Source organism: Dendrobium catenatum, unplaced genomic scaffold (genome assembly GCF_001605985.2).
Source record: "Dendrobium catenatum unplaced genomic scaffold, ASM160598v2 fragScaff_scaffold_231, whole genome shotgun sequence".
Classification (NCBI taxonomy): Eukaryota; Viridiplantae; Streptophyta; class Magnoliopsida; order Asparagales; family Orchidaceae; genus Dendrobium; species Dendrobium catenatum.
Window position 1 is genome coordinate 8,919,356 of NW_021318693.1, and position 61,315 is coordinate 8,980,670.

Genomic DNA, 61,315 nt, shown 5'->3' on the forward strand with positions numbered 1-61,315 from the left:
TATAAGAGATAATAAAGAGCCCAATAAGAGTAAATATTTTAAATATATTTTAGATTTAATTTTTCATCTAAAATATTTTATAGTCAGCAATGCAATTATTAAGTAGAGATGAAATATGAAATAAATTAGTAGATAGAACTCCTCGTTAATGCCTACCAACTCTCTTTTCCCAGCCTTTTTTTCTTTATTTTTTTCCTAAATTTAGACTTATAGTGCTTGTAAATATGGAATGAAATGAATTATAATTTTTAGTTTAAAATAAAATAATTTTGTGGAGAAGTTTCCTTCATTTGCTTGGTGCTTCATGATTTCTAGTGTAAGTTTTTTATTTAGGGAGATTATGTAGTTATCTTTATTTCTTTTATGTTACTTATAAATCCTCTTGAATAACTATTCTAAACTATTCATAACTCTTCCTCCACTTTGTAAGTATTCTATAAGACTACTAAACTAGCAACAAAAATTGTAAACCCTTATGCGCTTCCATATAGCCATCAACTTAAATAGGAAATACTTAGACCTAGTCTTATTCCCTACATTTCAACATCCTCTTAAACTCCACCAAACTTTTCCATCAAATTAAGATCCTAAGTTCACATCCTAAGATAACAGTCCATCATCATAAATGTCATTATCTAAAGTGATCTTCCAAATCAGTTCAATCTAAACTAGTCTTAGCTTTTCTACTAATATATCATTCTAAACTGCTCATCATTTTACTATAAATTCTAAAATACTTCTCTAAATCTCAAACTAAAGATATCTATCCTTTTCTAATCATTAATCTCACTAAAAGGCTACCCACCACTATCATTTCTATTCTAATTATTTGCCATATATGCAACAAAATGCCTGAAAATAACAAAGACTTGTTCTTTGAATTTTACTTTTCCATCACTATCATCTCTTCTCTATTACCTTGGATGGATAGCTACCTCCTAAGGCTAAATATGCACCAATTGTTTGATTGCATATCAGAAATAATGCATGTGAGCTTAATCTATGATTTTTTTTAAAACTTGACAATTTGCTATGCCTTTATATCATATATGGATAGAAAGAAATAGAATAAAGTTTCTAGAAATATTAACAATATTTTAACTATTTGCAACAATATTAAGAAAGTAATTCTTCTTAAAATTTCTAAATGGAAGTAGTTTGATGACACTGAGTATCTTATTTTGTAATACCCATGGCTTCTATCATCTGCTCACTCTATCATCAGTTTCTTATTATGTGGACATACACTTAGCTTTTGGATTAGTTGGGCCTTATCAGCTTTATTATTATTATTATTTGGAATTCCTTGTTGCTTATGCAATCTAGTCTCTCCTTAGTTGTGAGAGTTGTAATGACATCTTTCTTGGACAATAATGAATGTTTGTCAACAACCAGGTTGACCTACACTTGGATGATCACGACGATGACTAGGGGAGCCTTTTATTCTTTGCTAGCTCCAAGATTTTTGGAAGCTCTTCATTTTACACATTTTGAGTCCATTTTATCTTTAGGTACTTAGTCCTTAATTTCTCATAGTTGATTGTTGGTCCATAATTTTTATCTTTTATTAAGAGCATTACTCTTTTTTGTTGCAGCTCTATTCAATATCTATCATCATCTTCTTTCAAGTTGTACTTTTTGACCTTCTTTTTGTTGTAATTATGATTTATATTTAATGAATTAGGCTCTAACCCTATATACTATCCCACGCCACCCTCATGGGCCCCGTTTACCCTCCCCCTCCCCACCGACCTCAAAAACACAAAAAAAATCTCTTGAATTTTCTTATGCAATTGTTAATTCCATCACTTGCGAGGGTTTGTTTTGTTTGATTATTTTCTATTAAACATTTTAATTATTAATATGATATTTTGATCATTTTTTCAGAATTGTGAAATTCTAATTCTCATAATCGGACAGTTAACTTTGAAAATAAATATATTTTATGAGAAGGATATCACTCTACAACAATGCATACGACTTTAGACTTAAAGAGTTGAAGGTTGGAGCACAAAAGACAGAAAATTAGACGCATCAAATATTCTTCCACTTGCTTTCCTCTCTTCTCTATCATCTATTCCACCATCGCCATTACACCAAAAATTGTGTCCACCATGATTCTATTAATTAGAACAATAATAAATGGTAACTCAGAAGTGGACCCTTTGAATGTGTTGAGATTCATAAATTTTAACAGGAAAATATGCAATGTGTTGAGCTCTTACCCCATGATTTAACCTGAACTTGATTAATTACTTAAAGCTTTATTTGAAATAATTTTCTTGCTATTTTCTAAAATAATTTTTTAATATAAAATTTCTAGTTTAAGAAATTTTTACACCATAAAACTATTTTTAAAACATCGTAAAAAGGTTATCCAAAACAAACGAAACCTAAGTTTGAGCTCAATTTGGACTCAATTTTATTAGTTTGAATCAGCGCATGAGTGACTCGTTTATTATTAAACAAAATTAATTTTATAATAAAAATAAAAAAAAAACTGAAAAAGTAATAAAGATGATTAGATATTTCTAATATTTTTAGTAAATTAATATTTCTCATACATTCAACTATATTTAAATATAAACTAATAAGTGCTTAGGATCTGACCGTTTTTTTTTTTTTTTTTTGGTGGCTTGTCTGGTAGCTCACGGAGTTTAACTAATGAGCTATTGAGGGAGTTACTGAATTAAACGTCAGAGAAACATTGTTGGTGCGAGAAGCGAATCGTCACTATAACGAGAGAATCTCCAAAGGTCCAGCCTGAAAGCTTCGGCCATGGAAGGAGTAGAACCAAGAATAAAGAAAGGACAAGAAGATGCAGCAGGAAGAAATAGAATTATATTATTAAACGACAGATGTACAGAACCCTATAAATAGCAAGGCTATACACGCGAGAACCAATTACAACATTACACGTGTAAAGTGAACTAGTTACATATATGGCTATGTCTAATATCCCCCCTCAAGGTGGTGATTCCAGAGGTTGAACCAGCTTGCCGGCGAGAAGCTTAAACCGAGGAGAGGGAAGAGCTTTTGTGAAGAGATCCGCGATTTGATCTTTGGTAGACAGGTGATGAACTTGAATGGTGTTGTTCTTGATACAGTGCCGGATGTAGTGACAGTCGACTTCGATGTGTTTCGTTCGTGCATGAAACACCGGGTTGTTAGCCAGAGCTACAGCTGAGACGTTATCGCAGAAGAGAGGAGTGGTGGTAGTCTGGGAGCAGTTCAGTTCCTGTAGGAGCCGGCGAATCCAGGTGATTTCGGCTGCCGCAGAGGCAAGTGCCCTGTACTCAGCTTCTGTGGATGAGCGGGCAACTGCGTTTTGTTTCTTAACGCTCCAGGATATAAGAGTGGAGCCGAGGAAGTTACAGTACCCGGAGATTGATTTCCGGTCGTCAGCGTCCCCTGCCCAGTCTGAGTCCGCGTAGGATTGAAGGATCGGTGCATCTCGGAATATTGGAAGTCCTGTATGGAGAGATCCTTGAATGTACCGGAGTAGTCTTTTGAGAGCTTCGAAATGTGAATTTGTTGGACTTTGCATATGCTGACAGATCTTGTTGACAGCGTAGGCGATGTCCGGTCGGGTGAGGGTGAGATATTGAAGAGATCCGGCAAGTTGTCGGTACAGAGTTGGGTTAGAAAATGCGGCTGACGAATTTGACGAAGAAGATGTTTGAATTTGCGAGGGAGTAAAAACAGGTTTACAGTTTAACATACATGCGCGGGATAGTATTGACTGAGCGAATTGGCTTTGCGTAAGGTGAAGCCCGTATCAGGTAGGTACCGCATGAATCCCCAGGAATTGAGAGATGGAGCCAAGATCCCGCATAGTGAATTTATTTTGAAGATTACGCAGCAGATTCTGGATGTCCGAGTTGCTGTTGCCGGTAAGAAGTATGTCATCTACGTAAACAAGGAAGAACATTTGGATGCCGTTTCGGTTGTAGATGAGGAGTGAGGGGTCCGAGTCACTGAAGTTGAAGCCGAGGGTCTGTAGGTAACCTGAGAGAGTGGCGAACCACTCTCGGGGAGACTGTTTCAACCCGTATAGAGACTTACGTAGTCGGCAGACGTGGTTCGGAAATTTGCTGTCGACGAATCCAACGGGTTGTTTCATGTGAACGGTATGACTGAGATTGCCGTGAAGGAAGGCATTTGACACATCGAGCTGATGGAGCGGCCATTGACGATACATAGCTATGGTTATGAGAATCCTGACCGTTGGCATCTTGGCTACAGGGCTGAACGTTTCAGCGTAGTCGAGGCCGTATTCTTGGGAGAAACCTTGAGCCACAAGGCGAGCTTTGTGACGGGCGACGGAGCCATCAGCTAGGTACTTGGTGCGGTAGGTCCACTTACAACCTAGCACATTTTGTGTTGAGTCCGGATGAACCAAGTCCCATGTATGCTGGGATTGAAGAGCTTGAAATTCCACCTGCATTGCCTTAAGCCAGTGTGGGGACTGCGCAGCTTCTCGGTATGTAGTTGGATCGGGGTCTTGAGTAGTATGGACAAGAGAGAAAATCTGCTTTGGCTTTGAATGCCCTGTTTTGGATCGAGTTTGCATAATGTGGGTAGACTGAGATTGAGGTAAAGTGCTTGGAGTGGCGGTAGCCGTTGTAATAGGTAAGGAGCAATTTGGTTCAGGTATGTTGGATTGAATGATCGAGTGGATGTCGGTTGTGGAGTGAGGAACCTGAGGAGAAACGGGGCAAGAGTGCCGAGTCTGGGTGGTGGCTGATTGAGCAGAGGTGTGAGGTTGATTTATTGTGGTGGGTACAAGAAGAAGAGGTGGTACAAAATTGGTTGAGGAGTTTTGTTGGAGACCGAGATCAGGTTGATGGTAGGGAAAAATAGCCTCATTAAAGATAACGTGCCTGGATATGTAAACTTTACCTGTTTTTGGATCAAGGCAGCGGTAACCTTTTTGAGCCGATGCATAACCTATGAAGACGCACGGGATGGAGAACGGCGAGAGCTTGGATGTGCTGTAGGGTCGAAGCCACGGGTAGCAGAGACACCCAAAGATCTTGAGATGATTATAGGCTGGCGGTTTTTGGTATAATATCTGATACGGACTTCGGTTCTGAAGAGCTCGAGACGGTAGTCTGTTGATCAGGCAGGGGAGGAGGAGGAAGTTGCCATTTCTATAGGATGACTTTAATTTCATAAATCTTTAAAAAAATGTAAAATATATTTTATATCTTTTTTTTTTTATTTTTAAAATATATTTTATATGTTAAAATAATAAATTTAAGTTTAAAAGAAATTATACTAAAAATATAATATGGATCACATAATATTATAATAATTATATTTTAAAAGAATTTTGAATAAGAGATTCAGAGATTAAAAAGATTAGAGATCAATTGTTAAACAACTCAAGTATTAGCATTTACCAAAAGTAATGGAGTTTTCCCACCAAAGGAACCAAAACCAGAAAAACAAAAAGGAACAAAAATTAGAAATGAAAGGGATAAGAAGCACATATATTCTCCATATAGACTCCTTTTGGATAACAAGCACTTTTCAGCAAGCACATGATCTTCTCCCAAAGGAAGCCTTAGACTTCCTTTGGGTCAGTTTTTGGTCATTACATTTTTGCTACTTTCAAAAAAATATATAGTAAAAAATTATTGTAAAAAATAATAAGATAACTATCTCAAACAGAGCCTTAACTTTCATGCAAATGATTCCTCTGCATTTTTCATATTCTTCTCAACTTCCGCTATGGTTTGCCTATGAATGATCAAAGAAATTCAAGCTTAATACAAATAGTCCTTTTCTTTTCATCTTTTACATACATAATTATATAAATTTGGGAGGCAAAGAGCCTCTTCTCATAGCCAAATACATAATATGATGCTTTTCTAATGGTAGTAAGATGCTTTTATGGTAATAAAATAAAAGAGTTGATTAACCTCTTCATATTGCAGAATTTTTTGAGAATGCATTTAATAATGAAATTGATAAAATTGAAATTATGGAGGCATTGAACCTATTCTCGTAGCTGAATTTTTTTATAATGCATTTAACACTATGATGTTGGCTATAATATAATATGGGTAGAATAACAAGCCAGTTTTATAATAATAATAATAGTAGCATTATATGTGTGTGTATATAAAGGTGGATTGATCCTATAATGCTTGTAATCATAGTTAAATCAATAAAAGGGCAATGCTATTGAGAAAGAAGCGTTATGGGACTCCTAAACATTCAAATACAAGTCACAAAACAAAAAAAAATTGTATAACAACACTTTCGATATATACTTAGATTTCATTTGATACAATTTTTTACTATTTTCTAAAGCACCTTTTCAGCATAAAAATTTCATGAATTAAAATTTTTTGTACTAAAAAGTTTCTTTAGAAAGCATTAAGAAAACTATCTCAAATAAAGCCTTATGTGGACTAGAAGAGCACCCCAGAACTCTCTCACTCGCTCTGTTAGGTCTTTGCCCTAACCGCCTCTCATCTGTGTGGATATCCTCTATGCCTGGATTCAGATCAAGAAAGTTTCTTCCCTTCCTTTCTAACATTTTCGTCTATTTGCATTAATATGTTGGGAGTTTGTCTATACCCCACTTTTCCATTTTACGAGTTCCATGTTTTCTTGTAGTTGTTTCGCCGGAGATTTTCCACCTTTGGCCATCTTTACAGCTGGATGGTGGTTAATCACTTGTTAGACCTTGGTTTCTTGTATGGGCAAAAAAATCTTGCTCGTTCATAGATGCCTTATGGGGGCTTCCCCATCGATGTTTCTTGACCTCAAACCCTTTACCCACCGTGGATACCATCTTTGTGGATTTTAGAAGAGGAAAACCTTGATCTTCCTGCATCTTTCGAGTATGCTTTGGTCAGTAAATTACCCAATTGAAGACCCTCAGTTGACTCCATCTATAAGTTAATTTATCTTTAACCTCAAGCTTGTTGATGATTGCCATTAATTTTTTTGGTGACTGTTTTGGACCCAAGGTATGTGCTCATTAAATTGGTTAATGATATAGATTATAGTAGAGTCTTCTTTCATCGATATTACTTTGTTTGTAATTGCTTCATGAAGTTATTCAAGTGGTAGCCATTTTTTGACATTACGGTGGTTATACGGATTTAGGTATTGCTTCATATTCTACATCTCGACCTCTTCTCCCCCCACATTCAATATGACCTGGTTTATTTATTCGATCAAACATTAAAAATGGATAATTTAACCTTGGTTAGATCACGACTATTTGTTTCTCTTGTGTTGGTTGAACTGGATATTTCCAAACATTACCCCGATTATATGTGGATTTGTCATGATAATTCAGGATATATTAAACATGTTGAAATCGAGGAATTTCTCCCCTTCTGTGATGACCATTGCAAATCCATGTGCCATCATAAGCTCAATTGTTGTATCCTTCACCCCCAGTTAGAGTTGGTGCCTGGGACATTCATAAGCCTGCTGAAGTTGTTAATGAAACAAATATTTTAGCTTCTATGGGTAATTCTAATGATGTTGCTAAAAAAAATATGGAATTACATAATTTAAACGTTACTAAAGTTTTCACTACCATGGCTATATGGGATGAGGATAATTTGCTTAATGCAGTTACTATTGAGGTTATTAAATTATTCGAACAGGAGCCTCTGGTCTTTTATGTTTCTACAATGATGCCAATTTATGTTCCTATTTTAGCACCTTATGTTGACATTTCTATTTCTATTCGGGATGATGTTAATACGGTAAATATGGCTGCTAATATGGTCATAAAATTACTTGAACATGAGCATCCGGGTTCCTCTATTCCCGTGATGGTGCTGGGATGCATGGATGTTTTAATAAAATTCATATTATAGATATTCCTCTTTATCTTAATTTGGATGAAGCTCTGTTAAATTTGGGTTTGATGAATCAACAATTGGAAAAGCATTCTATTAAGGATTTGGTTGATCACTCTGACTATTTATCTAACTTTGATTCCTTGACTAAATAGAATGTGGAGAGGGGAATGTTACTTTTGGCAAAGGTTCTCAAGAGGTTTGTGACTTGTTCGTGGTGCAAGTTGATAATGAAGGCTTTTTCCAATGTGATTGGAAATAAAGTTAAAAGAAAAAAGAATAAAAAGAAAATATTATTTTCTATCAATTACTCTGTGTGTCTGCCCTCTTAATCATGCTTATTTAGTTGGTTAAGGTTTGGGTTCCCTGGTGTTGATTTCTCTTTTGGTTTGGTTGGGGGCATGAGTGTTTTTTAAGGCTGCTTTTTTGGGCCAACCTCGATTGGTATGTTCGAGCGCAGTCCTTTTTCCTTTTCCTTAGTTGTTGAGTTTTTCCTGCAAGTGGTGCTTTTTGTTTGTTTCTTTGTTTTTGGATGGTCATGTTTCCCCTTCTAACTTGTTCGTGGTTATGATGTTACTTTCATGGATCTCTTTTACTACCTCTTGGTGTGGGCGATTTTCCTGCTATTTGCTTTGGTTTCTTTTCCTTTTCCTTTATCGTATGCTAGTCAGGTTCTTGGGCTTTATAGGGTTTCTTTTTCTCTTCCATTGTAGCTCTTTGGAGCATTAGTTCGCTAAAGAACCTTTAAGGACTTATAAACTTTTACCTAATCAACGTGTAAGCCCTTCTTATGGGTTTTAACCAAAAAAAAGGTGGATTAGAAAAGCAAGCTTCAAACACCAATAAATACTAAGGCTTCGTTTGGGGTGATTTTTTTAATGCTTTTTAAAGTATGTTTTTCGTATAAAAATTCCTATGGAAATCAATAAAAAACTCATCCCAAACGAAGCTTAAGCAACCAAATCATTCTTGAGTAGAGTAAGTTCTATCTTCAAGATATGCCACCATATAGTATGTTCTAGGAATAATTCTAGCTCTTACATTTCCTCCAAAAATATTGGGTTGTTTAGTGTGGCGTGCACACATCAATGCGATGTCATTGTAAGTTAAATTTTTTAGCTTGAAATTAAGCACCGTAGGTCTCAAAACCAAAGGTAGCAACTCATTAAAGTCTTGCTAAATACTCCTCATTCATTCTTGATCAAGCACTAACTATTTAATTTCATTAATCGCTAAAGAGGCTAGCAAATGCCTAAGAAACCATTAAAATTGTAAATTTAGTATGTAGAAATAAAAGCACCCTAGCTCGTCATAGCTATATTATAAATATCAATTTTCTATTGGTTAACACTCAATAAATTGATAACTTAATTGATGGCCTTCGGAAGAATATTTTGTATGAAAATATGTCCGAAAGTTTCATTGGTAGCAAAATACCCTTATAAGTATATTTGAAAGTTAATGATGTTATACATTTGACAATATTTTTGTCTTCAACATTATTATACATTTGCAATATGAACAAGAAAACTAAAATGACATTAAATTTTAGATTATTAGTTTCCAACATTGTTCTACACTTATTTTAATCTTGATGAAAATGCATTTGGCACATGATCAAACATTCTTCGAAGTTTATTCATAGCTTATTTGTATTTTATAAGAAGTTTTAATCATATTTTCATTTAATATAAAGCTTTTTATTAAAATTTTATCCTTTGTTGTGTTTACATTAGTGTTATAACTATTGTGAAAGTGTTATACTATTTATACTTTGTTGTTTAACAAGTTCAAAACTTGTTCTAATATTGAACATACTTAATTCTTAAATGAAATTCAAGTATTTTATAATTTTTCTTAATAATGTCTTATTCGAATCATATTTGAATAATATTTAAATCTTGATTGACAAAAATTATTATTGTTCAATTGGACTTCGAATAATGCTGATGAAATAACTTTGAATTAAAACATTAGCTAAGCCAAATACCACATTAATTTTTTTTATACAAAATTGTACTGTTTTCTTCATCTACACTCTCTGAACTCACATCGAGCACCTGCATTCGCGAACAGGCAGCAATAGGAGAAAGAAAATCCAAAGAGGGATTGCAGAGGAAAGAACGCTGTTGATCCAATTCGAAATTTTTGATAGAAACGCCCAGTTAGAAAACAATTAGGAGGTCGGGAAGAAGGATCCAATAAAGCTAATTTGATCACCACGCGTTGCCTAACCGAGCGAGCAATCAGGGCAGCGGGCGAGGCCGTTCTTGTTACAGGCATGACAGATCCGGAACCCCGTTACGAGCTTCTTCAGCTCACCGGTCTCGTGCAAGCGCCAGATCTCGTCGGCGCCGCCGATGTAGCGGCTGCCGATGAACAACTGCGGGAGTATGATCTGCTGCTGCCGCTGCTTTTCGCTCAAGATTTCCTTCAGCTCAGAGAGGAATCGCGAGTCTAAGGAGAGGTCACGTTCATCGATGGCGACGCGGAGGCAGCGGAGTATATTGCGCACGGCGCAGCAGTCCTCGAAGGTTCGGCGGACCACGCGGAGGCTTGTGTAGTATAGCAATATCCGTTTCTGGTCCTCTATGCGATCGGGCCGGGGCACCGGTGTGAAGGGGCGGAAGAATCGGAGGGCCGTGGCGGCGGAGATGGAGCGTTGCAAGACGGGAGGGTCGTCTTCGAGGAGGAGAGAGTTGATATCTTTGAAGGAGAGAGGGGAGGGGGAATAGTTGCGGGAGATCTTTCTCCATGAAAGCCCCATCGGCGACGACGAGATCGGCCAGGAGACAGAGGTCGATGGTCGAACTGAGAGCGAGGGGGCGAAGGCGTGGGAAGGCAGAAAGCTGCTTCGCGTGAGAACGGCAAGGGAGTAGTTGTTAACGAAAAGTGTTGTGGGTTGGGATAACGTAGCATTATTAATTCGAATTATTTAAATTTAACTCAATGTATTAATATATTCGGATATTTTTGAAATGAATAGGAATAATTATTTTTTGAATGGTAGATGCTTTTTTGTTGGAGTGCTGATTTAATATTTTTGGGAGGGAGGTTAACAACTATAAATAAAATAATAGTAATAAATGAATTCATTTATTATATAAAATTGGAGAACAAAACAAAATAGAGCAAATTTTTAAAATAGTTTTAATTAAAAATTTAATAATGTAATTAAGTATAGTAAAAAAATAAAAAAAAATAATGATAGTCGCCAATTTAATAGGTGAATTATTAATTAGTGAACGGACGACTTTCTATAATAAACTATTAACTTTTAAAATTTTATTTATTTTTAAATAAATTTATATTTTTTGAACAAAACTTAAGTTTTAATTATTTTTTCCTTAAAAATAAATTAGATTAATTTTTTTTCTGGTTTTTTTATTTTGATTGATTTGTTTCTTTTTAATTATAACTTATTAGTATTTTTTGAAATAAATTTTCAAAACTTCTATTACATATTTAAGAAATATAATATAATAAAAAAAGTTTATTAGAATGTTGTAAGAATAAAATTTAATTATAAGATTGATACGTCCCCAAAAATTGTCATGTCATGATGAGGAGCAAATCTTGATGCATATTTGGATTGGAAACTTCCAAAATTAAATATGGGATCATCCAAACTCCAATTTCAACAAACTCGTGGGAAAATTGAACATCTCAAGGAGACAAACTCAACTACACCAAAATCGATCTAATTTTGAGCCTAGATGGATCTAAATCGAGGGACTGAAACATATGTGGAAGTTTCAAAACATTAATTGGATGACTAGTTGATATCCAAATATGGTATGCTTATAGTCGAATCGAGTGGCTCGATGAGTCGAATCCAAGGAGCCAAAGATCACTTAATTTTGAAATCATTAAGGCCCATAAATGCTTGAAAAATGTTCCATGATCAAGAGAATCGATATGAGCCGTCTGATAGAGCATTCCGAACCTAACATGAATCTTCTTCATATTTACAAGGTGTGCCACTCACAAAATCTATTAATAGAGTCTAACTCTCTACATGAAGTAGATATTTTGCTACAGATTGGAGAGAGCTCTAAGGCTTCAAGGATCCTAGAGTTCTACCCAAGCACGACCGCCTTGCCACAAATCATAATCGGACCACTGAATGGTGTATATGTATCATTTTCGTTGTTTATATATTAGTGGATAGTTCTAACATTTCTATATTGTTGTCCTGCGTCTGTCTGTGTCGAGGGATGTGATTGTCTGAATTTCTAATATATACTTTTATAAATAAATAGAAAAAAAATTATGGACCAGTAAATTTATGTACAATAGAAAATTAGGAGCTCTGGTATATTTTATTCAAAAAGAACTCTGATATTTCCCTAAATAAAATATTTTGGTATGTGTGGTTCTGCTTATGTTATGCCATCATCCAACATGGTGTGGCTTGTATACGTGGGTCATATCAGGTTAGGTTATGACTGCTTGAATAGGATATAATTTGTTCCATGAATGAATCATAACTTTTTTTAGTCTTTAATGTCATTAAAGCTAACACTAATGATTTTCTTGAGATGATTTATAATGTTAGCTATTTACCCAAGTAACTTCGAACTCTTAAGAGACTTTTTTTTATAAAGAGTTCTTTAAAACTTTCTTGAGATACTTAATGAGTTATGCTTTTTAAGAGCTATTATTCTAGAAGTTGAATCATCTTTACAACAATGAAAACCATCATTATTTACCACCTTTATGGTGGTTATTCCTTATAATGCTTAAATGAATTTTTAAGATTGCACGAGCTAGCTTATGCTTAGAGTGCTAGCAAAGCCAACTATTATTAAATCCCAATAAATAATATTAATGTGATTAGCTTAAGAGATGATAATATCACCTACTTATCTTAAAAAAAATCACGCATTCCTAGAGTTAATGTTAACCTTATACATGGTAAGCATGCAACCCTAAAAATTTAAGTTTATGATCATCTCATAATGTATCTTGGAAGAGTTCTCGAGGTATATCAAGAAAGCGATAAAAAACATCCTTGGAGTTGTCCTCAAGAGGTCACCCCTTGAATTTCCTTGGGAAAGATCTTAAGAAATGTCCTTAGGAGGTTTCTAACTCTATTATTGCTTAAATGCTCTCATAAACGTCTTTCATTATTTAAGCACTTTTAGATCATTCACTTTCGAAATCATAAATTAAATTCTATAAAGATGTTGGAAATGGTAGATACATAATTTTAATCACTTGTTCTAATACTTGTTTGATTGTATCACCTAATTTATCGATGCTGCTAATTTTCTACAATGAATGTAGTGCTACCAGCCTCAATCAATGGTCAGTGTCATAGTCCACCCATGACTATTATTGGTTGAGAGGTTTGGCTAGCACCAAGAGGTCTTGGGTTTGAGCCTTACATATATGACATGTATGTGAGTTTATCTTAATTATCCTAAATGTCTAAAAAAAAAAAACTTAGAGAAGTCAATAGGCAAAGTATTACAATCATGATAAACCACAAATTAAGGAACAATGTGTGATTATACTATAGGTACTCAGTCTGGATTAGATATGGACAATAAGGATATAATTTAATCCCCTATAGAATTTTCATAACACATACTCGATAGCTCATTTATTAGTTTGTCAATCTCTTCTTTATCACTTAGTATATTTTCCCTTTATCAATCAAAATCCAGATCATATATTCTGTCTTGAATTAAGCCATTAATAGGGTGCATGCTCAGCAACGGAAACCCAATATAGCCATTGGAGTTGGTCTGTTAGATCTTTCAAAAAAAAAGTCCTTTTCATAATTGTAGGCTTAACAATCACAAATGAAGCAAGATTAGCATTAATAAAAACATTTTCATTTCTTGAGAATTTGATATTGATAGTGAGTCTAATAATAACAATAATAAGTGAACCATTTGAAATAAGAAAAGTAGCCAAAATAAATAATGTAATAAGTTAAATATTATAGCTAATTAAATTAAATGCTTAAAAATAACATAAACTTTTAAAAATTAGGTGAGTCTTTGCTCATCATTAGACTCTCCTTTGTATAGATGAAACATAAATGTAGGATTACGCTATACAAAATCAATATGTGGTGTTCAAAAATTCTATTATCTCTTATGTCTTGTTTGGGACGGCTTTCTTACTGATTTCTAGTACAAAAACCTCTTATTCAAAGAAATTTTGTACTAAAAAACTTCTTTAGAAAGTAGTAAGGAAGCCTTGGTGAATAATTTTTTTGGGTAAATACAATTAGTATAAAATGTCGTGTATAGGAAATTGAGACACTAGCTGACTTCGATTTTGTGAATCAACTATTTTAATAACTTAATAGAAAAACCTCATAGTATTATAAAAAAATCATAAAAGTCATTACATAAAATAATTTGGTCAGTCAATAAGTAATTTGCACATGTATGTGAACAATATTTTTATAACTTAATAACTTACAAGTATAAGTTTAAGGTTTTGGCTTCCATTTTATTAAAGAAGTTATTAAGCCAAAACCAATTCAATTGGTGAAGCTCTGAAAATAAAATAAATAGTAATCAATTAAGGTATGCATGTAAATATTGCCTTTTGAAAGTAATCAATTAAATATGCTCAAACAAATTGAAAGCTTACATAATCAATTAATATCAAATAAACATCTACAGTGTATGTTACATAATTTGCATTAACCATTCAACTAAATATTGTTAGGAAAATACAACTAGGTTCTTAATGCATTTTTGGTTTAAGTCTTGTTCAAGAAGCAGTTTGACTTATAGGTTTCTAGTGAGAACGCATTGGTCATATTTGGTATCATTTATACTACGTTATTCTATTTTTTTTTAAAGAAAAAAAATACAATTAAAATAATACCAGAAGAAACCCAAGCCACAAGGAGCCACAAAGCACCAACTGCACAATCCTTCAAGGCACGAACAACAAAATAAAGAAAAAACAGACAATTAAAATAAAATAAGAAGAAACCCAAGCCACAAAAGTTTAGAGACATGGCCCAAAAAACCCCAACTTATTGCAAAAGCAATTGGGAAAATTTAAAACAATGAAAATCCAAGCAAAAAAAAATTTGGGTTATATATGCCTAAAGTAAGGTAAAGCTAGTTTCTCCAATCTCACAAAACCCCTCAAAGCTTGATGATCATTTAAGTTATGATAAACTTCAATGGTGGAAATAGTAGACCCATTTTTAGTAAGCTAATTAGTAATTTCATTCTCTTCATACGATTAAGATATAATTTGATGCTCCTAAAAATATAATGCAAAGAGGCATTGTTGCACTTGCTACCTGAGATTAAATTAACTAAAAGCAGATAATCAGACTCAATTGATATATTTTTAATGTTGTGATCCTAAAAAAAAATTCAAACCCATAAGTAAAGCCTTGGCCTCAGCAATAATCACATTAGTCATAGGAATATAGGTAGAAAAAGCAAAAATGATGTCACCATGATGGTTTCTAGCAATGCCACCACAACCAGTAGAATACTAAGAAACAGAACCATCAATGTTGAATTTAACTTGATTGAAATTGGACTTAACCAAATAAAAGATATTGATAGATCTATCAATGTTCTCTAAACTAAAATAAATTTGAAAAAATGACAGCCATGAATAATTCCCTTAAAAATGCTAAAGACAAAGTAACTTAGCAACCACCAATTACTAAATTTTATGATTAAGACCAATGATAATTCTCTGAAAACTTATCTTAATTCGAAAATGCTTGTAATTGTTTCTCTCAATCCAAGTAACCAAAAATAATCATCGGCACCACAGTAGAAATATGTCCAATAGATTTTTTATGAAAGTAATGAGTAAGAATAGAATGACAATTGGAAATATAAAGGTTTAGGTTAAGTCCCAACACATTATTCAAATGATACCAAAATTTATTATCAATGAAACCATGAATAAACATGATTGATGCTCTCCAAATTAAAACAATGTTGATATTTAGAAGTAATAATGATTTTTTTTTTCTACAGCAAATCATTAGTCGGAATAAAACTCTAAAGAATCTACCAAACTAAAATGGAAATGCTAGAATGGGTAATGGAGTTCCAAATTTTATGAAAAACTTGATTGGTCGAAGCTTCCAACCTAAAAGCATTCCAAACATCCTTATTAGAGAAGTCACCGTCGACAGACAACTTGAAAATGTGTTGATCTTTATAAAATATAATTATAGGGATATCAAAAATGACTTCAACAATTTTAGAAGGAACATTTTCCCTAATAAGATTATAATTCCAATGTTCATTCAAAATGAAATTAGAAACTTCCAATTGGATAAGGTGTAAGTATTAAGAATAGCATCAATAGTGCCACACTCAATCCATTAATCGTCCTGTCAGAAATACGAGGAGCCAAAACTAATACCCCACTGAATAAAACTCTTAGCAAACCATTTATATTTACATATATGAGCCAAAATAACAGATTGACCCTTCTTATAAGCACATTGAATAGGGTGAATATTACTGCAATACTTCTTATGCATGAAATTGGACCAAAAAGATTAATTAATATAGAATTTCCACCATATTTAACAGAAAATTATAGTAAATCATGTATTGGATGGATTTACAACCCACCCCACCCTCACTAAAAGGACCAGTATAAGAGCTCCAAGATTTCCAATGAATCCTTATATGATCATAGGATGAACCCCAAAAAAATCTATTAAAAAGCTTATCCAGTTTGTTGTAAATTTCCAATGTAGGAGCAATAGTTTGACATAAGTAAATCATCATATAACAAAGAACACTTTTAATTAAAGAAAGTCTACCAGCCACCTACAATAATTTAAATTCTCAAATAGCAGTCCTATCATGAATTGTTTGTATAACAATTATGCTACAAGTAGGATCACAAATGTTGACACATCACTTTCCATACCATCTCTATCTTCCATGAATACTATTTATAGAAATAGAAGAAACCACCTCAGCCATTTAGTGCAGAAGTATGCAGCTTTCATCACCACACCTTTCTCTAATATCGCTCTCCAATTGTTGAATATATATCTACTCTTCTTCTCTACCATTTCTACTAATATATAAGGACATCCGACAATGAAAGTTTATCAGAGGATGAGCTGAAGATCGACGACGACCATGATTGTAACACTTTATTTTGAGTGTTTAGTTGTATTTTGATTTATTTTTATATATATTTTTTCATTTTTACTATCACTTGAGGGAGTAGGCTTATGTGACCCCAGGGGGGCACTTTTGTCATTTTTCTTATTATTATATTTTGGCTATTTATAGCCCCCTCATATTCTTTTGAGGAGATGGATGATTATTAAGAAAAAAAAATTATGCACTCTTATTCTTAAGAGCTTTGAGAGTTCTTATGAGGGTTGAAGTCCCTAGGTGAGGCAAACGTACTACCCACCAGCTGTAGGAAGCGTCCGGACTCGTGGTTTGAAGTCCTTAGGTGAGGGCAAAGAATTACCCATCAGGAGCAGGAAGCGTCCGGGCTCGTGGTTTATCTTCTCTGCCACTTCCCCTTCTTCATCCTTCCTAGCTGCGAACCCCCCACTCGGTCTTCCCCTCTCACTCCCTTAGTAGAAATTCCCCACCTTAGGCCTAGGCCTAACACCATCCTCCCTTCTCATTCTTGGCCAAATACCCATACCCAAAACCACTCCTCTCCTCCTCCCAACCGCCGATTCAAAACCCCTCCTCTTCCTAGCCACCGGCCCAAACCCTAAAACCCTTCCCCTCCTTCATAGTCGTCGGCCACAATACCTTCTCCTTTGCCTCTAAATTTCAAATCTCCAAATTGATGCTTTCCTAAAATATGATGAGTTATATGAAGAAAGTCCCTCTAATCAAGTCCTTTTAAATTTGAATTTAAAATGGAGAGATAACTTGTATTAAATTCTCTTTCCTAATTTAAATTGACTTAGATTAAAAACTCAATTAAATCCCCCTAATCTCCTCCAATCTTCTTTAATGCATGTGGGCCCCTCCCCTTCCTTCTTGGCCTCCCATTCTCTTTCTCTCTCCTCCCCAATTAAGCCATCAATTCCCCAATTACTTCCACCATTTTGGCTAAAATTAATTATAGAAATGTTGAATTTTCTTCCCTCCCAATTCAAAATCAAAGTTTTCAAATCAAATTTTAAATTCTTTAAAATATAAAATTAATTTCATAAAATAGATGGGTTAAATTAGGAAATGCCCCACCATTCAAATTAATTTAAATTTAAAAATGAGATAATCTAAATCTTCTTTCCTAATTTAAAATATCAAACTTAGAAACCCCTCTTAATCACCCCATTAAATCCCCATCAAGGGGCCGACCCGCCCTTCCTCCCTCCCTTAATTGGAGAAAATTTAAATTCAAACTTTTCCCTCCTCTCTAAACATTTAAATTTGTAATTTAAGTTTAGATTTTGAATTGCTTAATCATGGCTAGCTTAGTTCTACATCACCTAAAACATGTGTTGTATGAAGGTAGTTGAAATACAAGGTTTCTTAATTCTATATTTTACTAATCTCCATATTATGCTTTAGTTCTTCCTCTACTTTTATTATTCTTAACATTATGTTATGTTAATCATTTTATCATGGTATCAGAGTTACTGAAGCAAGGATTATTTTACTTTGTATAGTTGGCATTACAGTAACTTTGTTTGATGTTGAAATGTCTTCTTCTGCCATGTCCTGGTCTATTTCTTCAATTATTAATGTCAGTTTCAACCCCATTACAGAGGTTCAAATACCAGCTTCTCTCAAATTTCTTATAAACAATATTAAAAGCATTGTTCATTCTCATTTAACATATGATAATCACCCCACTTGCAAAGCTCAAGTTACTAAAGTCTTTAAAAGTTCTGATCAATCTACCTCTTTTAATTCATCTTATACTCTATGGATTTTGACCGATCAAAACTTAATAGCTGCGTTATACTCAATTATTTCTCCCCCTCTTCTACCATGTGCACTGTTCCATCTTTGTATAAGAATGTCATACACCACATCATAAAAGATGCAGTCCTTTCTATGTATCTTTCCTTCGTATCGATATATGATCACTTGAACTTATTTATTATAAAATCACACTTGTCATACACAGGGTGGAGATACAGCTTGTTTGTATCAGCCACTCTTAACATGATATATATTAACTTTGTAAAAGTAATAATATAGTATATTATAATCAAATATTTTTTCTTTTATAAATGTTTCTTTATCCATTTTATCTTTTCTATACATGCTTCACCTATTACTAATCATCACAACATGTTTTTTTTATTATTTTAATTTTACTAAGCATAATAAATTTTGAAGAAAAATGAGTCACATATATCCAACATTTTTAACTTCACAAATCTATTAAAATTTGTCAATCTCATCAAATGAGTCATAAAGAAATACATTATTATTGGCATCTCTTCTTGCGACGTATGTGACATAGTTACATTCTTCATAAGTGATCTCATTACTCTCTATATTCTTTGAAGCATATATATTCTTTAAGACAAGATTAAATGTATGAAAATCACAAAAAAAGTATAAAAAATAAGCAAGTATGGACTCTCAATCAGTATTCCTATAGCCTGGTACATTGGTGCATTAGCAAGTATTCCTATAATCACTTATTTGATTTGTTTTGTAATGTAAAACTTATCTTTTTATGCTTCTTCATAGTTGATGACTTTATAAATATAGGACCAAATTGTATAAATCATGAAGTTAATGAGAGGTATTCTTCATTCATTAAATCAACTATCATAGAAATTAGCAACTCCTTTCTCATTGCAAGACACTTTATTAGCCAAACCTTTTCTCAATATTTTCTATTTTCTTTTGAAGCGATGTTGACCTCAAAAGATTATAACTAGGAGGAATATATCTAATAAGGGTGTTATTGGCTACATATGAAAAAGAACTAAAGTAATATGGATTCCTTGCTAAATGAAATAAAATAGCTACTAAATGAAAAATATGATAGATTTCTTCACTCAAATGAACTCTTAACTTGTAAATTAAATGCTCTTTCAATAGTATTGGTGCCCAATATTTTTATATTATATGAATCGCAAATTTTGACTATAAATAGATGTCCACTGGAGTGTTGTTGACCGACATATACTTGTCATAGTCAATGCAAGCAAAGGCGACAACAATTGACGAACGTTGGCGGACATTACATTACTTGAAACAAAAATCAAAGAGCCTCAATAATGAAAAACAACTGTAGCGTCATTCGATAGCGAAATGGACCACAATGATGCATTCAGGACGTTTAATTTAATAAAGAGGAGCCATTTGTGCACAACTCGATAAAAAATGATGACGAGTACCCCAACTACCGGGTGCAGCACTGCACAAAATTGCTCGAACGACTTTGATTTTCAAATAGACAGTGCCAATGTGATTAGGATATCGAATTTTCCTAAGGGACGACCTCTTGCACAAGATTCAAGTGAAGGAAGTCTAAGAAGATATTTGCAAGTATGACGTGTGGCGTTGCCCAAACAACGTTCGTTTCTAAAACAAATTTCGCTATTGCATCTAGAATGTCAAAAAATATTTAGAAATTGTAGTAATATTACCTGAGCTAATATATGAAAAAAGGGTCAAAATTTTCTGATGTATAAGTGGACAACTTGAATTTTGAGATGACTCATGATCTTCTTATATATATATATACACACACCATAATCTCTTATCACCTATCCTCCTCTTCTCAAATAGCAGCCTAAATCCCCTGCCAAAATCCTATATAATGTTTATTATAACAGCCCATTTGAATAAAAAAAATAATATATAATAATAAATCATTCCTCTTCTTCTTGATTTCTACACAACTATTTCCTCTATTCCTTCTCTCTACTCTCATATTCGCCTCCCTCATATCTTCGCTCATACATAATTTTCTGCTAATAAAGATGTGACATGTGTCCTCAAACCAGTAATTTGACCCAATGACTCCATGGATCTGGTTACTCATGCACAATTTCTTGCTAGTAACGTTGTAGAAATAACTTCCTCTGCTTTGTCCTATAGTTACAACATACTTATAAGATGCACAGGTGAAAAAACCTATCAATACACATATTTCGGCTTCATTTGAAACAGCTTTATTACTATTTTTTAAAATAATTTTTATAAAAAAAAATTCATGAACTATAAATTTTTATATTAAAAAACTATTTAAAAAATAGTAAGAATGTTATTCCAAACAAAACCTTCATCAACAAAAGTTAATTCTACCAAAGAAGTACCTCAAATGGGCGGAAATTTTATAAGGATTTCCATATTCAATTTCTTATAAGGAATTCTTTATAATCGTTCTTTTGTGAACTGAGATATATGTTTATAACCCTCTGATATAGACTTCTGCATAAAACATAAATCTCAATATAAGATGATTAATGATATAGGAATTTGTGCGAATAATTCCACCATTTAGTTATCCTCACTGTGTTTATAAATGAAACGAAAATCTAAAGCCAGAAATTTTTTTTGATCCAATGGCAAGAAAAATATACACTTTTCTGACAAACAGGGATAGGACTTACAGTAGTAAGTTCTCTAATCTCACATTAACTATCGGAAATAAATGGAAATCAGTGGTACATCAATGTCATTGTCTTCATCATCCTCACAAGCAACAACGACGTCCAGGTGCCTTCTATATGTTGGTACTTCCACCTTAGCCACTTCTCTCGCTAAATCAACTATTTTCTTCTCCAACCGGTCACCGTGCCTTGTAAACAAGCTATTGTAAAGTAATGAAGTACCACAGGAGATACTATATGCATTGAGTCCCTTATCAGATAGCCACTTTAGAAGTTCACGTAGTGTTAAGTTCCCTTCTATGATCCAACGATCCCACACTGTCCATTTCATATCACGGTGCTTGATTTCCTTGGGAGCAACAGGTTCAGCAATGGAGAACAATGGGAGGGCAAGATTAGCGAAAGTATTCCTGTAATCTTCTCTCTTGTGCGCACCAGAGAGGACTTTGTAAAGTTCAAGACATACAAGGCCAGTAGCCAAGGCTGTGGAGGTAGCAATGGCTGGAATAATTCTTCCAGCAATAAATTTAGCCTTGAGCTTATCAACTTCTGGAATGCTGTAGTTTCTTGCACGCATATTGGCAAGCCCAGCAATAAAATCCATGTGGTAATTTGTGTCATCATCCTGGAGAGATCAGTAAAAAGTTTTCTAAAACAAATATTTGACTTAACAAAGAAATACTAACAAGAAATTTTATCATCTGTGTCATGTTACAAAACAAGCTATGTTGGTGGAGCATTTGATACAGCAGATTGCAACGATACTTAATGTAGCTCCTAGAGGGAAAAATGTTAAAAAGAAAAAAGTGGTTGAAAAATCTACATTGCTAATTACTGATGTTTATGTTAGGATTCAAGTAATAATCAAACAGCCAATAAGTAGTGGGCAACACATAGTAGCGAAGAGAAGATAGAAGAAATATAAGAGGGGCAAAACAAACCTTTTCAAAATGAATAGGGTTCATTTGAAATCCTGGGGGAAGCTTCTTGGCACACGATTCCAATTTAGTAATGAGGTCCTCGATTACATCAGCATCATCAATAGACGCAGCCGTAAGGGTAGTTGCTGTCTCATCCGTTACAATTTTAGCGTCTTTTTTGGGCTCAAAATCAGAAATCACAACGCTGTCAACAACAACAGCTAACAGTTTTGGATTTTTGCCCCAATCAGGCACAGAAATTCCAAATGACTCCGCTCTTAAAATAGAAGCAGCCATGATGAGTTGGAGATGGCCTGGATCACTAGAGGAGAACTGCAATGGACGTGGAAAACGCTTGGGGGCAGACCAGAAGGGTGTACCTGTACTTGTGATAGAGTCCTCAGGGAAAGTAAACGTTAACTGCTTCACTCGATTTGCGAAGTAGTCCTCAAACCTTGAAACACAAAAGCATTCATTAGATGCTTATTTGAAATTACAAGTAAAAGAAAAATGAGAAAATGAACGGCGTGAAATAAATATAGCATTCAACATTCCTAACAAAATGAAGTGTATGAGATTTTTAAGAAAATATTGAGAAGAATTGGAAGAGAAAACAACACAATAAACAAAAATAAATGCTGGAAAACAAAGATAGGGGCTGATTTTTTTATTAATACTTTAACAATAATGAAAGATACTGGTGATTTACTATTCGAGAGGCAGATGTGCTCTTCCAATCAATCTAGATGCCGCTAGAAAGCCATCAAGAAGAAAACTACAACAAATAAACAAAACACCCATAACCCTCATAACAAAATAGCTAGCCTTAAATAAGCTATTCCTATTTCCCTCCCAATTAGCTTTACTGTCTCAATTAATTACCACTTATTTTGAATTCAAATTGGAATTAAAACATCAATTAATTCTCTAATTGTCTTAATTAATTTCCCTCTCATATTTCAATTCAAAATTAGAATTAAGTCCTTCAATTCTAATTAAAACTTCCCTAAATAACTCCCATTTCCTCCTTTGATAATGATCTATAGCTTTGCTGGACCCGACAAAGGGGGGCCAAAATCCCCCTAGTCCTGCTGAGAGTTCCGCCCAACCCAAGGGCTGATTCGGCCCTAGTTGGCTAGCAAGGTTGGACCAACCTTTATACTGCACCCCAAAGACGCACCTTGTCCTTAAGGTGGAAAGATAAGATGCTAGTCATGGTTGGCCACCCCCGGTCGCCCACTCCACTTGCCCGAAATGCCTACCATAATAGTCGGCAACCTCACCACCTCCACCACACAATTCCCTCACTACCATTCCGAAAACACTAATCCACCCTTTATCGAAGCCCTAGGAGGTGGCTCTTGATGTAAGAAACTCTCCTCGTCAAACCCCTTCTATCCAATCTAATTTCCCTTAGATTCGGCCAAGAAAATCCTGATCAAATCTTGGTTAAGGTTAGCAATTGGAATTGTCTAAGGGATTTTGGATCACATCTCCATGAGCTTTCTCATCATCTCCTCAAGAATTTCCTCTCTCTTTGGTTCAACACTAGAAATCGTCAGAGAAGCTTTCGACTGCATCTCAATCATTTTCTTCATCATATCTTCCAAGTTTTGAATGCGGTTATCTATGGATGAGAACCTTCCTTCCATGGATGAAAGCCTTCCTTCCATGGTTGAGAACTTCTCCACCAACCGAGATTTGATTTGTTCCACTTTGCCTTCCAACACATCAACCTTCTTCACCTCCTTAGGTCTAAAAAAAGTGCTATGATACCAATTTGATACAATTTGGGAGTGAAAATAGCACAATAAGCAAGAAGTGCAGGGACACAAAAATAGGGGTTGATTGTTTTATTAATACTTCAACAATAATGAAAGATGCAAGTGATCTACGATTCGAGAGGTAAATCAGCTCTCCCAATCAACCTGGACGCCGTTAGGAAGCCCTCAAGAAGAAATCTACAGCAAACAAATAAAATACCCATAACCCTCATAACAAAATAACTAGCCTTAAATAAGCTCTTCCTATTTCTCTCCCAATTAGCTTTGCTACCTTAATTAATTCTCTCTTATTTTAAATTCAAATTAAAATTAAAATAGCAATTAATTCCCTAATTGTCATAATTAATTTCTACTGAAAGTTCCGCCCAACCCAAGGGCTGATTCGGCACAAGCTGGCTGGCTAGGTTGGACCAACCTCTCTGATCCCCTTCTCCCTCCGTATCTAATAATACAAAATGGACTAATTGATAGATTGCTAAATTAGCAATAGCATTGTGGACTAAAAAAAGACCTACGGCAGTTTCCACTGGTAAGTCATAAAAAATGCGAATAAAAAAAAATTCACTAAAAAAATATTGGAAAAGATTTCATTTCTTCAATATTTTAACTATAACTAATAGATGATACTAACAGGATACTCACTTCAGTCTAGCCCATTTAATACAGTCCTGAAATGTCTCACATCTCTCCTTCTCAAGGCATTCATAAACACGCTCAAGTAGGTCCCTGGCCTGAGCATCAGCTGAACTTCTCATGGACAAACCATATTGAACTGGGTTGGATAAAAAATTGTTAACTTCGCTGGGAGTTTTCTCAAAGAAGCCTTCAAACTCAGAGCGAGCCCAGCTCAAACAATGATCTATGTTGTGGGGGAAAGAATGGACCGTGCACATAGGTGCCTGCTTCTCAGGTGGATCTCTAGATGCCCCATAATTTTCAGTCAAGTGAGGTATGACCATCTGAGTGTTACACTTGGCACCAAGAGTTCCAGATTCCAGAAGTGGCTTTTGGAAATATACACATCGCATATCCATGTACATTCTAGCATTTACATTGTCCAGTGCATTGATGACAACGCTCAAGCTCTCCCAAAAAGCATCATTAAACACATCTTCAGTCTCCGGGCTTGCTCGGTTTTGAAGAGCTTCAACATGTATTGCTGGGTTGATTAAACTAGCTGAAGCAGCAGCTACCGTAGATTTGGCTTGTCCAATATTCCAGTCACGAAATAGGAATTGACGGCTCAGATTACTCTTCTCAATCACATCATCATCTGTTAAAGTCAACTTCCCATTCTGACCGCAACAAACTCCCATTAAAGTCAGATTCTTCAGAAACTCACATCCAAGTGCACCAGAGCCCACCATAAAGACTTTAGCCTCTTCAAGCTTCTTTTGAAGTTTTGATCCAAAAACAGAAATTTGGGCATCATAACGGCAGTTCAAAGGCTTCAAATCATCAGCATCCAATGGTTCCACCGGAAGAGACTCGACTGAGTCAAAGTAGAAAAACTGAAATAAAGTTTTAATGATCACATGTTTGGAACTCAATGCATAGCAAGGAAAAAGGAATAAAGAGTCCTTATAGAAACTTAACTTGAAAAAGTGGATGGAACTTCCCTGAGCAGGCTTTAACAACCTCCTGACCAACGATGCCACCAAACATTGCAGCCAAAGGATTTAAAATTGCTCGTGAACCACTAGCAAAATGCTGCAGAAGCTTATGATCAATCTTTTCCAGCTTACCCTCCCCCAAGTTTAAATTGATATTAGTAACAAAATCTATCAGCCTGTGAGCATCCTCTTCAGAACCAGAAATAGGGAAGCGACCCAAATCACACCTAAATTTTTCCAAAGCTTGGAAAGCCAAATGTAATAAAGGTGAGCGATCATACTTTGAGAAGTCGCTCAGAAGGAAGTCCCCTGGCTCCTTAAGAGCAACTTTCAAGGGTTTAAATTGCAGGACCTTAGGTAGCTTTACCTGTGTTACAATGCCTCCTCTCTCATATCTGCCAAAATTTGTAGTATCCTCCTCAAGGGTAAATGAATACGGTCTTACATTTTTAACTTTTCTTGGCTTACCGTCATTTAGTTCATTCATGCCATCAACTTCAGAGAAAATGACAAGATCCCCATCCTGAAACTCAAGCCTTTCATCATCGATACAGTAAACAGCTGCAGGATTATCATTACTGATGGATGCCACAATACCAGTATGAGGTTCCTCGCCATCAACATCAAACACAGTAAACTCTGGACCAAAGTCACAAAACACACTACCAAAAAGACCTCGGACTTCAGATTTTATGAAGGCAATTGGTGGCTGGTGATTGTGGCAGAACTCATCATATTCGATGGTTTCCTCCAAACTAGCATCTGTAAACACTACAGCCTGCAGAGTAGAACGAACTGTATCAATTCCTGTGTTGAGCACTCTTATATTCTATAAGCAATATTATGATTGTCTTATCAGTCAAAGGTGTGTAACATAAAAATGGGATTGATCCTTAAACTTTGGACAAGTTGTTGTGTACTAATGAAAGAAAATGAAACCAATCACACTTCTATTGGTTTGAAAGAAGTAATTGTCTAGATTACAATATGGTAATGCAGCTACAAGGATATGGCGAGACAATGATGTTTTAACCACAATAATGTTTCAATATGAATATTAAGGAGGTTATGGTAATAAAAACTCAAGCATGGAGAATAAGCCAAATGCTAGATGCTAGATGGGCAAAAATTCTGATATGGATAATGAGTGGCCGTGGTAACTTTACTGAAAAATCTATAATGTTCACTTAGTGATTCAATCTAACTTCTTTCTTTGATACATTTTGGAGATAAAAACAACAAACAAACAATGGAAAACTACAGAAATACTAATATCAATGGCTAATTTTGGATTATAACTTCAATATGAAAAATAAGATACATATTATCTATAATTCGAGAGGTAGATCAGCTCTCCGAAACAATCTAGACGCCACTAGGAGGCCCTACAAAAAAAAGAAAACTACAGCAACTCTCAAATAAAATTCTCCATTCAAAATATAACATAAACCCTACTACTAACAACAAACAATAAACAACTAATACCAAAACAGCCCTCCCCCAATTGCCTCCCATATATGCTCCCTTCACTTATATTATAATTAATCTCCTCCAAATCAGCCCCAAATATGTCCTTTCCAATTAGGAAATATCTCCTAATTATTCCCGTACAAATCAATCCTCTTTAATTAGGAAACATGTCATAATTAATCACCTCCAAATCAGCCCCCAAATCAGCCTTCTTTCCTTATAAATTTCCCTCTCCTATTTGAATTCAAATAGGAGATCATTCCCTAATTAATTCCCTCAATTCTGCTCTAACATAATGAATTATTTCTTTGTTGTGCCCCAAAAAGGGGGGATGAAATCTCCTTGGATTTGGTCCCAGGTTCCACCCCCTCCACTGCCTGCTAAGCCGACTGATCCACCCTCCCTAGTCCTGCAGCCATAAAAATACTTCCCCGAAAGAAGCACATTGTCCTTAAGATGAAAGGATGGGCTAGCCGATTGAGATGTCATAGCAACCTTCATGAGATTATTTCCTCTCATCCATCCTCTCATCCATGTTTGCTCCATAATGGCAGACTCAAGCCCACTCAAGGTTTAAAATTGCGTATTCGGGTATTGAGGCGTTTTTCGCTCGTGAGGCGAGGCGTAAGCCTCAAAATCAAAAAATTGCGTAAACATAAAATAATAAATTTTGTATATACTAATGAGTAAATAATATATAAAACATAAAAATGCACAAGATAAATAACAATGACATTAACATATCACATAAGAAGTTAAGAACTCACTAGTCATCAGCATTATCATGTTGAGCCCACTTAATGAGAGGTAAGGCTTGCTATAGAGGAAAATGTGGACTATGAGAACAACCAACATTAAGCAAACATAGAACCCTACAGTCGTGAAGTAGTAAGAAAGCATGTGGAAGAATTCAAATCGGTGGCCCAAGTGATAGATTTCTCTGCTAAGTATTTGCTCTCCATTGCTAAAGACAACCTTTGCTTCAAACAGGGAGATTTAGTTGAGTCCAACATCACGACTCTTCCTAACCTGAATATACTCATGGTGGCTAATATTTCCTTACCTTAATATCGATTTGAATCTTGCAAATTTATCCTCACTTAGGTTGATTCCATTAGAAGCCTTGCTTATGTCACCTCTAATGGTGTGAAAAACCCTATCAAATACATATGCATGCCTGTATTGGAAGCATACCTTTAGTAGAGTACCCAAAAACCTTTGTCCAATTGTCATAAAACTTGTTTCTTGGTTTGACATGAACCATCCCAATGATGAAATACTTCTTGTGAAAATGTGCCCACTTCACCAAGAATGGTTGGTGGGCACAATCCATGGTCTTCATTAAATTCCTCCAAAAGATTCCTCATTTTCAACGCCTCTTCTAAATAGTTATTCGGGTTCATATCAATTGCTTAAAGAATCTCCCCTATAGTAAAGATAACTGCATGATTTTGATTTTCTGGCTCACCTTGAGCAATCTTTGTTGCTCCAAATAATTTGATGCAATAGATTTCCTGATCAACACCATCAGTTTGTCTTTGCAAGTCTATTTCTTTGCCCTCTTCATTCACCGTTTTTCTTTTGACAATCTATTTATTCTTGGAAGAATCTTGTATATCACTTATTGAACTCTTACTCTTCTTTTCCACAATTATTCACATCTTCAACTTTTCACCCTAGGATCGCCACTGCCCCAATAGCTTCTTCCTCCTCTAGTGTAGCGGTTGTCGTGATCCTGCCATGTTTCCCCTGTGTATCGAGGGTGGGACTCCCACCTTTCTTCCATTCGCTTCACATCACCCAATCGCCATGGCTCAGCCTATCCTCCTCCGATCTTCCATTCTCCTTGCCCAAAAAACCTCCTATAGTGGTCGACTACTCTAGCACCTCCACAATAAAACTCTCTTCCTGCTTTCCCCCCATCTGAAAATCTTATTTCCCCCCTTCTCAGAGCCCTAGGAGGCGCCTCTTGATGAAAGGAGCTCTTTTTGCCGAACCCTTCCATTCGATCTCTTTCTATTTAGATTCAGCCGAGGGAATCCTAATCAAATCTTGATTAGGGTTAGCAATTGGAATCTTAGGTAGAGTTTTGGATCACATCTCCATGAGCTTTCTCATCATCTCCTCCAGAATTTTCTTTCCCTTTGATTTAACCCAAGGAATCGACGGTCAAGCTTTCGACTGCATCTCGATCATTTTCTTCATCATTTCTTCCAAATTCTCAAACATTCCTTCAATCGTTGAAATATGTTCATTCATCGATCCCACATCCGCTTGTAGTTGCCCTACTTCCCCTTCCAACTTTTCTTTCAATGCGTCAACTCTTCTTCTGTCCATTGGTACACGAATCAAGACTTTAATAGCAAACATAGGCAACTTTGATGCGAATCTGACCTCCAAACAACAAAATTCAACAAATGGTGAGAAAAAATTCAACAGAATAAGTGATGAAAGCTTGATAGTTCGGTTCAGGACACCACTTTGATACAAATTTTGTACGCCTTGGAAATAAAAACAACAAACAAACAATGGAAAACTATAGAAATAATAATATCAATGGTTGATTTTGGATTATAACTTCAATACGAAAAATAAAATACATGTAATCTACAATTCGAGAGGTAGATCAGCTCTCCCAAATAACCTAGGTGAGCCCCCCTGATTGTTTGGGTGATCTACAATTTGAGAGATAGATCAGCTCTCCCAATCAACTTAGACGCTGTTACGAAGCCCTCAAAGAAAAGAACTATAGCAAAATCAAACTCAATCATAGCATAATCCAAAAATCCTAGACAACTTGCCCTTAAATAGTTCTAGAACACAATAACATAAATAGAATCTTCATAAACAAATTTAAATATAATTTAGAAAATCTTCCTAAGAAATTAAATATAATTTAGGAAACATTCCTAAACAATTAAAGATGTTTTAGGAAACATTCCTAAACAATTAAACAACTAATCTTTCATTCCTCACATAATAAATAATAGATTTCCTAGGTCCCATAAGATGGCCCCCCATGATGTATCAATACTCCCCTCCCAAATAGCCACCTTATTATTGGGTGGAATGAAGGAAACCTCTGCTAAAGAATATTTTTCCAGTTGCAAAAGAAAAAGGGTGAGTAGTTATAATCTTGGAATGCATTTCCTTGTTAAATCCACGTAAAACAACTATAGCATGTTTGCTGCTTAAAATTCTATCAAAAGTTTGTTTATGTGAAACAATATATACAATTTTCTTTTCATTTCTCTTTTGTGAAGAATCTCTAAAAACTAGTGTCCGCATAACAGTTATTGACTTGGTTTTGAGTTTTGAATTAAGAAAATCTCCAACGGAAGAATGTTCCATTATCTCTGAAGAAAAAGCATTGCCCTTAAATCCCTCAAAGAATTGGATAACTTTCTTTTGTTATGCACTCAAGTTATCTACCAAGACTTTATATAAAATTGAAAAATAAAAAGAATCAGTTGGTATATAATTTTAAGTTTTCTCTGAGGTCACTTCATTATCTTGGCTTATGATGTCTTGATGCTTGCAGTCTTCAATACCATCTTTATTTTCTTTAGGGAGATTTGCAAGTGAATCAAGTTACGCTAATGTAGTTTTACCATCAACATCCAAGGATACTTCATTTGAATCTTTCTTTACACCAGGACCAACAGTCTTTATCATTTCATCCCCATCAATCTTGCTTAGTACAACTGTGATCTTCTCTCAGCATATCATTTTTATGATTCCCCCGTGCTTTCGACAGAGCCACCTTAGCTTGATTCTTTAACATCTGTTTCATCATCTCCTCGAGATTTCCAAACCTTCCTTTAATTGCTGAAAGATGCTCATTTAACTATCTCATATCCATTCACAGCTACCCTACTTCCCTCTCAAACCTTTCTTCCAACGCCTCAACTCTTTTCCCGACCATCGGCCGCAAGAAATTGCTCTGATACCAATTTGATATGTCTTGGTATCCAAAACAGCAAAATACTTCAAGAAAATTCAACACAAAATATATTTTTATTAATAGAAAATCAAACACGAAGAAAGCAGCATACAATGGTGATCTACAATTCGAGAGGTAGATCGGTTCTCCTAATCAACCTAGATGCTGCTAAGAAGCTGTCAAAAAAAAAAAAAAGAATTACAAAAAAAACCAAAACTCAGTCATAGCATGATCCTAAAACCCTAAAGAAATCCCTCTTAAATAGCCCTAAAATAAAATAACATAAATAGAACCTTCATAAACAATTTAAATATAATTTAGGAATCTCAATGTATCATCCTCATTTTCATGATTTTTCTTGAGGCTTCTTCCCCCCATTGCCAACCCTAAATCAATCCCACCATGCAAAGCCCACAAAATGCAATCAGTTTATCCTGATCAATTCAACTCAATAATCGGATTCCAATAGAATGAAACTACTGAAAACCATTTGCATAATATTGGTAAAAATGAAATCAGGTAAAGCCATCCGCAACCCAAATTCACCCTTACTTTGGGCTAACTGAGCGTAAAAACTTCAAAAACTCAGAACATTCAAAATAGTAGTTGAGATAATCTCCATGTGCCATATTGCAAATTTGCAATCCATGACATACATAGCAACATGGCAAAAGCGTGTGATTCCCGCATTGATCGATTGAAATAAATTGAGAGACACACTCCAAGAGATGAAAGAATGAAGATGATGGATCTGAGTTATTTCTTGAGTAATGTTTTTAGTATGGAAAAATGCCATCCTTGACATCATACATAGAGCACAATAAGAGGCTTGAAAAGGAACCTTTTAACTATTTGGGAGACTATTTTCCTAGCCAACTAGGTGTTTGTTTTCAAATGTAACCATATCATAGATTAAACTTCGTTACTTCAGAAATAGGATCCTCAACATCACAGAGATTAATTGTTTGGAAGCCTATTGCTCATCATGGATGGCAGTCTTAGTTAAGAAATAATCAACTTAAGAGAAGAGATGGAATCACCCATTCTAGTTATTTCTTGACTGATATTGAGCGCAGCTGCAATTGCTTGCCCAGAGCTTTGCCCGGTTATTGCCAAGCTCACTATATGAGGATTATACATATGGAATTCCAACTTGGACGATATGCTGCCATAGCCAGACAGATCAATCATGAACCTTGGACGCGTTGTCATAGAATATGGTGAACCAAATTAGGGCCTATGCATTGGTATCAAAGTGTTTGTCATATAAACGATATTGAAAGCGATAACACAGAAAACTCCAAATCAATCATATTAATGTGGCATGCTTACATAAAATTGGTTTAATTAAGATTAGGTTGCCAAAAGATTATCCTATTCTCCCAAACGATCATAAGCAGGCGAAAGATTGATAACAAAACGTCCATAGCTAGAGTGCATAGACATGTGCTAATAAAAAACAAACCTGGAATTTTGATAGATGCTCCTTTGACAACTTGTCTGTTATTGTCGATATCATGACATTATTATTGAGATCATGCAACTTCTGCACACAAGCAAGAGCTCTATTTTTACCAATATCATCCTCTGAGAAAAAGAAGTTGCTAGACAAGTCCCATATTTCTACATCCGCTTCATCATGCAAGGTAACAGACTTTACTCCTGCAAGGACGATATTTTTTGCTGCAAAAACAACAAGCACTTCAGATCTTATTCCCCCAAATATAAGCATCAAGATAAATTTAATTCGTGCAATTAAACAAGTGAATGGTCAACTACACAGGCAAATTACTAAACCTAAACAAAGCCAAAAACAGTTTGTAACATTTTCAACTTTGTTAACATAGCATATTGTGTAATTACAACCCAAGTTACATTAAATCAATATCTTCAGACTTGTTTAAATCATATCAACCTTATGTCAATTAAGTTAGAATTGTGTTTTGAGAAAATAGAACTTCAGCTTTATGCCACAAAATTGAAAAAGCAAAGTGGCATATAATTGGAGAGCCAACTGTGAAAGTTTAATTAGGAGGATTCAACTTCCACACTCATGCAGCCCCCAGAAACATACACAACCGAGAGGTGCAATTTTTAAGCAAACAAGTAACACTAATAAGTTCAAGCTCATTTCATTAATCGGAGAGTGTTCTGACGTTTTGAGAGTCATGGTTTAGTAAAGTGTTGATATTATGCCTCTTTTCACAAAGCAGCCACATTATAATTGTCATTTAGTTTAGAAATACGCAATGCAATTTAAAACCGCACGTGCACCAATTCCACAAATTCATCATCATGGAAGACACGCTATTAAGTAATTAGTTCATTTGCGAGTGTTTTAGCAACTTTATGATATTAACACAACAAATGCAAGCAAAGCTGAACAGCATCTCGGGTCTCCCATATTGGCATATCTCTTTTCATTCTCTCTTTCCTGTACTCAATGGTCTTACAGCTTGTGCTCCTTTCCAAGATCTCTATCTCCCTGCAAGAGTAGATATTCTGCCACATAAATACTCTACAAGTCTCTACTAATTTTTTTAAGCTAATAGGTCATCTTCTTGACATCAAGATAACTCCAACCAGTGAAAGTTGTTTCTCTTTTAAAGTAAGCTCACTTGCTGGATTTGCATGCTATTTCAAGACAACTGATTGCAAATTCATGTCCGTTGAGTGTGAAAAATGACTATGGTGCAAGTGCCACAAAAAGGTAATGTTTCAATTTCAAAATAAATAATGTTTTGAACTCAAAACTAACAATTGAACCGGTTTGGCTATTGGATCATCCATTGATTAGTTTGACCTGTCAAACTGATACAATTAGAATCAATCCAGTGAACCAACCTTATGAAAAATGACATCAGAATTCAAATACTTTTGAAGTCCCTTTATAGATATAATCATGAAAGCCATACAAGTAACTTCAATGAATTAATACTAAGTCTAAAAATCTAGATATGGCAAAAGTAACAATAAAAATTAATCAAATTATACTTGCAAGTTATGAATTAATAGATTTATTATTATGATTTCTAATTTAATTATTTCTAGTTAGCCTATTCTTCATCATGACTAAGTTAGACAACCTCAATCGGATTACTCTGATTCAGTAGTTCTGACTTGCTTTAGTTGTTTCAACAAGCATTCTTAAAATTTAGTTCAAGCGGACCAGCCAAACAATCTGTTCAAGCGGTTAAATTAAGTGGGTTGGGTTAGGTTGGGTAAGGTTACAAACATTGTAAATAATTTCAAAATTAGAATGGCAACTTCTCCATTCTTGAGTCTAGATGCAATGTTTTAAGGGGCTCACTCTCTTTCATTGGCCACATGAATTTTGGACACAAAAATTAAAAAAGCACAATTTTATGTGTGGATTTATTTGGGGGCGTAGAATTACTAATAAAGAAAGAAATGACTATGAAGCATCCAGCTAAATCCCTTAGTTATAAAGTTATGAATGTGTTAGAAATACTTGAAGATCTCAAGTAAACCCTAAAAGGAGAAGTAAAAACAGCGAGAACGATCCACAAATCCAATGAAAAGAACAAAAAAAAAAGTAGTTTTTATTGCAATAATCAAACTAACGGAAGAAAATAGCAAGAAACAATTGATCCTCAATTTGAGAGGAGAATCCATCTCTCCCAATCCCTAGACGCCGCTAGAGCCCAAGTCAACAAACTCCAAGAACAAAATCAACCACAATAATTTGTATACCTCTAACCCTAATACTCTCTTCATATTTAAAGCAAAAAATTAAAAAAAAAATTAAACAACAAATACTCAAACAGCCCTCCCCTAATATTCTCCTATTTCCTTAATTATTTCCCTCTCAAATCACCACTCAAATCATCCAATAAATCTGCCCTCTTCGATTAGGAAACATTTCATAATTAAACCCCCCCAAATCAGCCCCTAAATATGTCCTCTTCAATTAAAAAATATTTCCTAATTAATCCCCTCTAAATCAGCCCAATATATGCTCTCTTCAATTAGGAAACATAATTTAATTAATTCTTTTTTATTAAGAACCTTCCTGAACAACTCCCTCTTGATTATGAAATTTTCTAATTCTCTTCCAATAAAATTTGGTCGGTCCATCAATAAAGGAAATTGTTGTTGAAAGCCCTTGAGTAATACCAATGAACTAAAAAATGGAGTGACACTGGGTAGAATGATCCCTGACTCCAGCATCTTCCTGATCAATCTCTCGATTGCATCCTTCTGGATTTGAGGATAACAATACGGATAAACACTGATAGGTTAGACTATTTCCTTCAAGATGATAGCATGCTCGTGTTCCTGCAGAGTTGTCAATCCTTCAGGTGGCTGAAAAACCTTACTAAATTGCTGAATCAAAGGATGCACTAAAAGAAGAATGTCCCCTCCTCCAATCTAATCCTCTCCAGCCCGTGTAGTCCCACCAGATAACTTTCTCCCACTTCCTATATGCTCCTCATCATGATTTTAAGTGATACCATGGCTTTCAAGAGCCCAGCATCTCCTCTTATCACTAATCTTCTCTCTTCCACCACCAGCTCCATCATTAATGCCCCTAGTTGTCCTTGGTGTCTCTCAAGGTTTCCAGCCACTTCATCCTCAGGATGACATCAATGATCCCTAACTCTAATGAGAGAAAATACTCCCTCACCTGAACCCCCTGTATGGTCAAAACTAATCCTCTACAAATCTCCTGGCCCGTCTCCACCTTCCATATACCCATCATCACTCCATAACATTCTGTATCCACCAATTTGGAAATGGGCCAAGCCCAATAAGGAAATATAAGCCCATAAATAAATGCCCACTTAGCCAAAAGGAAGCAAGCAAATAAAATCATCATGAGTGAAAAAACTATATGAGGGAAATTACCTAAGAGTACCAACCTAGCATGTTTATTGGTTGTCTTCCATCATAGGATATATAAAATAATCGAAAATTACATAATATTCAAAAGGTAAGAAATACAAAATACAAAATAGAAACCATTGATTGCATCAGTTCTCTCCTGGTGAAAAAATCTCATCTCCTAATGATCTCCTAATGAGAATGCCTCACTAATACGTTGATAGATATCAAGATGACGAGTTTGTAATTCCTCTGCTTCAAACCAAGTGCAGTCAGTCAAAGAACACCCACTCTATTTAACCAGGATCCGCCTGTGCACTTCACGCCTTGTCTGGGTAGTTCTAATGCCCAAAACATCTTCAATATGATCATCTTTGATCTGAGCTGAAAAGGTAAGGAGCAAGTTCTCTAGATCAACTGAATCAGTTGATTCTCCTTCATAGGTAGTAAAGTCAGCAACTTTAAACACAGGTGAAGTTCCAACAGAAAATGGAAGATCCAACAGATAAGCATTTGTTCCTATTCTTCGAAGTATCCAGAAAAAGCCAAATCTTTTCGACTTAGTTTATCAAAAGTACCAATGGGAAAGCGTTGTCGTCAAAAATAGGCCATAAATAAATCTCCCCCTTGAAAATAACACTTTCTCTAGTGTTTCTCGGCATCAGTTTTGTATTTAGGATTTGCCATATGAAGTTTTTCTAGGACCTAACTTTGAACTGGTTGAATATGATCAACAATTTCTATAGCTTCGACACTGATTCTATTAGGCATGGGTAATAAAGTTCGATCTAAAATGTGGGGAATTGGTTGACCATAAATAATGTCAAAAGGAATTTTTCCAGTAGATAGATTGATGGAATTGTTATAAGCAAATTCAGCTTGAGGTAAAATCAAATCCCATTGAGAAGGTCTCTTTCCACCATGAAGTTCTTGGATGAGTTTTTCACGTAAGGAGCTTTAGGTAATAAAAAACCTAGTCCCCCTTAAACATAAATCCTTGTTGGATGGTAAATTGAGCATAAGGGTCAGTTCTAGAAGTACAACATGATTCCGAAATATTTTAAAATCTGAGTTAGTGGCATAGCTATCTTTTAAGAAACCAAGAGAAATCACAGATGGGTGGATCGTTAAAAGCAAATGGACTTTTCTGCTTAAGCCATAAAGGACTCTATTCAAAAGTTCCAGTTTTTTGTCTAAGATGAAATGTGTATTCTTTTAAAAAAGATGACAACTTAGCATGTCTTCAATTCAAATTTTTCTGAGATCTTAAGTATTGTAGTGCTTCATGATCAGAATTTAGCACAAATTCTCTTTGAATAAGATAATGTCTCCAAAATTTTAGGGCTTGAACAATCGCATAGAACTCAACATCGTATGTTAAATATCAGGATCGAGTATCATTAAGTTTTTCGCTAAAGAAAACAACAGGTCGACCCTCTTGACTAAGGACAGCTCCTATGCCTACATGAGAAGCATCAAAGTCTACTTCAAACATCTTGTCAAAATAATGTAACCTAAGGACAGGTACTTGGCTCATTTTTGTCTTAATCTAATGAAATGATTTTCAACTTCAGGGGTCCACCTACAAGTTTCCTTTTTAAGACAGTCAATGATGGGTGAAATCAAAGTACATAAATTTTTCATGAATCTTCAGTAAAAAGAGGCTAATCCATGAAATGCCCTCACTTCACTAATTGTTTTCGGAGTTGGCCAGCTCTGGATTATTTCAACTTTAATGGGGTCCACTTTAATACCATCATCAGAGAGAATATATTCAAGGAAAGTCAAATTAGGAGTCATGAAAGAGCACTTTTTTAAGTTGATGTATAAGCATTATTCTCTTAAAGTTTGAAGGACGTGTCTCACATGTTTAAGATGATCATTGGGACAAGTGTTATAAATCAGTATGTCATCAAAATAAACCATAACAAATTTTCCAATAAAGGGATGCAGGATATGATTCATGGTTCGCATAAATGTGCTAGGAGCAGTTGATAGTCCAAAGGGTATAACTAGACATTCGTAGAGTCCTTCCTTAGTTTTAAAGGTTGTTTTCCACTCATCATCGGGTCGTATTAAGATTTGGTGATATCCACTTCTCAAGTCAATATTGGAGAAAAATTTGCTCATGTCTAGCATATCGTCAAGTCTTGGGATAGGAAATCTAACTTGATGGCTATTTTGTTTATAGCTCGACTGTCAACACACATCCTCCAAGTTCAAACTTTTTTTGAGGTAAGCAGGGTTGGGATAGCACATGGACTCATGTTTTCTCTAATAAATCGTTTAATTAAGAGTTCAGTTACTTGTTTGCGCAGTTCTTCATGTTCAATACGACTCATACAATAGTGAGGCAGTTGTGGTAAATTTGTCCCGGGTACAAGATCAGTATGGTGTTGGATATCTCTTAGAAGAGGCAAGAAATTAGGTAGTTTTTCAGGAGTTATGTCTTTAAATTTGTTAATTAGAGGTTGAATTTTTTCAGGAATTTTTTATTTACTTCAATCTCTATTCCTACCATAAGATAAATCATTTCGGTGTCTTTGAGTTCATTTGTATTGAGAAGCAATCCAGGATTGGGTGACTTTGAAGTTGTTTGGACAGATTTTGTGGAAGGATCAAAAATTTTCTTTTGGGGATATAGAGTGAACTCCTTATTATCTTGGGTCAAGGTGTAAGTGTTTTCTCTACATTTTGAATGATTTTATGATCAAATTGCCAAGTTCGACCTAGAAAAATATGGCAAACCTTGAGTGGCATGATGTCACATAATACTTGGTCTCTGTAAAATTTTCCAATTACAAGGCTGACAAGGCATTGCTGAGTGATTGATACCTCTCCTCCTTCCTTAAACCATGATATTTTGTAAGGCTTGGCAAGATTTCTGGTTTTAATTTCAGTTTATACACCATGAGTTGTGACACAAAATTTTTGGAGCTACCATTATCAATCATGAGGGTACACAAAATATTTCTTCTAAGCCATTTTTCTCCAGCATTTGATTTGGTGGTCAAAACCCTATGGATAACTAAATAATGATCTCCTTAGTCACCTTCAATATCAATTAATTCCATCTCTTCCTCATTTTCTTCTTCAGATTCATCCTTCTTTGAATTTTCATAGCTTTTCTCTTGTTCAATATAGTTGGTTCTAAGTGGATTGTTTTTTCTACATACTGCACACAGATGACCATACAAGCCACATTTATAACAGGGTCCAATTGGTTTTGGTCCTATCACTCATTTTCCTTTTTCAATTACTTAAGTTTCATTAGGTTTTGTTCGTGGATTTGGATTTGAAGAAGTTGATCCATGGTTGTTTGTGAAGTTTGAACTTTACTTTCAACAAATTGTCTAAGCTTGGTTGAGTCAATTCTTTTAGGATTGTTTCTTTGTTGTCGTTTTTCAATCTTCAAAGCCATATGATAGGCCTCATCGAGTTTGATAACATGATGTAGATTTAATTGATCTTGAATTGACCACTTTAATCCATTGATGTATCGTGTTATGGTTCGTTCTAATGTTTCATTTCAATCATTTCTAGATAGAAGTTTATAGAAGTTTTTAGTGTATTCTTCTATGGATTGATTTCCTTGGCGAATGTTATTGTATTCTTGGAACAGAGTTCGGGAATGGTCAGAAGTCACGAATATTCCTCGCAAGTTTCTTTCATTCTTTCCCATGTTTGAATTTTCTCTTTCCCTCTCTTTATTCTGTTATTTTGAAGATTTTTACACCAAGTTAATGCATGACCCGTCATTTTTAAATCAGCAAACCTAACTTTCTTATTTTCGGGAATTTCTTTTTATTCAAAAATTTGATCCATTTTTCAACCCATTCAAGAAATTGTTCAGGTTGTACTTTGCCTTTAAATTCACAAACATCGATTTTAATCTCATGATCTCATTTCCTATTATTTCTATTTTGATTTCATTGTTCTTCATCTTCACTTTAATTGTTTTATGCATGAGCGTTGTTTAAATTTAGGCCCACCAGAGTATTAGCCATTGTTTCTATTTGTTGTTGTAGATTAGTCATTTGTTGCATTATCATTTGTTGTCAATCCGCTTGCTGACTATTTTGATTATTCAATTTTTTTTAAATAAAGAAAGCAAGACTCACACAACAACATGCTCTTATACCAAATTGGTGTAACCTAAATTCCGGAAACAAATAGGAGAACACTCGGATAAACAATACACCACTTTCAGTAAACAAAATCCAGCAACAATAGAAAAAAAAATTAATAGAAACAGATGTAACAGAACAGCCGGGAAACTTGGCAAAAACAAACTAACATATAAAATAAACTATCCTCAGAATAACCTTAAAAAGGCCACCTCGCATGCAAATTTGAAAATTAGATATTGGTGCTCCAAGGAAAATTCAAACCAGAGATTTGCCACAGAAATCTGGATCCATCACCAGTCGGCACTACTCTGACAAATACCAATAAAATGGCCAAACAACACACCACACTCGCTATATTTGGAGAAGAAGGATACAAATAGAAGGGAAACCGTGAAGATATGAAATAGATAGAAGACTAGAAGAAGAATCAAGTAGAGGAAGATGGTAGCTCTCAAGCTAGGAAGAAAAACCCTCAGGTTTAGAGAAGATTTCAGCCAACAACTAACCCCCCACCAGCAACAAACAACCACCATTTATAGGTTAAAATGAACCCAATCAGCCACATAAATGCGCCGCCCCCTAGGAGCCAATAGGAGCCAACACAACATAGAAAATAGCAAAAGTGAGGGGAACGAACAACACAGGGAACCAACAGCCAAAATATTCGAGGTCCAAATTTTGCATTGGAACCCAGCAAAAATTCCAACGGCCACCAAACACCAAACCACCAAAGATAAAAAGAAATGGGCCAAGCCCAATAAGGAAACATCAGTCCATAAATAAATGCCCACTTAGGCAAAAGGAAGCAAGCAAATAAAATCATCATGAGTGGAAAAACCAAAGGAGGGAAACCAACCTAGAATGTTCTTCGGTTGTCTTCCATCATAGGGTATACAAAAGAAAAAAATCCAAAATTACACAATATTCAAAAGGTAAGAAATACAAAATACAAAATGAAAATCACTGATTGCATCAGTCCTCCATATCTCTCTACCTCACTCTCACCTCAATTTTCTCGTCATCACAGATGGTGAGAATTTGAAGAGTTCGGTTCCTACACCTGTACCCTGAAGTATACTTCTCATTACATCTAAATCATAGTCCCTTCGCCCTCTTCTCTTGCATCTCCATCTGCGTCAGTCTTTTGAAGTTCCCCCCATTTCCTCCTTCTACTGGCTTCTTCCTAGGAGTCTCACAAATATTGTATGTTGAAGGTCCCTTAGGTGCTAAAAGAGTGGTAGTCATTCTATAAAAGCCACCTGAACTGCTGCTCCTGACTCCCCTCTCTTGGTACTTATGAACCTCCACTAGTTGTGCCAGCTCCATTGCCTCCCCCAAGTCATAAGCTCCATTGACTCTTACTACGGCATGATCTCCGATAGTTGATCTAATCGATTGGCCAGGTACTCAAATCTCTCACGGTAATCTGCCATTAATCCTTCCAGCACAAGTGAAAAGAACTGCTCATAAAAGTCTCCTACCAGTTCAAAAATATTCCAATAAGCATTCCTTAAACTCCCTCCAACTCTGTATCGGACTCCTCATGTCTCTCCACTGGTACCAAGACAAAGCCTTCCCTTCCAAACCTAAGCCCACTGCCGTCAATGTTTCCTCCTCCGTCAACCCATTGACGGTGAAATACCTCTACACCTTATAAATCTACCCATGTGCATCATCCCCTTCAAAAATGGGCATCTTCAGCATCTGTACCTTTGGATCTCCTCCATTTACCCAGATTCCTCCATAGTTTCCACTTTCCCAAGTGTTTGGCCCTACCCAAGTCTTCTTATCTTCCCTTCCACGCTCATACCCAAAACCCTCATCGCTTTCAACCCTCGCCCCTTGAAAATCAGAACCCCTCCTATCATAATCCCCATCTTTTCTCTCCCAATCAGCACCCCTTGGTTCATGCCCCCCATAACCACGATTCTCTCCATACCTTCCACCTTTCTACTCCATGATCTACACATCATTTTCCCTCCTACGAAATTCAGAATTCATAGTTCTTCCTACTAGCCCCTTTATCTCTGATGTCGTCGTTTGAATTTGATTTTCTAATATCTTCTTCACCATCTCATGAAGATCGAAAACTTTTTCTTCCACAGATGAAATTCTATCTTCCATCGTTGCTTTCATTTAGCTCAACTCCCTTTTGAGGCGTCCTCCAAAGCATCCACTTTCTTGACTGCCATCGATACACTAATTTTTGTTGGACTTAAAAATTTGAATATCGATTCCAAAAACAGCAAAATAGCCATCTTCCTTTTAAAAATCAAATATTGATTTTCTCAAGAAAATCCCCAACACCATCCCAAAATCTACTCTGATACCAATTTGTTACGAAATACTTGAAGATCTCAAGTAAATCCTAACAAGAGAAGCAAAAACAGCGAGAATGATCCACAAATCCAATGAAAAGAATAGAAAAACAATAGTTTTTATTGCAATTATCAAACTAACTGAAGAAAATAGCAAGATACTATTGATCCTCAATTCGAGAGGATGATCTATCTCTCCCAATCCTAGACGTAGCTAGAGCCGAAGTCACCAAACTCCAAGAAAGAAATCAACCACAATAATTTGCATACCTCTAACTTTAATCCTCTCTTCCTATTTAAAGCAAACAATTCAACAATTAAAAAAAAACAATTCAACAATAAATACCCAAATAGCCCTCCCCTAATTTCCTTAATTATTTCCTTCTCAAATCAACCCTCAAATCACCCCATAAATCTGTCCTCTTTGATTAGGAAACATTTCCTAATTAATCCCCCCAAATCAGCCCCTAAATATGTCATCTTCAATTAGGAAATATTTCCTAATTAATCCCCTCTAAATCAGCCCCCAAATATGCTTTCTTCAATTAGGAAATATTTCATAACTAATTTCTTTTGATTAAGAACCTTCCTAAACAACTCGCTCTTGATTAGGAAATTTCCTAATTCCCTCCCTATCAAATTCGGCTGGTCTATCAGAAAGCAGAGGAAGGTTTTATTCATCATTTATTAAATATCGATGAGGTTTGCTATCTGTATTCAGTGATGGGAATAATGTTGGAGACATTAATACTACAGTCCATCCGTGAATAGCTACTCATATAGCAGTATATAGCAAGCTGACACAATCATGTACTTGACTTGATAAATTTACTTTCTATAGCTACTTAACTATTCCTCCTGTTCTTAAGATGTCAGTGCAATCCATTAGGAGAAATGAAGCAGTTTTGAGTTGATGAAAACTGCCCTTTAGATGTGCTTGCAGCGCTGCCATAAAGGTTTACTCAGCTACAGACAAAGAAAGTTTCACTGCCACTAGCATGGCAATTTTTATGGTAACTCTTGGTGGCGCGCATGTTGAACATTGAAGAAGTGGATTAATTTGAAGATACAATAACAGTGCGGGGAGGGCACGCTAAAAATAAGCCATATGAAGTTTATATTCTTCGTTGGATTCTTTTCTTAGTATTAATAGGGTTGGTCATAAAGAGATGCATTCATGTAGCGGATGTTCAAATTATAGCAGCATTTCTTTTATAGGGACCGCATAGAAATGTAGTGTTGCAAAAGAAACAAATATAAAAAATTAGATACACCTTTTCTAAACCAGTATAGAGAGGGATGCGTTTTAAGAACTTTAATATAACATAAGGATTTATTTAATTTTCATTCAATTTAAAAGGACTCAAATACAGTATACAGGACTAATATAACAAATGCTTTTGTTATGGGATACATTTATGTAGGTATACACTAAGTAGTATCTCAATCAAATGTTAATATATTTCTACTAATTTTGTGGTATCACATGATAAATATAAGGTTCTTTTTTACTTCTTATTTTTCTGATGAAAGGAAGCTATACTATATCGATTTTGTTTAAAAAAATATTTTAATGAACTTATATTAAAAAACAAAAGCTTATCTAGCTGTATAAGAATATGGAATGCATGTGCAGATTGATTGTTATGCAAATATAGTTTCCTGCAGACCTAGCTACCCAATTGCTTCTTTACATGAGTGCCAACAAACCCACCAATGTACTTAAACTCAAACACACATTCACTCGCACATTTTTAAACACATAAAGCCTTGACCATTTTATATATATCTGAACTTATATTAAGCACACACTATTTGTTCATGTATTCATTATCATAGAATTGAAGATTTACAGTTTAGAAACAGCAACCAAATCTATACCTAAAACCTGATGCAGCTTCACCGAGTCATCATTCCTTGCTATTTTTCCCTGCTTTAGCTTTGTTCTGATTTGTTACTTTTATTACCTTTATTTGCTATTCATGGTTACACCGTTCTGTTTTTTTAAGTGAGTAGAAAGACAACTTGTATTGTCTTGTACTTTCTCTACTTATTTGTTCATGTATTCATTATCATAGAATTGAAGATTTACAGTTTAGAAACAGCAACCAAATCTATACCTAAAACCTGATGCAGCTTCACCGAGTCATCATTCCTTGCTATTTTTCCCTGCTTTAGCTTTGTTCTGATTTGTTACTTTTATTACCTTTATTTGCTATTCATGGTTACACCGTTCTGTTTTTTAAGTGAGTAGAAAGACAACTTGTATTGTCCGCAGTCAAGTTACAGTAGAAACTGGGTCCTAGAATTCATCTGCCCTTGTACTTTCTCTACTTGCAAACTTCTATGCCACCTTGGTATCAGAGCACTTGCTCCATGATCGATGGTGAGCAGTCCCTGGTACATGCAACGTTCAGTATTGGGAAACACTATATGAAGCTCAACCGATGCTCAAAAGAAGGTGGATGGCTTGAGTACTGACTTCTGGCAATTTTTTTCAGAAATTTGACAAACTTCATGCACTAAGGAGCGGCAGCAACTTCCCACTAGCAATCATACCAGCGAATTTGGCAACCATACTAGAAACGAGCGAGGCTCAGTGGTGAATAAGGATCTACAATGAGCCCTAATAACCATTCGACCAACACATATTGAATTCCTGACTTCGAGAGGGGCTTTTATCCTTGACAACAACCCACCAATTCCAATTATGATTTAAACTCCAACACTTATATTGTAGAATCAAACACGTAGACAATAGATCTATGAAAAAAATAAATTCCATCGAGATTTCAAAGTAAAGATTAAAATACCCTTTTTTATGAGAACTTACATATTTTGGATCACCTCGACTAGGAACAAACAATAGAGGCCTTCTGATTACATGGAAATCCCACCCAAGTGGCAAGTCAAATATATTGCCTACAAACTCAAAGGAAAGAAGAGCAAAGACAAGAACTAACGCCAGATGAAGCAATTGCTCAAGGGACATCCCCTTCCATTGGATTATGAACAAATTTTATATTTACAAAATCAAAGATGCTCGCAAGAATCTCGGATCATTGCATATATTAGAGAGTTCTATCGCCTGAATGCCTAATAACAATCTCACTCAGCAAATGATTACCAGAAACTTTTTTTTTGGGGGGGGGTTAAATTTTCAATTCGGGAAAAACTTAAACTCAATTTAGTTTGATTACGATCCCACGCAATGAATTTTACCTATAAGGAAAACTCCAATCAGGTTGTAATCACTGAAGTATGAACAATAGATGTCTAGAGACTGAACAATTCATTGAAACAATCAACAATTTACCTCAACCTATGCAAAACAAGCCCCCTTCAACCCCAACAAAATGTTGATGCTTCCCCCAAGTTATGAACGCAGGCCAAAATTGGTTCCCAATATAAAACATTTATAAAAAGCTAGGTCTGTTGAAGAGTTTTTGTTGTTTCCAACCCAATCATCTCTCTAATAAGTATATGACCTGACAACAAATTCAATTGATGAATGGAGACCAGGAAGAAAATAACCAAACTTGATGCCAAGCTATTTTTAACACTAGCAGTGCCATCACTAAAAAAGTTTGTAATATATATTAGTGGAAAAAAAATGTACTAAAAATATTATATATAATAATGTGGTTATAGCTCTTCAATTAAAGACAACAAACATCCACAACCATACAAAATTAACTTTAATCATAAAAGAATTGATGGTCTTGTAACAAACATGTGTACGGTCACATTTTCTATTAAGAAGAACTATTTATGCCATGTGCTTGCGACATGATGACATGGGCGTATGCCACTTAATACAGGGCGGCATTTGTAATTTGATATCACTGTCATACTAATGAATACTTTTGAAGGCAAGCATATTCAATTGTTGCCGACCAGGCGACCACACACCCATCTAAACGCCAAATAACGATCAAGCTACATTTACGAGTGTCACAGGAACTTAATTAATCATCACTATCAAGAAAAGGTCTAGATTATTTGCTCTATCAATGACCAAAAACCCTCACTGTTTCATGAAAATTCCCCCAAATGAAGTAGCAAAATTGCTACAACAGCTCTCAAATGTTTTCCCTGCATAATTACAAGAAAATTTCCTCCAATTCACTCAATTCAACATCAAATTGATCTCATTCCGAGAATCACTTTGCCCAAATTGCCGCACTACAAAATAAAATTATATGAGCACAGAATCTTACAAGACATAGTGGATAAGCACCTTGACAAAAAACTCATCCGATATAGTCTCTGTCCTTATGTGGTACAAAGCACTAATTGTTCCAAAGAAGGGTAGCACTTGGCAGATGTGTATTGATAGTCAGACAATTAACAAAATCTTAGTTAAGTATAGGTACCTGATGGCACATCTATAGAAAATATTGGACAAGAACATGGCAACAATTCTTTTCTAAACAAGATCCTAACAATGTGTATCATCAAATTCAAATCCACTCAAGTGACGAATGGAAGATATCATTCAAGACTCACAAGGACTCTTTGAATGATTAGCGATGTATTTTGGTCTATGCAATGAACTAAGTACTTTATGTAATTGATGAATGAGATAAACATTCGTTGATAAATTTTATATTGTTTATTTTAACTATATGCTCATCTTCAATTGATCACTATTAGATCATTTAAACCACCTCCAACCAAGGTTTAAAATTGCGTAAATAAGCCTCGAGGCATCTTTCGTCCGTGAGGCGAGCATAAGCCTTGAGGCGGTGTGAGGCATAAGCCTCATGGATGAAGAATTGCGTAAATGCGAATTTATGTATTCTAGCATGTAAATAACAGTAATAGCCCATGACACAATAAAAACATCTAAATGAGAAGTGAACTTAGTGGAAAACAATAAAATAGATGCAATATATGCATCTCATAGCATAATTCAAAGTATAAAACTACAAATTGAAGTCTATCAAAACTCCCAAAGTACAAATAAGAAAGAACATCTAAAATCCAATCATGTCACAAATGGGTCTTCAGTGGAGGCATCTTCATCTCCAATTGTATCTATAAATGTCAAATTTTCATCATTTTCAATCTTACCCACTTTTCTCTTCTCTGTTCAATAAAAATAAATGTAATAGCACATAAGAAATTGTGAGATACCTTTGTTTGCTTATTGTGCTGCAGTACTAGTAGATGTGTGTGATGTGGTACTAGTGGATTTGCTCACTTGATCTGCTTCTCCCCTCAAGATATCCACACTTAGATCCTCTAGCTACAGGTCTGATAATGGCAAATATGTCTCATCATCTATGGACCACTCATTATCAGAAGCCACATCATCACACACCAAAGGGTCATCATCATCCTTCAACCCCTTGTTTCTCAACCTCTTATCAGGCGCCGGCGAGATAGGCGGCGAGAAGGTCGGCCAAGGGACACTAGGGCAGGGTCATGCAGGGCTTTGCAGCTTCATGCGGTTCGGGTCGGCCGAGGGACGCTAGGGAGGAATGAATGGGGTATTTGATTAGACACTTAAGTGAGTAGGACCCGTTTGCTTGAGACGTACGCCTCCCCTGTTATTGCACAATTGCACCTCTGAGGAGCGCCTTAGGTTCTATGAGGCGTATGCCTCTCCTGATCCTAGAAATGCTTAATCAATAAGACGCCTGAGGGTGAAATTGTGCAATTTTAAAAATTATGCCTCCAACTAGTGCTCACATCGCCACGAGATAATCAAAATTATCTCAACCTTTTAAATCTAAACTCACTACCTCTAGTGTTCATTTCCTGAGTTTCATCATCAATACGTCAAGTGTACAAATCGACCCACACAAGAAATAGACTATCAAATCTTAGTCAAACCCTTAATGCCACACAAAAAATCTATAGTTTTCATGGTCTCGCAAACATATATAGGTTTTTCATTCACAATTTCAATTTCATACTGGTACGCATCGCCAATTTTTTGAAAAAGAAAATATTATCCTTAGGGAAAAAACAATAGTAGAGTTTCAATATATCAAATCCAAGCACTATTCAAATTCGGTAGTCACCATTCAAATCTTCAACAAAGCTTTTTCAAGTGAAAATTAATGCTTTATTAATTGTCAAGGCGAGGTTTTGTTTCAAGAGGACAAGACAATAGATGTTTTAAAGCAAAAAAAAATTATGCTCATTTTAATAGAAGCGATAGACCCATGAGTAGGAGCTTTATACAAACATTCAAACCTTAAAACAATGGGAATATTATATATTAAACCAAGAATTCAGTTTATTCAATGACCACCAATCTCCACAATTTAAACTCAACTAAATTTAAGTAGGATGCATGTCAATGGGTGATATTTCTACAAAAGTTTAGTTTCATTTTCAAGCATAACACAGGAGATGCAATTGCATGGTGGATGCACTCAATCGTTGTGCTAGTCTCCCAGTGATACTACAAATTAGTATAATGGGAATGGACATAGTGCAACCATTATATTCGATTGACAAAAAATTCACAGAACCATGCTGTAAGTGCATCAATCATTGCCCAATCAGTGACTACTCATTAGAGCAAGATTATTTTTTTTCAAAGGCAATCAACTATGTATAATCGACACTTCACTCAGATGGAAATTAATCAAAGACCTTTATGGCCGCACAAACTGGGTGAGACCACTCTAGCTCTACAACAAAGTCATTTATTCTAGCTGAAGATTCACCAAGATGTATGCCGCTATATTGAAAAATGCTCCATGTCTCACATATAAAAGATTCACTCAAAACGCTGGATTATATTTTTCCTTTCCTGTTCTATATTCAATTTGGGAGGATTTGAGTCTTAATACTATTTTAGGATTATCAAAAACTAAGGGTGGTTTCAACCACATAATTGTCACAGCAGACTAATTTTTAAAGATTGCGCGCTTTTTTGCTTGTAAGAAGATAGTTGATTTGTTTTATGTTGCTAAACTTTCTTCAAGGATATTACTCAATTACATACTATCTTAGAGTTTAACCATAGATCATGACATTTAAGTATAACAGTTACATTTAAAGAAACTGTGGAAAGGATTTCGAACACAACTCCACCTGAGTTTATCATGTCACCCAGAATCTAATGGCTAAACGTAAGTGGTCAAACACACTCTTAGCAACATGATTTGTTGGCTTGCTAGTGATTGTCCAAGACAATGGGATAAGGTATTAGTCAAGTTGAATTTGTGTATAATGAAATGACTAATTGTTTTACAGGTACAAGCCCATTCAATATTGCCAACCACACTTGTGGACTTGGATGTCATTCCTGGAGCTCACGGTAAACCAACAATGGGTTTAGTCACCAACTTTGACAATATGCTTCAACACGAGAAAAACAAGCTTTCTACTACCAACAACCTCTACAAATAGCAAGCTTATTCACAACATAGATAAAACGATTTAAGAGAAAATGAATTAGTCGTGATCTGTCTTTGCAAAAACCATTCTCCATTAGTACCCATTCCAAGTTGAAACAAAGAATGAAAGGATTTCAAGGATACATGCCAATGCTTATGCATTGACTCTTCCACTAGATTTGAACATTTCTCCAACATTTAATGTCTGACATCGATACCATGCAGCTCAATGAACTTCAACGAGTTCTTCAAAGGAAGGAATGAATTGATGCAGCTTCACCAAATCATTATTCCTAGCTATTTTCCTCAGCTTTATTACTTATATTACTTTTTTAGCTATTTGCGGTTACACCGTTTTATGCTTTTAGTGAGTGTAAGGACTACTTATGCTAGAAGCAACTACTTAACGGTTAGCTTTTGATATATTTCTTTGTGATAAGCAGAAGTGGTAGGCCGTTGTTCGTACACTGCTACAGCAGTCTATTACCTTACTTTTCAGCTACTAACTCTGTTTTGCAGGAGTACCTTTTACAGTTTTAATCAACACCATTCATGTGTATCTGATTAATATCTCACCGTTGATTACATGACTTAGCCTACTATACATACCTCTTGTAAGCTGGACGAAACATATACAGTAAAATGAACTAATTCCTGCGTGCATAAGCTTTTTTCTTCTTTACCTTTACTGCAGCTTTCTTACTCTTCCTTATAGTTACAATAAGCAGCTACAGGTTTACATGGTATCAAAGCTCCAGGTTCCGGTTGTTGAAATAAGGATCTGTTCATCCTATCTTCTCTTGTTCCGAAGCTGATCGAATTCAATTGCAACTGAAATGAGTACTGCAGATTCTTCTACCAGTCCGTCTCTTGTTTCTTCTCAATCTCCCGTCAAAATGAGCAAAATCATCATACCTCCTCAAATTGAAGTTTCTTATGCTCAATCTCAAGTCAGTTATGAATATTAAACTCAATGTTGATAATCATCTCATTTGGAAGTGTTGAAGCTATTCAGCACAAATGGCTTCGATGGATATTTGGATGGTTCAAACTAAACCAGTAAAGCAAAGCATTATAGAATCGGGTGAAATTACTCCAAATCCTCACTATCAAACCTGCATACTTGTGGATCAAAACCTTGTTGCATCTATGTACTCAATAATTTCTCCGAATCTTTTGCCCTATATTTTAAACCTGGAGACCTACGCAGAAATCTGACACACGATCAAACAGAGACTTCAATCCACCAATCGTTCTAGATTACTTCAACTGAGAATGAAATACATCACATATCCATGAAAGATGAGACTATGCTGCAATACCTTTAGGATATCAAGAGTAAATGTGATGCTATTTCTTCTTTTGGCACTCCTTAGGATCCTGAATATCTAATATTGTACACATCGAATTGGTTTCCTTCTTCATATCGGTCATTTAAGACCGCAATTCATACCAATCTTCACCCAACTAGTCTAGATGACTTTTATGTGTTGCCATGTAGAGAAGAACTCAATATTGCCGCAAAATCTGCTCATGAAAACTCCACTCTCATGTCACCTGATCCACAATTAGCTCTCATTGCCTCCCGTGGCCAAGGACGTTCGTGATTTTACTCTAACCGAGGACGTGGTCGGTTTGCTGCTTCATCCATCGTTCCTATACAGAATGCTGGTCGGCACAGTGGACAAACCAACTCTGCCTATATTGAGTGTCAAATATGTTGCAAACAGTACATTCTGCTTTTAAATGCTAGCATACAGAAAATTTTCAGTACTAGCCACCCTCTTCCTCAGCTTTAGTTGCATGTTTTGCTCAAAGATACTTCAGATTGGGTACTAGGCTCTATAGAGAGTTCGCTCCACATACATGACATCAATCTACTACAGCAACCTCAGTCATATCCCGGTTCTCAGCAGGTTCAGATCGGCAATGGGGACATGCTACCAATAACACATATTGGCCAGGGAATACTTCTAACTCCACATCGTAAGCTTTGACTCAAACCTTTATTACATGTTCCTACTCTTTCCCACAATCTTACTTCAGTACATAAATTGGTTTATGATAATCCTTGCTCGATTACATTTGATAAATATGATTTTTCTATCAAGGATTTGATGAGCAATCACACTCTTCTCCAAAGTCCCTCTCATCAAGGCCTCTATAGACTTCAAGCTCCACAAACAGCCTCAACACCTTCTATTGCCTTGCTCAGCACTCCTTGGCATCGATGCTTGGGACATCCATCTTCCTCAACACAAGCTGATCTTCCTACATTTTTAGAACTTCTACAAAGTTTTATTGTACTGCTTGTGCTCTCTCCAAGAGTTACAAATTTTCTTTTTCTCGTTCTTCAAGTTGTAGCAAACAACCTTCAGAATTGATACATATAGATGAATGGGGTCCTCCCTAATTCTGTCAAATCAAGGATTTAAGTATTATATACTTTTTGTCGATGATTACTCTCATTATTGTTGGGTGTTTCCAACGAAACTTAAATATGAAGCTCATTCTAAATTCTTACTTTTCAAAATTTCTGTTGAAAAACAATTCAATAAACCAATTAAAATTCTTCGATCTGATAATGGTGGTGAATTTATTAATTGTGATTTCCAAGCTACTATACAAAATACTAGCATCCTTCACCAATTAACTAGCCCCTATAAACCTGAACAAAATGGTGTTGTTGAAAGAAAACACTATCATATTATTGAAACACTATGCAACATAATGTTAGATGCCAAAATCCCTTTGCAAATTTGGGTTGATGCTTTTCTCATCACAATTTATCTAATCAATCGTTTGCCTATATAAAATACTCCAAAAATATCACCATACCAATTACTTTGCCGAAAATTACCCAACTATACTCATTTAAATATATTTGGTTGTTTATGTGTTGACCTCAACAACAAAAAATTAAATATAGGGGAAATCATCACATGCCTTTGGCAAAGCATGTTGCCCATCCCATATTTGCCACAGTCAAATCCCACTGCTACAGTACTCATTACTCTGCAACGACACCGGGTTCAGTCGCTTCTCACGCTCGCCTCAAATCTCCTCCGTTGGCGTTAATAAAAGCAATGACAAAACGAAGCCTTGGACATTTCTTCTCCGCAGACTCCATGCGACCAAGCTTCTAATTTGCTTCCTCCCACTCTCAACTCCACTGTCGGACTCTTGGTTCTTTCGATCGAGAAAGAGAGAGAGAGAGAGAGAGAGAGAGAAAGAGAGACAGGGAGGGAGAGAGAGGTAGAGAGTGAGAGCTTCATACCTTGCCGAAACCCTAGCCCCGTTCGACTTTGTTCCTTCGACGATCTTCCCTTTTCCTGTCTGACCGAAACCTACAACGATTTGATCGGAAGAAACAACGGGAGCTCGCCGCTGTCAAGATAACGTTCTCCCTTCCGTGTGCTCCTCCGCCTCCCACATGGCTGTTCGAATACGCTCCCTTGACGACGTCCCCTCCTTATTCGATCGGGATTATTATTAATTAATTAATTATCTATAATAAATAATAATTAATTATGGTTATTTTCTCTACTTCCCTCGATCCGCGTGCCAGCACCATCACTAGTTGCCAAGGTATAACATCCTAAACTTGGGAGAACCCGCTCTTGGCACTTGCAACGGGGCGAATAACCACCCATGCGCGCTTTTCTTAGCACGGTGAGAGGAAGTTCGCTCCGGTGCTTGTGGTGAGACGGGTAATCCCTTCCAAAAGTCCTATTTTTTATGTTCGTGGCGCGCCAAGGGACCATCAATGCACGCTTTTCTTAACGTAATGGGAGGGAACTTGATGCGGTGCTTACAACGAAGCAGGCGATCCCTGTGCGCGCTTTTTTTAGCACGGCGGGGCAAAAATATATGTACCCGTATGCGGGGAAAGAATTGTCTTTTTTAAATATCTGCTTTTAAAAACCCATGCAAACCTTTTTTAGCGTGGTGGATGATAAAAACTATGGCCGCGGTGTCTCACAACACCAGCCGTGCACGTCTTTTTTGACGTGGCGGGTAGGCTGCCTCACGTATTTTTCCCCGAAACGAGGGAGATGCCGGGAGGCTGCCGAAATTTTATCTGAAATAAGACAAGGACTCGAACAAAAATGGGGCTTGGACTTGAGCTTAAAGTTGAACATATCTCAAATAATAAATGGCTTGAACTTGAACAACAAAGCAAAGGATTTTGCCGAGACTTGAACTCAATAAGAATAGAACTTGATTTGAACTTGTACTGTGGATTCAAACTGGACTCAAGGAATTTGAACTTTAAGCCTAAGCCAAGCGATAAGTTTGATCAAACAAATGAGCATTAACAAATCAAATTGAAGGTGTAAGAACTTGCTCATAGGCAATGACTCATGATGAATGAAAAGTCTATGTCCCATTCAGAGGCAACAAACCATATGAAGATCAATGAGTTACCAGAAAACTCGTGATGAATTGCTAAACACCTACTTGTGAGCTAATGTAATAAATCACGATCAACTTAAAGGGAGTATATAATATGAGTGCATATTAGTCATCTCAATCATGGATGACATAGTCACAAAGAACATATAAAGAACATGAAATGAATAGCAAGGCTTCCTTCCAATCAATGGCAACCAGCTCATAGATGAATATAGTAGTCATCTACAAACATGAAAAGATGAAGCATATAAGCATGGTAGGCTGCTAATGAATGCGATGATTTGTTGGCTAATGTGCACGAAGGGGATATGCTCCAGATATGATGAGTCTCCAATGCATATGGATACTTATGTGAGGTATCATTTATAAGAAATGACATAGGGAATTTTCGAATGCAGAACAATATACCTATGGGTAACAATCAACAACATGCAATGAATGTTATAAAACTCCTACAATCAGCAATAATCCAGTGCTAAGCAAATATACTAGCTCCTTATAAGCAAGAGTAGGTGGTATGTGGCAAAGTACAAATATTTACGGAGTCGTAGGAGACTCATCATATGCACTATATCCCATTTACAAGTAAAAACTGGATAAAATGTAACAAATGTAAGTATCCACAGGTCCTTGTGAGAGACTCAACATACACTAAGTGTTGTCCACCAGCAGAATGCCAAAAGGGTATAGCAAAAGCAAGCTTCTATGAGTTGTTGTAGGAAACTCATCGTACACATAATGCATCATCCACGGGCTCTTGAAGGAAACCCGCTACATATATAAAATGTCATCTATGAACAACATGCAAAACTACTACAACAAATGCAAACCCCTTCGAGCCGTTGAAGGAGACTCGTTATACAATCAAAGCAGGAAATTAGTTAGTGCACTGCAATCCACCTCCAGAAAGAGATAAGTAGTGCACGATAGTCTTCCAGTACAAAGCAGTAAATGACTCAATTCATAAGCTGCTACAACACACCACCGGATCCGCAACATCGATGCAAGCGGATAGAAGGCGTTTATAAATACTTTCAAAGTATCCCCGTACATGCACCGTAGTTTGTATACACATAGGTACACAAAAGGGTAAATACAATCACGAAACCCGCATGGGCCCCGACGAGCGTGTTATTGGTACACACGTGACATCTAAGAATGTTGCGCGGGTCGATAAGTGAATTCAAGTTCGAACTTAATCCTTTTATGCGGATCAATAGGAGTCGATAGGGTTCGAACCATCAAACAAACATACAGTTATGGGGCCGGTATATTTGTTTTAATACATTCATATTAAGCCTTCAAGGACTACAATCAAGAGAATTCACTAATAAAAGCATAAAGCCTATGAAACACGATCCCTTATCGGCAAGTTGATAGGGTTGACAAAGTTCAAGCTACAAATAGAAAAATCCCAAACACCCCGATGATGGTCGGGTTGAATGAAGACCTTAACTAGAGGGGTTAATCTAAAATATTTCAAAATGCCCTCAAACTTCCACAAAATTCAAATAATTTCAAGTGACCTCAAAGTCACCCCGATGATGGCCGTGTTGAACATAGATCTCAACTGGATGGGTGAGTCAAATACTTTTCAAATGTCACCTAAATATCCAAAAAAATCCTTAAAAAAGCCCAAATTTCAAAATATTTAAAATTGAAATAAAATTCATCTACACTTAAAGTAAAACACATCTACCCTCCGCAATAGTTTGCTTGGGTGGACAAATTAAAGCTACTTCATCTCACATAGAGCTAATGCCTAGTCGAAAATATCACTAGGATCCACTCTCAAACAATCTCCTGCCAGTAAGGATGTAGTACGTGTCCTCTAACCGGCGATTTTGCCGCCAAATGACACCGCAGGATAACTGGTTATGACCCAAGGCTGTCTGAACCGAGTTGTTTTTCCGCCAAATGGCACCACGAAATACCGGTTATGATTAGAGCTAATACATTCCTTAGTGGCATCAAATCCTTTAGATATGAATCAATAGGATATTATCAATAGGGCACAAAACCCTCTGTTAGCTAAGATGAATTCAAATTATCCCCTTAGACAAATACTTACCCCAGGTCTACAAGATATCCTTGGACGAAGCAACCTATGGCTGCCGAAAAGGATCCTTCTATCAGGTTAGGTCGACTACCTCCTCTGACTAAGTAGACCAGGGACTACGATGGCCCGGGACGACGGAACCATGGGATCTTGATCGGGTCCATCATCCATTCCCCCACCATTCGCTTTCAGTGCAAGATGATGAAATTTTCAATTTTAAATATCAAACTTTCTCAAATATCCCAATCCAAATCTTCAAAGTCCCAAATCAAAATCTACGCTGCTACTATATGCCAGATAACACATATCTCTACGTATCTGATTGATGACTAGCCTTAATCGAAAGTTTTCTCTCGTGATTGGGAGGGGTAATTAACTATAAGGGCTTGCACCTATAGGAAACTAGAACTCAGATCATAAAGTCCTTGCAAATGAGGGTGAAATCTCTGGGTAGTGCCTTATCTACAAACACATATGCCTTCCAAAATTTACCCCGGAACTTATTCCGTTAAAACTCACTCGCCGAAAAAAAAAAGCAACAGCGAGCGGAGGCCGGGGCCGAATTTTTGGAGCCCACATTATGCTATCCATGGCTGCCTCACCTTTCCAAACATAAATTTGATCCAAAATCATCTACTTGTGTTTTCATTGGTATGCTTCAACTTCTAAAGGTTATAAATGTACAATCTTCTCACAAATAAAATCATCACTTCAAGACATGTCCAATTCTTTGAACACATTTTTCCCTTTCACTTAACCACATACTCATCATCTTCCTCACCACCTCAACAATATCATCCATCCTTAGCCTTAGTCCCACTCACATCTGCAATATCATCTACACCATCTCCCTCTAGTTATTCTCCTCCATCCACACTCTCTAACTCATCTTCTCCTACCCCCTCCAAGCATATCTCTTCTCCGAATCAACCCTCTCCAGTTACCATTCCATCATCCTCGCCTATATCAAACAATTCTTCTCCGCCACCCCTTCCAACCAATCATATGCTTACTCATTTCAAAATTGGTCATTTATTGTTAGCATGTCTCATACTCTTCATCCTGTTGATCCTACCAGCTACACTCGAGCTTCCAAGAAACTTATTTGGCATAAAGCTATATCCACAAAATTTGATGCTATCCAGGCTCAAGGAACTTGGACGCTAGTACCACGTTCACCTACACAAAATGTTCTTGATGCTATCCAGGCTCACCGAAATTTTTACAAACATTTAGTAGGCTCTCTCCAATATTTGACTGTCACACGGCCTGATCTCTCTTATATTGTAAACAAATTGTGCCAGTTTATGCAACCTTGAAATGATTTTTTTTCTCTGCTCAAAAGAACTCTTCGTTATCTCAAAGGGACTATGTCTTTGGGACTATAGATACAACCAACTTCTTTACAGCTTCTTGCATTCTCTGATTCGGGTTGGGCAGGAGATTCTGTAGACCGTAAGCCTACAACAAGTTATTGTGCTTACTTTGGGCGTAATTTGATATCTTGGCAATTTAAGAAACAAAAAATTGTAGCTCGTTCATCCATCAAGGTCGAATATTGCTCTCTTGCTAATGCAGCTGCAAATTTACTTTGGCTGAGACGACTTATGCTGGAATTTTGTATCCCCACAAACACTTCCACTAAATTATTCCGTGATAACATTTCTATCATTGCACTTGCCAACAATCCTGTCTTTCATGTCCGTACAAAGGACATTGAGATCGACTTCAATTTTATACGGGATTGTGATAAGAATCAATCAATCTATATTCATCATATCAACACAGTTGATCAAATAGCTAATATTTTTACCAAACATTTGCCCATCAAACGGTTTCAAGATCTTCGACACAAGCTAACACTCATTAATAAGAGTGTCACCTTGAGTGGGGATGATAAGCAGAAGTGATAAGCCGTTGTTCTTACACTTCTTCAGCCGCCCATTACCTTACTTTCAACAACTTACTCTATTTTGCAGGAATACCTTTTACAGTTTTAATCAACACCATCTATGTGTAACTGATTAAGATCTCACCGTTGATTATATGACTTAGCCTACTATACATACCTCTTGTAAGCTGGATAAAACATATACAGTAAAATGAACTAATACCTGCGTGCATAAGCTTTCTCGATCTTAACCTTTACTGCAGCTTTCTTACTCTTCCTTACAGTAAGCAGCTACAGGTTTACACTTTGAAGTAATAGAATCAGGGAGCTAGAACTCCTCTTGTTTTCCCTTGCCCTTACTCTGCTTGCAGGCTTGTACGCCAAAACCTATGCAAGTCGCCAAATACAGCTGAAAGCTCCACTGTTTTGTATCATCTTAAGGAGAAATTATTACGAGCGCCCTAAAACCCGATTTTTTTCATGCAAAGCCGTGAAGTATGGAAAAGGCATTCAAAGAAGCAACAAAGTAAGACAAAAAAAAATTGGTTTTTTAATATAGAAATGATTTAAAACTCACGCAACAAACAAAAATTCACGAAAAAATTACAGGAGTTTAGAAGAATAAACCAATACTCAGGTAAAAAATGGCATAGATCAACGTGTCAGAAAAGTAATCACAGGTATGGCCGAAGCAACCACAGTCACAGCTACAATGAGAAATAAAAAACAAACAAAAGGAGAAGAAAAACATCATAGCAGTTCGAATTGCACCTATTTCAGAGCCAAGGCCGTTCAGGCCAGATATGAGAACATTTGAGGCAAAGAGTCGTCTCATGGTCTCCCTCCCATACACAGCCAGCTGCCGACTGTGGAGATCCTCATCGATCTCCTGCGGTTTACTCCCGTTCTCCTCCAACTCCATGTCTTGAACCGTAGTGAGATTCTTATCTGTAGCTACCTCCGTCTCCAATTTCATTAACGAGACCGACTGATCTCCCATTTCCTTGATCAACAAGGTTTTTTCTGAGACCTGCTCTTCTTCTCCTTCAGCGACGGCTCCCGCCCGCCTTTTTCTACGAAGCACATAAAGCAACGCCCCGCCCAAAAGTGCATAGCACCCAACCCCCAAGATCAGCGACAACAAGGAGCGAAGATACAAGCGGGAATCCTGATCAGCCATGAAAATCTCCAAATAGAAGCCAACGAAGACGGGCACAAGAAGGAGTAGCAATAGCCCTAATATGATTCCCATCAAGTGAACGGGAAGGAAAGAATTATTGCAAATCACGGAGGCGAAGCGTACCCAGTAGAGCTCCCAGCGATGTAATAGCCGGTTTACAGTGGAGAAGGAAAAAAGAAACGAACAATTAGCCGACCTGTACTCCGTGTTTGTTTGGTCTTGAGCTCTTAGCATTTAAAAAAATTTAGGCCTTTTGATTTGGTGTACTATGGGTGTAAACAAAAAATAAATATGTAAGTTTTGATTAATTTTTTAAGGTATTCGATAATGAAGATTTTTTTTTTTAATAAAATTAGGTGTACTAACTATTTTTTATAAAAGATTTGAAATATTTAATTTATTTTGATAGTTTAAATTCATATCAATTAGGCAAATTTCAAATGCAATGCTATTGTCGAAGATACCCTCAATATGGTTTGAATCTCAGGCCCTAATCTTTCATGGCGTTATTTTCACCATTACTTGTGTTTTTGAACATATTCTCATTCTCATGTGTCTTCATGCCCAGTACAACCCATTCAACTCTGCAGGGGTAGATTTAGAATTTTTTTTTGTGAGGGCACAAATTTTCATTCTTATTTTAGGATGTAGGAATATAACTAAAAAAATGGAATATATTTTATTAAAATAACAATACATTCAATAAAAAATAAGATAATTTTTTTTTTTGTGTGATGAAACATTAGTGACACTAAAGATATGTAGAGTTTAACATCTCAGTTTTGCACGAAGATCCATCACACATGTGGATAAGAGAGAGATGTAAGAATCATAACAAACATTAAATTTTTTTTGTAAAAAACCTAGGAAAGGAAAAACTCATGGTGCCTAGCACTATTGAAATAATTCCATTAGAATTAGTTGTTGATTACACATGATGACCTTTCTTGAGGGAAGACATGAACATAATATAGCAAATATACATTATTTAGAGTAGCATACATGGTTGGAGTTGGAAAATCACAATGGCATGAGAGCTATTTTTAAGAGATTATTGGCCTGTTTATTTTGTTAGAAAAATCATAATCGAGCAACGGTTCCGCATGCAATGAGCGACGGATGGTGGAGGGCCCCTAGTTGCACAAGTTAGTTTGAAGGACCATAGTTTAGTGATTGTTGTCCAAGGATTATAGTTGGTGTGTGACATAGGTCAAAAGGATCGTAATCGGGCAACTGTGGTATAATTATTCTAGTCGAAGGGTAACGAAGGTTAGAAGGATTGTAGTCGAGTTATAAAGGTCAGAAGGTCATAATTAGTCGATGGTGGTCTGAAAACTATAATTAGCTATAGAGGTCAGAGGACTGTAGTCGGGCAACGAAGGTCAAATGGACCGTAGTCAGGTAATAGTGGTTAGAGGGAGGGCAATGGCTTGTGGTGGTGGCAAACAATTTTCATGTGGGGGTACAAAATATGAAAATAAAAAATATCCTCAACCTTTTTCATCCAAGATTGGGACCAGCATTGATGATTTAAAAAAAAAAAAAAATTGTTAGAATTCTTATATCACAAAATGATAAATTATGTAATAAAAAACATGCAATCAAGAGCAATAGGCAATCACTTGACACCTATAGTTTCTCCTTACGAGTCTTCACATTTTGAAATCATTGTATAATAACTACATTATCAATACTTTTAAATTTTCCATTTTCAAATATAACTAATCAATCATTCATTCATCCAAGAGTCTCTCATACAATTGCATAAATGATTCTTTTCAATTTTCATAGCGTAGAATATTCGTTCGACTGTTGTTGTAGTAATTGACAATATCTAGGAAAGCTTTATAGGTAAGAACACTAAGGTAAATATTATTTTTCTTGGTCTCCATCATTTTTTGTGCAAGTTCTCAAATTCCTCTTAAATTATTGACTGCATCATTAGATCTCATATCAAGAATAAAAATCTTAAGTTGGATATATATATATATATATATCAATCATTGTTTG

At 35.9% G+C, this 61,315-nt stretch overlaps 2 protein-coding genes across 2 annotated transcripts; both read right to left on the bottom strand.

The window, feature by feature from the left end:
• Positions 1 to 9,779: 9,779 nt before the first annotated feature.
• Positions 9,780 to 10,745, bottom strand: LOC110108796 (uncharacterized protein At5g39865-like). Its single transcript, XM_020839592.2, has one exon. It carries the CDS (start codon positions 10,600 to 10,602, stop codon positions 10,066 to 10,068), a length of 537 nt encoding a protein of 178 aa, XP_020695251.2. The 5' UTR covers positions 10,603 to 10,745; the 3' UTR covers positions 9,780 to 10,065.
• A 10,453-nt stretch (positions 10,746 to 21,198) lies between these two features.
• Positions 21,199 to 59,558, bottom strand: LOC110108728 (ubiquitin-activating enzyme E1 1-like). The gene is made up of 6 exons (XM_020839488.2): positions 58,897 to 59,558; positions 32,571 to 32,788; positions 25,676 to 26,470; positions 24,722 to 25,590; positions 22,317 to 22,749; positions 21,199 to 22,000 (listed from the first exon to the last, which is right to left on the bottom strand). Exons 1-6 carry the CDS (start codon positions 59,537 to 59,539, stop codon positions 21,404 to 21,406), a joined length of 3,555 nt encoding a protein of 1,184 aa, XP_020695147.2. The 5' UTR covers positions 59,540 to 59,558; the 3' UTR covers positions 21,199 to 21,403.
• Positions 59,559 to 61,315: the final 1,757 nt, after the last annotated feature.

Excerpts from the sequence above, each read along its gene's own strand:
- LOC110108796 (XM_020839592.2), bottom strand. The coding sequence starts at position 10,602 with ATGGGGCTTTCATGGAGAAAGATCTCCCGCAACTATTCCCCCTCCCCT.
- LOC110108728 (XM_020839488.2), bottom strand. The coding sequence starts at position 59,539 with ATGCTAAGAGCTCAAGACCAAACAAACACGGAGTACAGGTCGGCTAAT. Across the intron at positions 22,750-24,721 it reads ATTAAATGGGCTAGACTGAA|GTTTGAGGACTACTTCGCAA; the intron begins GTGAGTATCCTG and ends TTGTGTTTCAAG. Across the intron at positions 22,001-22,316 it reads ACCCTATTCATTTTGAAAAG|GATGATGACACAAATTACCA; the intron begins GTTTGTTTTGCC and ends TGATCTCTCCAG.